The sequence below is a fragment of the Brassica napus genome, chromosome C9 (assembly GCF_020379485.1).
Source record: "Brassica napus cultivar Da-Ae chromosome C9, Da-Ae, whole genome shotgun sequence".
Taxonomy (NCBI): Eukaryota; Viridiplantae; Streptophyta; class Magnoliopsida; order Brassicales; family Brassicaceae; genus Brassica; species Brassica napus.
In genome coordinates, this window is record NC_063452.1 from 47,270,324 (window position 1) to 47,324,506 (window position 54,183).

The following is a 54,183-nucleotide window of genomic DNA, read 5'->3' on the forward strand; positions in this document are numbered from 1 at the left end:
ACGCACCAGTATTTTTGAAAAAAAAAACGCACTGTTGTGAAACAAGAGAATAAAATCTGTATGTTTCTGTATTATTTATAAACATAAGGAGCCCTTTATATATAGGAAATTACAACGTCATGGAATAATAGAAAGACTAAAGAAATGAAATACAAATATGGAAAAAATACAAATCATAATCTAATAAGGAAAATGCAAGATGCTGATTCTCTCTCTCTCTCTCTCCTCACGGTCGACTCTCTCTCTCTCTAGCATTGGGCCGGTTATGGACATCCACAATATGATTTATAACACTCCCTCTTGGATGCCATAACCATACATGGATTGTAATACGCTTTAGATGTTGCCTCATTAAAACCTTACCAGGAAAACCCAGTGGGACAAAACCATGGTGAAGGAAAAAGAGTACAACACGTATTACTCCCCCTGTTCTGAACAACTCGCGGCTGGCCTCATGAACAGCCAAGATCTCCGAATGGTTTGAAGATGTGGCCGCGATCGTCTGCTTCATGGAACACCATGATATGGCCGTTCCACCATGTGTGAAAACATAGTATGTCTGTGATCGAGCATTGTTTAGATCCGAAAGATAACCTGCATCATCAAAATCAACTAAACCTTCTTTGTTTTGGTTAGTATAAAATAAACCCAAGTCTTTCGTTCCTTGCAGGTAACGAAGAACATGTTTAATCCCGTTCCAGTGCCTTTGGGTTGGACAAGAGATTAATCTAGACAATAGATTCACGGCAAAACATATATCTGGTCGTGTGACTAGCCAGATGCATCAAAGCTCATATGGCACTGAGATATGGCACTTTGGGACCAAGGACATCTTCATCGTCCATCTTAGGACGGAACGGATCAGTGTCCAGGCCGAGGGACCTCACGACCATGAGGCTAGATAATGGGTGAGACTCGGCCATGTTGAATCTCAAGAGTACTTTTCTGTATATGTCATTTGATGCACAAGGATTCCATCTCTTATGTACTCAAGTTGTAATCTCAAACAAAAAATTTGTTTTTTTTTCAAGATCTTTCATCTCGAATTCTTTCTTAAGATATTAAACTGTTTGGGAAATCTCTCCAGAGGTTCCTAGGATATTTAAATCATCAACATACACTGCTATAATCACAAAGCCCTGGCTGAATTCCTTTATAAAGATACAAGGGCTGATTGGATCATTCTTGTATCCTTCTCTCTCTAGGTACTCACTTAACCTATTGTACCACATTCGGCCTGAATGTTTCAATCCATAAAGTGACTTATTCAACTTTATAAAGTGTTATTCTCGAGTTCTCGATTTGTTTTTCAACTCTATATCCTCTAGTACTTTCATATAAATCTCATTATCCAGTGGCCCATAAAAGTATGCAGTTACAACATCCATTAACCGTAAGTCTAATTTCTCTCTTATAGCCAGACTTATCAGGAATCTAAAAGTAGTAGCTTCCACCACAGGAGAGTATGTCTCCTCATAATCGATTCCTGGTCTTTGTGAGAATCCTTGTACAACAAGCCGTGCTTTATATCTCACGACCTTGTCGTGTTCATTTCTTTTCCTCACAAAGACCCACTTATAGCCGACTAGTTTAACATCATATGGTGTCCGGACTATTGGTCCAAAGACATCTCTCTTCTTTAAAGAGTTTAACTCCACGTTTATAGCTTCTTTCCATTTGATCCAATCTGATCGTTGAGTGCACTCATAAATAGACGTGGGTTCATGATCCTCATTCAAATCCATAAGTTCAAGTGTTACCTTGTATGCAAATATATCATCAATGTCGACATTTTTTCTGTTCCATTGTATCCCAGACAAGACATAGTTTATTGAGATCTCATTATTATCAGGACCTTCAGTACCTTGAATCTTGACGTCCCAAGAATCAGTATTAGATACATCAGGGCCGGCCGCATCTAAGCATTCATGATACGATCGCTATTAGGGTTTTAGGATCGGCCGCGATTAAGCCCCGGGATTTAGGAACGGCCGCGGTCGTATCTAGGGTTTCAACAACCTCGGTTTCATTCTCTCCACCTTTCTTAGTTTTCCGAGGGATCTTATCTTTGGAACCTATTGGTCTACCACGTTTCAAACGTTGTCTAGACTCTGTAGCAACTTGATTGTGTCCCTCTTGAACATCAATTCTGATTGGTGCATTAGCAGCTGGTATATATGACTTTGTCACTTTTTTCGGCTCAGCAAAGATCTGGCAATTGATTAGCTAGCTTTTGTAAATGTATAATATTTTGGACTTCTAAATCACATTCCTGAGTCCGAGGATCTTGCCAAGATAAGGATGTTTGATTCCATGTAATCTTTTTTTACCAGCTTATTGATATCTTCCCCTAATGTTGGATGTTCAGATTCATCAAAGTGACAATCCGCACACCTGGCCTTAAATAAATCACCCGTAGTTGGCTCAAGGTATTTTATAATCGTGGGGGAATCATATCCAACATATATCCCCATCCTCCTTTGAGGTCCCATCTTTGTTCTCTGTGGTGGAGCAATTGGTACATAGACGGCACAACCAAATGTCTTAAGATAAGATATGTCTGGCTCATGACCCGTAAGCAACTGTTTTGGAGAATATTTATGTTCACTAGACGGTTTGATACGAATCAGTTCGGCCGCGTGCAAGACCGCGTGTCCCCAAGCTGTGGTCGGAAGCTTAGACCTCATAAACAATGGTCTAGCTATTAGCTGAATTCGTTTTATGATTTATTCGGCCAAGCCGTTCTGTGTATGTACATGTGCCACGGAGTGTTCTACACTTACCCCCATGGACATACAGTAATCATTAAACGCTTGGGACGTGAACTCACCAGCATTGGTCTCTATCATTCCGACCTTAGCATAGTAAAAGGCCAGTAGAGAGCGTATGTATAGACTCTAGGATTTTCTTATAGCATTGGCCGATGTCTATGATCTGAATGAACTCTTTGTTTCCTTCGCCCTTAGTCTCAATATCAAAGCCATTCATTCGAATGTCTTTAAAGCTCAATAGGCTTCTCTTAGAGCTGGGTGAATACAATGCATCAAATATCTCTAGATGCGTACCCTTAGGCAACAGGATGTTAGCCTGGCCGTAGCCCTCTATTAGACTGGCTATACCCGGAATGATACTTTAGAGACTTCATATAAAAACTTTCATTCATTAATAAAATAAGTTCAAAGCAATCAAAACATGGAAACACAAAGCAAAGAACATGAAAACATAGATGTCGAATTCAACTTCATTCTTTTAAACAATCTGAAGTTTCATAATCCATAAGATCGTCTCGTTCATGATTGAAATCATCTTCACCATCTTGATAAGTCATATGAGCTTCAGAATTCTTCCCTTTCAAACTCTCTTGGTAGAGGTCAACGAGATGTTTGGGAGTCCTACATGTCTTAGCCCAATGATTATCCATACCACATCTATGGCACACGAATTTGGTCGAGTTTTGTGGCTTGAAAGATGTACCACGGCCTCGGCCATGTCCACGGCCTCCATAGGAGCAACAGCCATATGAGTTGCCTTGGCCTCGACCAAACAAGTTTCGGTCTCGACCACCACGTCCATGCCATTTTCCACGACCACGGTTGTGTTAGCTATCACTCTGGACATGGTTCGACTCTTTCTTAGCCTCTACGGTCGCATGTGCCTCAGGTAATTGGTTTGTTCCAGGAGGTCTCAATTCACTGTTTCTCATCAACAGTTCATTGTTCTGCTCAGCGAGCAAGAGACAAGAGATCAGATTAGCATAAGTTGTGAAGTCCTTCTCACGGTATTGTTGTTGTAACAACACATTGCTTGTGTGGAAGGTGGAAAAGGTTTTCTCAAGCATATCCTTATCCGTTATATCCTCACCACACAGTTTCAATTTTGAAACTATTTTAAACAGGGCCGAGTTATACTCGTCCACGGACTTGAAGTCCTGGATCCAGAGATTCCTCCAATCATACATAGCCTTTGGTAATAACACCGTTCTCTGGTGATCATATCTCGTTTTCAACTCTGTCCAAAGGTCTAGAGGATTCTCAATAGTCAATTACTGATCTTTGAGACTCTCAATAAGATGATGGCGTATAATGAATATCGCATTGTATCTATCTTTCTCACTTGCATTATTGCCCTCGGTGATACATTCACCGACCCCTTGGATTTTAAGATGATCTTAGCATCAAGTGCCCATTGCAAGTAATTATCTCCAGAGAGACTTAGGGCAGCAAAATCCAAGTTGTTGATTTTCGACATCTGAAATCATATGTTTCATAATTTAGATTTAAAAGTGTTCAAGCGAATGCAATCAATATGCTCAAGCAATCCGGATTCTAGGTATGATGCAAATAGGTCATTCATATATGATGCATACATGTTCAATCTTAGCATTCAGATTCTATATGCAATCAGTTCGTACTATTATGCATGCATGATGCAAACAAGTCGCACGGCTACAATCTTAGCAAACGGTTTCAATGCAATCAATACAATGGTTATTCGTTTTCAATCTTAGCAAACGGTTTTCTAAGAGTTCAATGTGTAATTGCAATCAAACAGTCGAGCAATGCAACAATTAGGGTTCATTCGAGAATGTATGAAAACTATCAAAACTAGCTGGATCATTATCAAGACGAGAATTCATAAATCATTTAACCTAGCACGCGATTTCTATTTCAATTCAAGCATTCGGTTTTAATCAATCAAACAAGATAGTATATGATTTTAATTTCAAGACATTAGGGTTTCGATCAAACAATCAATACGACTTCAATTTGAAAATCATTCAATCGGTTTTATCAATTCAAACAACCAAATTCAAGAATGAGATTATCAATCCTAGCAATCGATTTCTATGTGATCAAATTCAATACGGTTTTAATTAATCAAGGCTAGCATACTATATCCAAACATACAATCATTCAAACAATCAATTTCGATTCAAAGCATTAGATTAGGGTTTCGATTTTAATTCATTCAATCAATCAATTTGATTTCGAATTAGGGTTTATAAAATCGAATGTGTTTTAGTATTTGGGTTTTAAATAAAATTGATTTCATGCATTCATGCAATAAGCATGTACGCGGCTAGGATCATGGATATTAGGGTTTCGATTTTGATCTTAGATCATTGGGGTTTTGAGATTCAAAACCATTAAGGTTTCGATTTTAGTTGATCAAACAATCAATCTCGATTAGGGTTTGGGGTATCGAACTTATGATTATGAGCTTCGATTTACTCATTGGGGTTTTGATCTATTACCCTATGGTTTTGATTTCAACATTAGATCATACTATTAGGGTTTGTAGTTTTTATTGTTTCGATTCTTATCAAACAATTAAATTCGATTATGGGTTCTATTTAAGGTTTCGAATTACCTTAACCTCAGGTAGGGTTGAATGTACCACCAAAGAGATGGACCGCGAGCTGGAACTGATCATAACGCGAGCTGATGTTGTCGCGAGCTGTCTGATTGCTGAGATTGGGAACGCGAGCTGTCCAACGTGCTGATCGGGTCGCGAGCTGTCCGCGAGCTGTTTGAGATCGTCTTGTTTGTGAGCTGAGGTTGAACAAGCCGAGATCGTCTGAGCTAGGATCAGGAACGCCTTGAGCTGAAGCTGATCGGGAACAGATTGCAAACAAGGATCGCGATATAAGGTTTCGCGATCGGGATTAGGATGGTTCGCCGGTAAGGATGTTCGCCGATTAGGGTTAGGGTTTTAGGCGGTTTGTTTTAGCTTAGGGATTTATATTCTATCGTGCTAATAACGTATTGTGAAACAAGAGAATAAAATCTGTATGTTTCTGTCTTATTCATAAACATAAGGAGCCCTTTATATATAGGGAATTACACCGTCATAGAATAATGGAAATACTAAAGAAAGGAAATACAAATATTGAAAGAGTACAAATCATAATCTAATAAGGAAAGTACAAGATGCCGATTCTTTCTCTCTCTCCTCACGGTCGACTCTCTCTCTCTAGCATTGGGCCGGTTATGAACCAGACCGGTTATGAACCGGGCCGATTATGAACCTGGCCGATTATGAACTGGGCCGGTTATGGACATCCACAATATGATTTATAACACGCACCCGTAGTTTTCAGACCACCCTTTGATAAAAAAAGTATCCAGACCACCCAACTGGATTCATTCGAGCAAACAAAACAAAACTGAACACTGGAGAAACATATGATGAAAGATCGAACGGTCTTCAGTCAAAGCAAGACTGCATCAATCGATGGTCACAAGATTTTGATTAATTAATTTTATGGGTGTTTCATTGATGGTCTAGATAGAGCCCATATTCAGAAAAAGTTTTCATTTCGTTCCGCATATAGTAACTTTATCTAATATTCAGTACATAATATAGCAAATATATATAATAACCGGGCCGGTTATGGATATCCACAATATGATTTATAATACGCACCGGTAGTTTTCAGACCACCTTTTGATAAAAAAAAGTATTCAGACCACCCAACTGGATTCATTCGAGCAAACAAAACAAAACTGAACACTGGAGAAACATATGATGAAAGATCGAACGGTCTTCAGTCAAAGCAAGACTGCATCAATCGATGGTCACGAGATTTTGATTAATTAATTTTATGGGTGTTTCATTGATTGTCTAGATAGAGCCCATATTCAGAAAAAGTTTTCATTTCTTTCCGCATATAGTAACTTTATCTAATGTTCAGTACATAATATAGCAAATATATATAATAATTTTTTTCTTAAACTCAAAATCATAATATTCCATTAATATGCATTCCTAATACATACAAATATATACTATAGATATATGACCATATCTATATGATATACTGCAATGATAAATAGAATGTGATAGTATGACATATATTTGGTATTCATAATTTATAAATTGTGATAGTTTCATTTCTGTATATAAAGATCTCCCTATATAGTGTACACATGTATCATGTATGTATTTTATTTGTGAGAGGGAGCAGAAAAGAAAGAGAAATATTCGTCTGTTTTAAATAGAGAAGCAGATCTTTTGTCAAATCTTGATGGTAATTATACTATTCTTGTCATCTCAAATTCAAGGAAACATTGGAAAAAGATGTTACGATTCAGGTATCACATTTTGATGGGATGTCCAGATTCTATCAAAAAGAAGCTTCCAGCTCCGTCAAGGCGTCAACACCAACCGAAGGTTGTTGCACTCTTGTACGAACCATTGGAATGCAATGTGTATGTGAAGTCATCACTAAGGGAATGGAAGCAACCATTGATATGCAAAAGCTCGTCAACGTCGCTGCTGCTTGTGGTTGTCCCCTTGCTCCTTGGTTCTCAGTGCGGAAGTAAGTTTGTAAAATAATTGTGTGTCTATATATTCTTCATCTTAGTCAATAGAAAATCTTGGATTATATGAATAAGCATATCACCAATGTTCATCATCCGTTTGGAACTTTGGATGCAAGATCCAGTATATTTGATTCAGAGAAGGAGATCTAAAATTGGAGCTAAGCGTTCTTTAATAGCAGACAAGTTCTATTGGTAATGTGAAACCAACAGAACAATTGAATGAAAAATACGTATTATTGATGATTTTGACGAATACCATTAAATTTCTTATTGTAATTTTGTACAGTACAACTAGGGTGTTTGTATAAGAAGATGCCCTTCAGGCCTTCGCTATTCTCTTCTTGCTTTTATAATGTTTTCAAACTTTTATTCCAGTCATTTACAACATTAAATATGTACTTGGAATTTCAATGTACTCTTGGAAATCATTAGTAAAAATGGATATTCCAATCTATAATCTTCAAGGGTCGTAGGATTGCATGTCAATATAATTTGCTTTCAGTCGAAGGATTACAAACAAGATGAAGTTATAATAAACTGATGTTTGTATTACGTAACAATAAATGGTTAGTAGAAAACACAACATGATTGGAGTATTAATCCCTTCTCTACTTGTGCTTCTCTTTTCCAGGTTACCGAGTCCATGGTGCATGATGTGATATCAATGCGAAATATGCAGTAAGTTTATGTGTCGACCATTGCATTATGTTGTTTAAAGATGAAATAAAACAAGTGATATCAATGCGAATATGCAATAAGTTTATATGTGTCGACCATTGCATTATGTTATTTTATATGCAATATAAATGTGAACCAAATTCACAAACCACTAGATATTTGATCGTGCAAACTAAGAGTGGATGTATCCTATTTTTTCCTTTTGAATAGTTGTGATTATGCTTCACAATTGTCAAGATTTTCTGATATGTATCCTTTTTGCAGCTAATCAAATTTTCATCGTCCTGTTAATTTTTTTGGGGCTAATATCTACATCTTCAATTAAATATCCTATTTATCCTACAAAAACATAATTATTTATTAACTATAGAAATTTTCAAATTCAACAACAAGCAAAATTACAATATTACATAGAGACTGTAATTCTGTAAGTTTATTTTTGATGAAGTCTTTGTGTTGTCATCTAATGCTATTTGTGATATGATATGTGGTTAATACTAATTAACTAATCATCAATTATCCGATCATATTGGGCCGTCAAGCTAGCCGATATCAGAAGATATACCCTTATCACTTGTATATTACATTGTAATAAATGTATTCACACTGTAATAGACACGTAATAATTTCACAATGATTTGATAATAAATATGTTAACGTGTTCACACTATATTCATAAATGTGTTCACACTATATATTTCGTATTTTTGAATATAAAAATCACATGCATGGTTCCAATAAAACTTTGGATTTTTCGGTTCAAATCAAAACAAATAACGAATCAAAAGCTAAACTATATATATATATTATTTTTATTGTTTACGGATAAAGTTGGGCAAAATATTTATAAATTTTGATTTGATTCGTTATCCGTTTTGATTTGAACAAAAAAATATGGATATCCGTAACTCTACGAAGCAAATCAAATACTAAAATACAACTAAAAAAAAGCAAATCACAAATACCTATAGTTTTAGGAACGGATATCTAATTCGATCTGTTATATGCATATATATACATATATGTACAGAATTATATATATATCTATATATGTTATATATATTATAGTTTTACAATACTTTTATGAATTAAATTTATTATATTAGGTATTAAAATTTAAAAAGTTAAATAATATTTTATTTTTGTAATAAAATGTTATTATTAAAATTTTCAATTATTTTTAAAATTTTACTTTATCTACGGATCAAATCGAATATTCTTTAAAATTCTAAATCATTTCGGATATTAGAGTCACCGACTATCCAGGGGGCTAAAGATTGAATCGACGTGAATACCTCCAAATACCCGGATATTCGATATGTGCCCACCTTTATTTACGGATACAATTTATTTTTCTTTATATGAAAAAAATTCACTTATGTCAAGGCCTTTTTAATTTTTAATTAATTTTAATTTTATCTTTTATGTATTATTTTGAACAAAAATGTCATTTAATATTAATTAACAATATCTTTATATATTTGTCAACTATTTTTATATACTTTTAATACACATACATGTGCACCTTGATGTGAGCACCTTGTGACTAAGTATTTATCACAACTGAAGTATCTATTTTTTTGGAAGTTGAAATGTTTTTTTCTTAATGCTTCTTTCACTACTGACCAAATTGTAGTGAAATGATTTGTCTTAATAATTTTTTTTTCATTTTCTTGAACTATTATCCGTGTACAAACTATGATATGAAACTATCTAAAATTCATAACATGAGAATAAACAAATAATAATAATTTTTGGTTTTTACCGAAAAAACTAAAAAATCAAACATTCTAACCGAATAAACCAAAATAAATATTAATTTAAAATAATAGTTATATTTTAGGAGATTAAAAATAAAAAAAAATAACTTAAAACTGAACCGATATCCAGATTAAACAGATTTAATGTGTTTCTATTAAAAATAACGAAAATAATAATCACATTCTGCGTTTGGCGCCGATTATTACCTAATTTTCCGTGTAAATGCGAATCAGTTTTCATTGTACAATGTGAATGCGTGTTGAGCTGGGATATTTATGGTAAATCTCCATTTCAGAATTATGTTAGCCAAACTAGAAACATGTGCCATTTATTTCACCCACAAAAACCAGAGTTATAGAGGTCTACAAAAGTCTCTTAATTTTCAACATTTTATCGAATTTTGTTTAAGCGCTAGGTAATTGTTTGTAGTATACGTCGAATCTTATCATATCATTTTCAGAAGAGTAACTGTATGATGTAATTACCCCAAAAAAGTCCCATAATATAGCTAGGTCCAGATTCTACCTAAACATCTCTGAATTTCATTTAATGTTTCTTTGCAGAATTATACTGAAATAATTTGATGTCACATAATACATACCACAGAAGCTCACATTACAGGTCGCTCTTTATACCATGTGATGATGATAAATCGAAACTATAAGTAAGATATAAATGAAACAATGCCGAAACGTTTCCCTTGAATAATTTCATAAACAAAAAAGAAAAAGAAAAAGATATTTCCCTTGCAAATGCCAGTTCTAAAAAGTTTCTTCAAGAAAATGGCATTTTGGCTGTGTGTGATCTTTTGTCTTGTCACATTCGCTTCCTCAACTCCTCCAGATGATCCGGTCAAGTGCAAGTCTAGGAACACAATATGCACGGTTACGAATTCGTATGGAGCATTTCCTGACCGCTCCATATGCGAAGCTGCAAAGGTGGAGTACCCAAGAACCGAGGCTGAGCTCGTCTCTGTGGTGGCTGCAGCCACTAGAGCCGGCCAAAAGATGAGGGTTGTGACTCGGTACTCTCACAGCATCCCAAAGCTGGTCTGCACTGACGTAAAGGACGGGATTCTCATAAGCACCAAATTTCTAAACCATGTGGTGAGAACCGATCCCAAGGCCAAGACTTTAACGGTTGAGAGCGGCGTGACGCTAAGGGAGCTGATAGAAGAAGCGGCCAAGTTGGAGCTGGCGTTACCGTACGCACCGTACTGGTGGGGACTAACGGTTGGAGGGATGATGGGGACGGGTGCTCACGGTAGTTCGTTGTGGGGTAACGGAAGTGCCGTCCATGATTACGTGACCGAGATAAGCATCGTGAGTCCCGGTTCCGTTTCTGACGGGTATGTGAAGGTTCGGGTTCTTAGTGAGACTATGAACCCTGAAGGATTTAATGCAGCCACAGTTTCTTTAGGAGTTCTTGGTGTTATATCTCAGGTATGTATGTTTAAAATACGAATTATATATTCTTTTTTGTGCTACAAATATGTACATTTTATTTCTTTTTGTATATTTGGACAGGTAACTTTCAAATTAGAACCAATGTTCAAGAGATCCTTGACGTATGTTGTGAGAAACGATACCGACATGGAAGATCAAGCCTTGACTTTTGGTAGACAACACGAATTTGCGGACTTATTATGGTTACCAAGCCAAGGAAAAGTTGTGTATAGAATTGATGACCGAGTTCCGACAAAAGTTTCGGGAGATGGCGTGTTCAGTTTCTTCCCATTCCGTTCACAAGTCTCTTTGATCGTTGCCTTCGTCAGATCCTTAGGTTCATTCTTTGTTTTCTCAATTATATATGTTTACATGGTTAACTATGCCGCTTCTTATATGTTTTTGGTTCATGATATGCAGAGGAGAGTGACGAGTTGTCTGGAGAAGCAAACGGAAAGTGTGTGAGAGCAAGACAACTATCATCCTTTTTGTTAAGAATCGCGTTCGGTGTGACCAATAATGGTACAATCATCTACATCTCTTGATTGTTTTCATATATATAAGATTCTTATGTTTTTATGCATCCATCGCAGGCTTTATATTTACAGGCTATCCGGCTGTCGGAAGCCAAGACCGTATGATGTCTTCCGGTTCATGTCTAGACAGTCATCAGAATGGACTGATCACGGCTTGTCCGTGGGATCCGCGGATAAAAGGCCAATTTTTTCATCAAACAACATTTAGTGTTCCTCTTGCGCGAGTCAAAGCTTTCATAAAAGACATCAAAGCTCTTGTAAAGATCGAACCTAAATCTCTCTGCGTCCTTGAACTCAACAACGGCATTTTAATGCGATATGTCACATCCTCTCCTGCCTTTCTTGGGAAGGAAGAAAAAGCTTTAGACTTTGACCTAACTTACTACAGAAGCAAAGATGATCCTTTGACTCCTCGTCTCTACGAGGATTATATTGAAGAGATCGAGCAAATGGCGCTCTTGAAGTACAATGCTTTGCCACATTGGGGAAAGAATAGGAACATAGCGTTTGATGGTGTCATTAAGAAGTACAAGAACGCAAACTTGTTTCTGAAAGTAAAGGAGAGATTGGATCCCTCGGGGTTGTTTTCTACAGAATGGACCGATCAGATTCTAGGGTTAAAAGGAAACGTGACGGTTGTGAAACAAGGATGTGCATTGGAAGGGCTATGTATTTGTTCGGAGGATTCTCAGTGTGCTCCTAACAAAGGTTATTTGTGTCGGCCAGGTAAAGTTTATAGTGCAGCTAGGGTTTGTACTCGTGTAAGTGCTTGAGAGTGATTATTAACCTCCAAACTATCGAAGAATCATACTTAAATAAATAACTATTGAAGCTCCACCTCTCAAAACCTTTTCAAATCGTGTCCACTTTTATTTATAAACGGCCTCGTGAGTCTGTGATAACCACCTTTTGATCATCCTCTGTTATCTGCTCCTGATGAGGATGGATTCATCATCCATCGTATGTTGGGCTTTCTATGTATGAAAAAACAGAGTAATTGTTTTGGAGGCATACTTTAGCAATATTGAGTTATCGATTATTGACTAAGCCGTACCAAGTACCAAGAATAAGAGAGAAAATAGGGAATGGTCTTCAAATTACTAGTGTATTTCCATATATCTATAACTAGAGCTCGACCGCACCCGCACGGGTATTTATTTTAATAGAATTAACGTATAAACTTTTTTACATTACAAAAATGTAATGGTTGCACATATATGCTTCATAAGAATGTTAATTTTCGATTTGTAATACATTTGTGATACATCGACGGTTTTTAATTGTCTGTGATTTATAGGTTGCTTATATTTTGGTTGGATACTAAACCAATCAAAATGATAATTTATATAACATATTCGCCGGTAAGTAATTTTAATTACATTAACAGTTTTTATGTATTTATTTATAAAATAAAATACCAACTAGTATGTTTATATTTTTAATAATCTTTTCCATAACAAAATATATGTCAAATAATTCACTTCTGCTTTAATAAAATAGATAGATTTGTTTCTAAGTCTTTTATAAGCCAAATCATTTTTTCTATGTTTAATTTTGAGGAAAATAGTTTTCATAACAATTTATTATTTTATTTTTATAATTTAAATAGATATGTATGAATAATATTAAGGGAAATTGCCAAAAATACCATTTTCAAAGTACCACTTTTCATGTTTACACTAATCACTTTTATTTCATGTTTACGCTAATCACTTTTACCCTCATCTTTAATGAATGGTAAAAGACATTTATAACCTTTTGATTACTTTTGACACAAAAAAACATAAGGTTAACTAATCTAAACTTAAAACATCAACTCTAAACCCTAAATCATCAACTCTAAACCCTAAACCCCGAAACATCAACTCTAAACCCTAAAACTTCAAATCTAAACCCTAAAACTTCAAATCTAAACCCTAAAACATCAACTCTAAACCCCAAACATAAACCCTAAACCCTAAATCTAAACTTAAAACATCAACTTTAAACCCTACATCATCAACTCTAAACCCTATACCATGAAACATCAACTCTAAACCCTAAACTCCGAAACATCAACTCTAAACCCTAAACCCTAAACCTTCAAATCAAAACCCTAAAATATCAACCCTAAACCCTAAATGTAAACCCTAAACCCTAAACCTTATATTTTTCTGAAATTCGAACCCTAAACCCTAAAACCCTAAACCTTCAAATCTAAACCCTAAAACATCAACTCTAAACCCTAAACGTAAACCCTAAACCCTAAATCTTCAAATCTAAACCCTAAAACATCAACTCTAGGTTTTTAGGGTTTCGGGTTTAGGATTTAGGGTTTAGGGTTTAGAGTTGAAGGTTTAAGGTTTAGAGTTGATGTTTTAGAGTTTAGGGTTAATTTTTTAGGGTTTAGAGTTTACTTTTTAGGGTTTATGGTTTAGTGTTGATAGTTTAGGGTTTAGTATTGATGGTTTAGGGTTTAGGGCTTAGGGTTTAGAGTTGATGTTTTAGGGTTTAGAGTTGAAAGTTTAGTGTTTAGGGTTTAGAGTTGATGTTTCGGGGTTTAGGGTTTATTTCAAAAAAAAAAGAGTTTAAGATTGATGGTTTAGGGTTTAGGGTTCGTATTTAAAAAAATAGGGTTTAGGATTGATGGTTTAGGGTTTAGAGTTGAGTTTTAGGGTTTAGGGTTTGAATTTTGAAATAGTATAATTCAGAAAAAAAAACTAAAAAATAATTTTTTTAGTTTTTTAGATTTTTATTTATTTAAATATTTATTTATTATATATGTAAATAACGTGGACATAAGAGTCTTTTGCCACTTTATGAAGAATATATTTTTGAAAATGTCTTTCTAATGGTGGTAAAAATGAAAAATGGTAGCGTGAAAGTGGTAAACATATAATTTCCCTTAATATTAATCATCCAATTATTTAAAAATATTTGAAAAATAACTTTATATGTTTTAATAGAATATTTATAACTTATATTTTGTATGTGAAAAGAAATAATAATATATATATATAACATTTAAAGTTTGTATGTCACATTTTAAATAAATATTTTTGTCAAATTGATTAGAGAATATTCCCGTTAGAGAGAATAATCTAAAAATGATTTGTAAAAATTGATTAGAGCATATTCCGATTATAAAATAATTGAAAGTTTGGTTGGAGAATAATTTAACAAAATAAATGATTTATAGTTAAAGTAATAATTATTAAGTCAATGGCGAAAGTTTTAATTATTAGGATAAAATAATAGTTAGTTTTAAAAGTTACTTCAGTTTTAATAATATAGATATCTTACGTAATTTTTTGGTTTTGATATTAATGTATGAGATTCATATTTTTCTTATTTTATTTTTAGTTGTGTTTATTTTTTCATTTAAATGTAAAATGTATAAATTATATTTAGTTGTTTATGTTAAATGGTTAAATATATTAAATCTTAATATTATTAGTATATTTAATTAATCTAATTAAAACACTTTAATTTTTTGGTTTGTTTTAAAACCGAACCTAACCGAACTATTTGGGTTGATAAAATCTTCAACCAAATGATTTAAACATATATTTTGGTTTAGTTTGGATTCCAATGAATCGTTTTGGTTTGGCTCGGTTTGGTTTGATTTTTTTGTCCACCCCTAAATTGTTAATGTTTAATAGTGTATTTTATGGTGATAAAAAATCAAAGTTCTAAATTACATAAGTTTTTTTGTCGGCATAAATTACATAAGTTATTCTTATTAAATATATATGGTGCAAGTGAATGATATACATTGTAGGAATATAATAAAATTCTACAACGTGTAGTATTGTAAAACTTGTTTTGCAGGTATCTTTACTAATGTTATTAATAGGTAGTTATTAATGGCATACCTTAAATTTAGGGGTTTGTTATTATTGTTATTAATGCGAAATACAAAAGAAGTCGTTGGTATGCAAAAAAGTTAATGGGCTTCTTACGCCGTTAAAGTGTATGAAGTAAAATTGTAGAGTTAATTCTAGTGACTGTAAATATTAGGGAAAAATTAGGGTTAAGTTTTAATCGTACTTCACTTTTAATAGTTTAGATTTATTTAGCATAAGTATTTAAAGAAATCCACATTAGCTTATGCAAGTTTCATTCATCATGCAACACCGGGAACTAGGTAACCTGAAAAAGCGAAGAAATCACAAGTAAATCAAACTTATAATCTATAAAATATCAAAAAAATTTATCTACTAGTGATATTCGGTTACTAGAGACGACGAGGTTACTACAACGTAAAATATAATTTGTATTTCAATATGTGATGATTTGTTTTTGCTAAAATTCAATAGTGATGTTTTGAACAACTAGTGATATATATATATATACATATGAGTTTTGGTTGTAAGGCTTTGAATTGTTGTTTTGGATTCATTTAACCCCATTGAGTTACATATTCATCATATATTTTTTTATAGCAGTGAGGCAGATTAAAAAGATTGTTTTATTTTAAGGTAATTCTAAAACTCAAATAAATAAAATAAAAGGGTGTTTAAAAAAATAAAAAAATAAAATAAAATCGAAAAAATAGTGGGTTACGTTTGGACTTACTTCCGCATTGTGAATGAGGAGCAAGTGGACGGCCACAAGCAGAAGCAACATTGACGAGCTTTTGCATATCAATGGCGGATTCGATTTCCTTATTGATGATTTCGCAGACGCATTTCATCCCAATGATTCGGACAGCGGTGCAACAACCATCTAATGGTTTCGGAGGAGATGACAGCTCCTTGGCGATAGAATATCCACAAGCCATTAGAGCTTGGATGCCTGAATCATCACATCTATTTCCCTGAATTTGAGATGACCACAACAGCATGCATACGACTAGAAACTGACAAAGATTTGTTTTTTCATTATTGCTTCTTGATCTTATCGTTACGGTCCCCGTATGTGTATTTAAATAGAAAAATGAGATAACGATGAAAATTTGATTTATATCGGCAATGGAGCAATATATAGATAAAAATCTTATCTATCATATATCATGAAGAATGTGGTAACTGTTGTGAACAAGAGGGGAAATGGTGTGTTATGTCTCTATTATTACTGAATCAAAGTGTTCTCTTATATATGGGTTACAAGAATCAGATAAAAGGAAAGTGTACAAATCATTATCCTAAAGTAAAAGGGAAAACCTCTTAAAGATAAACATGAAGAGATAAATGGAAACATCCTAATACTAGAGGCGGCCGACTCTCTCTCCTCTTAGGCGGCCGACTCTCTTTCTCTCCATGGGCCACGGTTTGGCCATTTGGTTACTAGCAATCCACATTGTTCGTAACACTCCCCCTTGGATGCTAGAACCATATAGGCTCGTATCATGCACGATGTTGCCTCGTTAAAACCTCTCTAGGAAAACCAAAAACCCAAGGTGGAAAAAATGGAAACCGTAGACAGGAAAAAGAGTACAACGCATGACACTCCCACTACAAGAAAACACAAATTTAACGACGGCCAAAATCGTCGTTATTTCCTCGGAAAAGAAGGCTTACGAGGAAATGGCGATGAAAAGCGTTTCGTCGTTATATGATTGTCGTAAGAGAAGATTCGTCGCCATTTCCTCGTTAATTAGCGAGGTTATATTTTCCTCGTAAAGAAGAATTAAGTTTTCGTCGTAAAGACCACGTGGGGTTTCCACGTAACGCGGTCGTTGTGCTTCCTCGTAAGAAACTCGTAAATGATTCGTCGTAAAAGACCCGCAAAAACCTCTAAATAAATTCGTCGTAATAAAAACGTAAGGAACACGGAAACAATTCGTCGTAATAGAATCGTAACTAAATCCACGTAAAATCCTCGTTAATTGTTCCTCGATATTTCGTCGTTAATACATCGGGAATTAGCGACGCAATTACTTTGTTTTCTATTTACTGAATTTATAAATAAAAATTATATTTATTTAATTTATTAATAAAATTTTAATTGAAATTAAATCGAATAGAAAATTTTTTTTTGGCCGAATTAAAATGAAATTATATAATATATAAATAAGTTTTGAATTTTAAAATACAATAACAAAAAAAAAAACTAATGCTGCATTGCCGCGTCGTAGAATTCCTCGCTCCTTCTCGAGAGATCTTCCTCGTTGACTTGCACGGATGTCTCGCCTGGAATGGGGTTTTGTTGTCTCATGGTCCTGAACATGGCCTCCCATTCCGGATTTGTGGCCGCTATGACGTCCAAGAAGTTCTCGAGACCAGTCATACGAGCTGTGAACGACGATTTTGTCGAGGCCAACTCGTTTTGTGTCGACGACAGCTGATGTTGTGTCGTCTCCAACACGTCGCGCAGCTGAGAGACTTCATCATCCCGTCTCTGGCCATAAGAGGAAGTCGCTCTCGGAACATCGTTGACGGAACCAATCCCCAACACACGTCCCTTTTTCTTGGGAGCGACCTTAAAAAACAATAAAATATATATTAAAATTTAAATTTTAAAGTAAAATGGAATTAATAAAAAATTTATATAAAATTTACCTCCTCGTAAATTCTATCCACTTCTATTGTGGATAAGACGACGGGTGATCCGTCGGCGGACTCCTGCGCCAGCTGGGTCTCACGCTCGTCAATACGAGCTGCCACATCATTGTAGATCTTCTCAGACTTCTCATCTACAAATGCGCCCGCCTTGTTCTTGTGGGTCCGATCGAAAAGTTCCATAAGAGTCGGTAAACGTCCCAACTCCTTGGCCTAAAAATAGTTAAGAAAGTTTTTATATATATATATATATATATATATATATATATATTAAAAATCAAAAAGTTAAATATTTAAATTACGTACCATTTCCAAACGGACGCGGGCGTGTGGCTTTTGGCCCGTACTATGTTGCATCGCCCTGTGGCCGTGCTCATCTACCGAGTTACGGGAGGCGGAGCAAGACTGGGCGACTCTCATGGCATCAGGATCCCTCCAGTAACGGATGAGGCCATCCCACACGTCCGTGGTGATGGTTGTGGGTTTGCCCCGCTCATAGCCCTTCACGATCCAGTCACCCTTCCAGTTGGAGACCGTGTCCAACAAACGTTTCTTCGCCTTGTCGATAAACTCTTTCCGCACCTTCTCAGTGACCCCCATGGACCAATTAAATTTTTGCTGCAAAAAAAAAAAATATTAATAATTAGTTTAGAAAAATAAAATTTAAAAAAATATAAATCAGGAATAAATTGTAAAAACTTACAGCGTAAATCTTGAACCACGTCCTTCTGATGTAGATCGGAGTGGATTTCCAGTTGGGATGTGCCATGGAGAAGTAACCTTTAATCGTCTCGGTTACTTCTGTTGCAAGGCAGTTATCAACCCCAAACCTGAAAAAAAAAACAAATTCAAAGTTTTAAATATTTATTAAAGTCACAAATGAATTTTAAAAAATAAATGTAACATACATAAAGTGTTCCTTCAGGTCGGTCGGGGTCTATGATCGGTAAGCCTTCTCTGCCTGGCAAACCGAGAATGTCCTCAACAGTGTACTGAGAGTAAGGACAACTCGCTGGCACCATCAAATCAGCATGAACCTGATGGGCGGGCATCTGAGGAGGCACATGAGGAGCTGGCATCGAAGGAGGAGCTACCGGAGGAGGCACATGAGGAACTGATGGCGATGCCGTAGAAGAAGGCGAGACTCTCTGAGAAGATTGAGTCTCGGGGACGGTCTCCTGCTGACCCGAAGAACCGGGAGCTGAAAAAGAACCGGGAAGTGAAGGCGGGTCTAACCGACTACCCGGTGGACCGAACATCTGCGAGTAGTGAGCACTACGCTGGTGTCTACGAATAGTCTGCAAAATTTAAATTTCTAAATTAAAGTCAAGAGTAAATAAAAAATTATGAACAGTATTAACTACGTAATTAATAAAATGAGGAAACCTAAATTTTGTAAACTAATTTCGTAAACTAAATTCCCTAAACTAACCACCTAATCTAAATTCCCTAAACTACTTAGAGAGGAAAGAGAGTTACCATGTTGAGAGGAAATGGAGAGGCTGTAGAGAGGAATTAGAGAGGAAATGAAGAGGGCTGCGGTTTCGCCTATATATAGGATTAGTGTTCGTCGAAAATTCGTCGCAAAATAACGAGGAAAGACAGAGGCCCGTCTTTCGTTTTGTCGCAAGGCCCAAGCAAATTAACGAGGATATACAGAGGCCCGTCTTTTATTTAACGTCGTTCTTGCGATGATTTTTGTTTTATCATCGATTTTACGTGGGCCCGTCTTTCGTTTCGTCGCAAGGCCCAAGCAAATTAACGAGGATATACAGAGGCCCGTGTTTTATTTAACGTCGTTCTTGCGACGATTTTTGTTTTTATCATCGATTTTACGTGCAAATAGCGAGGCTTTTTTTGCTAACCCCTAAAATCTTAAACCCCAAACCTCAAACCCTATCTTTCTTATCTCCAAACCTCAAACCCTATCTTTCTTATATTTCTTATCTAATACTTCATATATTTCTAACCCTTTAACTTCAATATATATATTTTTTTGAATTTGAAAGGTTTAATACGTTGGAAAACAATTTTACAAATTTTGAATTTGACGTATCACACAACAAATCAAACACACGCTACAAATCATATATGAAAGGTTTAAAAACAAAAAAAAAGAGAAGAAGATATTTGAATACAAATGATGTAGATTTATGTGGGCTACACTTACGTATCTCGTCATATGTGTTTCCAATATCTTTCTTCTCTTTTTTTTTTAAGTTTATATAAAATTGAAAATTAATTTTTTTTTAGTTTATATGAAGTAGGATGGGGAGTTTTAGGGTTTGCACATTTGGGGTTTAGGGATTTGGGTTTCATTTTAGTTTAGGGTTTATATTTACCGACGAATTAACGACGAAAAGTAAAATAAAAAAGCTAACCTCGCTCATTCCACGTAAGTTAACGAGGCTCTTACGACGTTTTGGTCTTACGTGGAATAAGCGAGGTCCGCTTTTTTAATTATAAATCGTCGCTTAGTCCACGTAAGTTACGAGGCTCTTACGACGTTTACTGTTACCGTGGAATATGCGAGGTAATGTATTATTAATCGTCGTAAAATTCCCGTGAGATAACGTGGAAAGTACGACGACTGTCTCTAAACCCCTAAAACGAAACCCCAAATCCCAAACCACATCTTCTTTATCTTCTACTTCATATATCAAACACTTCTATCCTTTAACCTCAAGCAATTCATTCTAATCCAAACCGAAAATTATAAAAACACAATTCCTTTACTTATAATTAATGTCGATATCTTATTTATAAATAAACTCCCATTATCTTTAATTATATATAATAAATCAAACTCATACAAATATGAAATACATTAATCGGATTCATCGACATTCTCGTCATCACTTGAAACATCATCATTTACATGAAACTCGTCTTCAACAGCTTCCTCCGTGGGATCTTCGGTAAGATCTTCATACTCGTGATTATGCGGATCAATGAGAAGGATGTCATCAATTTCTTGTTCAGGTTCATGAACTTCATTTATTTGTTCTTCTTGCAATGGTGGTTCTTCTCCTACGATGATTCGTCCTCGAGGTGTAACTTTGATCACGGCTAACCAATTTATACCCGACTCTCTCATCCGTGGGTATGGAAGGAAGCTAACTTGGTCTGCTTGTGAAGCTAAGATGAAGGGCTCGAATTTGTTGTACCTCCGGCCACCGTTGACATCTACTACACCGAATTTGTTCAACCGAACACCTCTATTGACGACGGGGTCGAACCATTCACACTTGAAGAGGACGCATTTTAGCTTCAATATCCCTGGGAATTCGACTTCAATAATCTCCGTCAAGATTCCGTAGAAATCTGTTTCTCCTTTCACACAAATTCCATAGTTACTGGTTGCCCGCTGTTTACCATACTCATATGTGTGAAAAGTATAGCCTCGTGTGAAATACATCTGTGATGTGGTGACCTTTACAAGTGGAGATTGAATTACTTCGTGTAACCACTTAGGATAATCTGCATCGTCGTCATAATCAACCTATTTAAAAATAAAAAGAACGTTGAAATACAAATCATTCATGTATGAAAATTTTAAAAGTATTTGATTAATACCTGATTCTTCAACCACTTAACAAAGTGTTGATCTTTTCTTTTGTCTACGTCACTTGTGGATATACCAGGAAATGTTTCTTTGACTTGTGAAACAAACATGCTGTAAATTCACATTTTACATGAATTAATCTCTCTCAATTATATAATGTATACTCAATTTAAGTTACCTTTCAAAATAACGCATCAATGGATCCTCGCAATTGAGTAGAATATAGGTGTGTGCACTATGAGCGTCTTCTTCACTCGACCACCAAACCTGTTTTGATTTCCCACCAAGTCGTCCAATCTGGCTAAAGATTTCTGGAACACCAACAACTGCATATGTGGGCGCAACGCCACCATCATCATATCTTCTTGGAGCTCTTCTTCGGGTACGTACTTTTGACGCAAAGTAGTACGATGTGAAGTGAGAAACTTCTTCTGTCAAACTTCCAGCAATTATAGAACCTTCAACTTTGGCGAGGTTCTTTGCTTTTCCCTTCAAATATTTCATGGCTCGCTCGTACTGATACATCCATCCGTAATGTACCGGTCCACGAAGCAATGCCTCATATGGGAGGTGGATAGCTAGATGCTCCATCACGTCAAAAAAGCCTGGAGGAAATATCTTCTCCAAGTTGCACAATAAGATAGGAATGTTCTCCTGAAGCTGTTCTACGACTTCTTCTTTAAGAGTGCGTGTGCTCAAATCCCTGAAAAATGCTCCAATGCCTATTCCAAAAACAATTAAACACATTGTTAGTCAAATACTATTATTGTAAACTAAACCAATTTAATATTATTGTCCTATTGTAAACTACCTGCAAGTGCTTCATGTACGTTTGTTGCAAGTAGCTCCGCAAATGCAAATGGCAGAAGTCGTTGCATAAAGACATGACAATCATGACTCTTCATCCCGGAGAACTTTTGACCCTTTTCAACACATCTTGAAAGATTTGAAACATACCCATCAGGGAACTTCACTTCTGATGCCACCCAATTGAACAAAACCGACTTTTTTTCTGAAGACAATCTAAAAATTGGAACGGGAACTTGGCCATTGCTTTTTATATGTAACTCACTTCTTGAGCAAATATCCGGCAAGTCCAACCTCGATTTTATGTTGTCTTTTGTCTTCCCTGGGACATTCAATATTGTATTCATGATGTTCTCAAAGAAATTCTTCTCTATATGCATCACATCAAGGTTGTGGCGCAGAAGAAGATCCTTCCAATATGGTAACTCCCAAAATATACTCTTCTTGTGCCAGTTGTGATGAACACCGTAAGAATCAGGCATATTACGAGGGACATGCCAATTACCACCCCAGCGAACTGTTTCGTTAGCTCCGTAGTAGTCGATTTGCGCTTCAATTTGTTCTCCAGTTAGATATGGAGGAGGAGTGTCTCTCACAACCTTTTTGTGCCTAAACAAATTCTTGTTTCTTCGGTACGGATGGCCAACTGGAAGAAATCGACGGTGACAATCGAACCAACTTGTCTTTCTACCATTCTTCAGTTGAAATGCATCTGTCGTTCCATTACAATATGGACAAGCTAATCTCCCATGTGTAGTCCATCCAGACAACATCCCATAGGCAGGAAAGTCACTTATGGTCCACAAAAGCATAGCTCGCATCGTAAAATTCTTCTTCGTTGAGCAGTCATACGTCCTCACCCCTGTTGACCACAAATCCTTCAACTCTTTTATCAGTGGTTGTAGGAAAACATCAAGTGACCTTTTTGGATGCTTCGGACCGGGTATTAATATGGTCAAGAATAAAAACTCCTGTTGCATGCACATCTCCGGTGGCAGGTTGTATGGCGTAAGAAAGACAGGCCACAATGAATATTGTCTCCCTGACATTCCAAATGGACTAAATCCATCTGTGCATAATCCGAGGTACACATTCCGGCTATTGCTAGCGAAATTCGGATGTACTTTGTTAAAATGTTTCCAGGCTCTTGCATCTGATGGATGAGTCATCTCACCATCCGTCTGAGTATGCTCGGCATGCCACCTCATCTTTCCAGCAGTCTGCTCCGATTGGTACAATCTTTTCAATCTATCTGTAATTGGTAGGTACCACATCCTTTGGTACGGTACCCTATTACGTCCCCTTCCTTGCGGCTTGAATCGTGGTTTCTTGCAGAATCGACATTCTTCCAACTTCTCATCATCTCCCCAGTAGATCATGCAGTTGTCGATGCAAACATCTATCATCTCCGAAGGCAACCCAAGACTATAAACCAGTTTCTGAATCTCATAATAAGAATCAGCAGACTCATTGTCTTCCGGCAAATACTCTTTAAATAAATCTGCCCATTCGTTCATGCAACTTTCAGGTAGATTGTGATCAGTTTTAATATTCATCATTCTAGCAGCCAATGACAATTTAGAGAGACCTTCTCTACAACCACTGTAAAGTGGTTGATTTGCCGCATCTAACATTTCATAAAACTTTTTTGAATCTATGTTAGGTTCTTCATCTTCATCATCATGAGCTACGAATGCATCAGTTACCATATCATGAACCCTATCATAATCTACCATCGGCTGATCCTCCTGATGGTAACTATGTGCATTATGCAATTGATGATCAACCGGTTCTTCTTGAAAGTTGCTATTACTACTACTAGCTTCATTCTGATCATAACTATAACCTTCTCCATGTTGAAACCAGATATAATAATTTGGCGTGAAACCTCTATTTACTAAATGCTTCCAAACATTTTCACGATTTGCCAACTTTGAATTGTTACATTTCCTACAAGGACAGAATATTTTACCGCTTTCTTGGGCGAGCGGTGTAGAATCTGCTTGATGCATAAAACGCTCCAACCCAGCAAGATATTCTTTCGTCACTCTCCCGTTAGCATCTCTATGCATATACATCCACCTCCGCAACTCGAAAATATTTCCCAAGCCCGACATTTTTTTCACGTTTTTTTTCTTGTTGGTGTGCTTAAAATTATGTTCAAACCTCCATATATATAGAAAATTTTCGAATCTGGTAGTTGAATTTTGCTAGGAATTTACGACGAAAAATTAGGTTGGTGGCAAAAAAAACGTGTTAAGTTGGTGGATTTCTCGTTCTTTCCTCGTAAGTTATTTCCTCGTAAAAATCATGCTAAAATTACGACGAATTTGCGACGAAACACATTTTTCTCGGAAAAACCACGTCAACTTACGACGATTCTACGAGGAAAAGCTTTACTCGGTATTTTACAAGGCCATTACGAGGAAACTTTATTTCCTCGCAATTTCATCGTTAAGTCATCGTAATTTCACGAGGAATAGTTTTCCTCGTTAAATTTCCTTGCTAAAACTGTGTTTTCTTGTAGTGTCCCCCTGATGAAGGTATCACTGAAGATCCTTCAGCCGGCGCATACCTATCTGATGAACTAGCTTCCTGAACGTTGAGGTTGGCAGAGACTTAGTGAAAAGGTCGGCTGAGTTGTCGCTGGATCGGACTTGAACTACTTGAACCTCCTTTGCCTTCTGCAAGTCGTGGGTGAAAAAGAACTTGGGCAGGATGTGCTTTGTCCTGTCTCCTTTGATGTATCCTTCTTTGAGCTGAGCAATGCACGCTGCATTTCCCTCGTAGATGATCATTGGCTCCTCTTTCTCTTGTCCCACGGCCAGACCACTCTCTTTTAAGACATGGCCGGTCATGTTCCTCAACCAGACAAGCTCACGGCTTGCCTCATACATGGCTATGATCTCGGCGTGATTAGATGATGTAGCAACTAAGGATTGCTTTGTTGAACGCCAGCATATTGCGGCTCCACTATGTGTAAACACATATCCTGTTTGAGATCTAGCTTGGTGTGGGTCAGATAAGTACCCAGCATCTGCATATCCGACCATGTTCTCTCCTGGCCGGTTGGTATAGAACAAACCGAGATCTTTTGTTCCTTGCAGATACCTGAACAGATGTTTCACTCCGTTCCAATGCCTTAAGGTCGGACATGAACCAAATCTAGATAGTAAGCTCACGGCAAAGCTTATGTCCGGTCTAGTATGACTAGCTAAATACATTAAGGCCCCAATGGCACTTAAGTAAGGCACTTCCGATCCGAGTGCTTCCTCGTCCGGTTTCTTAGGTCCGAATGGATCCTTTTCCAGGTCTAAGGACCTCACGACCATAGGACACGGCAAGGGGTGTGCCTGGTCCATATTGAATTGCTTGAGTATCTTTTCTGTATAAGTTTCTTGATGCACAAGGATGCCATTTGCTTTATACTCAAACTGTAATCCCAAACAGAACTTAGTTTTCCCTAAGTCTTTCATTTCGAATTCTTTCTTTAGACACTCGACCGTTTGGGAAATCTCTCCAGAGGTTCCTATTATGTTCAGGTCGTCCACATAAACAGACATTATAACATAGCCCTTGCTGTCGAATTTTTTTATGAATATACATGGACTTATTGGATCATTCTTATAACCCTCTTTGGTTAAGTACTCGGACAATCGGTTGTACCACATTCGACCTGATTGCTTTAAGCCATATAAGGCTTTATTCAGCTTAATGCAATGTTGTTCTCGAGAACCTCTCTTATCTTTGAGCTCAATACCCTCTGGAACTCTCATATGTATTTCATTATCCAGTGGTCCGTACAGGTATGCAGTCACTACATCCATTAGGCGCAAATCAATGTTTTCTTTCACGGCCAGACTGATTAGATATCTCAATGTAGTCGCATCCACCACAGGGGAATAAGTTTCCTCATAGTCTATTCCTGGTCTTTGTGAGAATCCTTGTGCTACAAGCCGTGCTTTGTATCTCACTACTTCTCCTTTCTCGTTTCTCTTCCTTACAAAGACCCATTTGTATCCCACTGGTTTGACATCTCTAGGTGTCAGGATTATATGGCCAAAAACGTCTCTCTTTCTCAATGATTCTAACTCCACGTTTATAGCTTGTTTCCATTTGATCCAATCTGATCTTAGCATGCATTCTTGTATGGACGTGGGTTCTAGATCCTCATCTTTATCCATGATCTCAAGTGATACCTTGTATGCAAATAAATCATCAACGTTGATATCTTTTCTGTTCCATTGTTTTCCAGACATTACATGGTCTATAGAGATCTCTTGGTTGTCCGGCTCTTGTGTCCCATGAAGTCCAGCATCCCGGACCTCACTTTGAGGAACGGCCGGATCATCGGGTGTGGTCGGTACGCTTGGCTCGACCATTCTGGTCGGCTCGACCGATCCATCTATGTCCTGGACGGTTTCCTTGATGCTCTCGGATCCAGCACCTTTCTTGGATTTCCGAGGCTGTTTGTCTTTGGAACCAATTGGTCTGCCACGTTTTAGACGTTGCTTAGACTCTGTAGCCACTTGACATTGTCCATCTTGGACGTCTAGTCTTATAGGTGCATTACAAGCCGGGATGTGTGATATTGTCACTCTATTTGGGTCAGCAAATGTATCTGGCAGTCTATTAGCTAGCTCTTGAAGATGTATTATCTTTTGGACTTCTAAATCACAGTCTTTAGTCCGAGGATCTTGCCAAGATGTTGATGGTCTAAACCATTCTAACTCTTTTGTTATCAACCGGCAGTTATCTCCCCCTAAGGACGGATATGTGGACTCATCGAACTGTGAGTCTTCGTATCTGGCTTTAAACAAATCACCGGTTGTTGGCTCAAGATACTTTATAATGCTTGGGGATTCATATCCAACGTATATTCTCATCCTCCTCTGCGGTCCCATCTTTGTTCTCTGTGGTGGAGCAATTGGAACGTAGACGGCACATCCAAAAGTTTTGATGTGGGACACGTCTGGCTCATGACCCGTAAGTAATTGGGATGGTGAATATCTATGCTCACTAGATGGCCTGATGCGAATCAGTTCCGTTGCATGTAAAACTGCATGTCCCCATGCTGATACCGGAAGTTGAGACTTCATTAGCAATGTACGGGCTATCAGCTGGATACGTTTAATGAAGGATTCGGCCAAGCCGTTCTGTGTATGGACATGTGCCACGGAGTGTTCTACTTTTACCCCCATGGACATACAGTATTCATTAAACGCCTGGGACGTGAATTCACCAGCATTGTCTAGACGTATAGTCTTAAGAGGAAAATCTGGAAAGTGTGCTCTCAGCCTTATCATCTGAGCAAGCAGCCGTGCAAAGGCTAGGTTCCGAGTGGACAATAGACATACATGCGACCATCTGGTCGATGCATCAATGAGGACCATGAAGTATTTAAACGTCCCAGAAGGTGGGTGTATTGGTCCACATATATCTCCTTGGATCCTTTCCAGAAAGTTTAAGGTTTCTTTATTAACCTTGGCTGGTGATGGCCTAGTTATGAGTTTCCCTTGTGCACATGCAGCACATGTGAGATTTCGTGGGATCACTCCTTTAAACGTGTGCCCTTGTGAATTCATCATCAATTTTCGCATCATTCCTGTTCCGGGATGACCAAGCCGGTTATGCCATAAAGTGAATAGCTCGGAGGCATTTGCCTCGACCATACTGATCTTTGCATAGTAAAGACCAGTAGACATTGCGGGCATAGTCTCTAGGATCTTTTTATTGCCTTTGGTGATCAGAGTTATGTTAAGGAATTCTTTGTTTCCCTCTTCCCATGTTTCAAGATGGAAACCATTCAATCTTATATCCTTGAAACTCAATAAGCTTCTTCTAGAGCTTGGGGAATACAAGGCGGTTTTGATCTCTAGGTGAGTGCCCTTGGGCATCATCACATAGGCCTGGCCGTGACCTTCAATCAGGCTGGCCTCACCCGCAATTGTTTGTACCTTTGCACTTTGCATTGTGATATTCATAAAGTACCTTTTGTCTCTAAGGATCGTATGACTTGTGCCACTATCCACCACAAGTATACTCATCTCATCATTCATTTCTATAAATAAAATTTTCTAAACTTTAGAGACTTCATAAGGTCTTTAAAACTTTTATTATTATAAATGTCATTTCATAAAATAAAAACACCAAATCAAAGACATAAAGCAATAAGACAATGTGATTCGAAAAACTAGTCCTTTAGACAGTCGGATGTCTCAAAATCCATTTGGTCATCTTTATTGTCCCTGTCGGATTCATTGTCAGCATCATATCCATATCCTTTGTCATCCTGACCGTTTTCTTGGATCATGTTTGCCTCCGGGTTCTTGTTCTTGAGACTCTCTTGATAGAGTTCGCACAAGTGTTTCGGAGTTCTGCAGTTCTTGGCCCAATGGTTGTCCATCCCGCATCTGTGACACAATGACTTGGACGTGTAAGATGGTTTGGATATGCCACCTCGTCCACGGCCATAACTCCCTCGGCCCCGACCGTAATTGGAACCACGACCACGGTTATTGTGGTTTCCTTTTCGGCCGGTTGAGTAGTTGTCTCGACCGTTATGATTGTCACGCCTACGCCCCCTGTACCCACCACGGCCATTGCCGTATGGTTTCCTGTTGTCTTGGGTGTAGTAGGTTTCTTTGGGATCTTTCTTTTCAACCTCATGGGCTTCGGGTAATGGTGCTGTCCCGGCCGGTCTAGCTCCACTATTCTTCATAAGAAGCTCATTGTTTGCCTCGGCCAAGAGTAGACATGAGATCAGATCAGTATATGTGGCAAAACCTTTTGTTCTATATTGCTGTTGCAACACAGAATTCGACTGATTAAAATTCGTGTAGGTCTTTTCAAGCATCATCACATCGGACACTTCTTCACCACAAAGCCTTAGTATGGATACTATCTTGAACAAGGCTGAATTATATTCATCCACGGACTTATAGTCCATGAATCTGAGATGCATCCAGTCGTGCCTTGCCTTTGGAAGCAACACCATCTTTTGGTGATCATATATGTGCTTTAAAGCATTCCAAAGATCCAATGGATTCTCAATCATCATGTACTGATCCTTAAGACCTTCAATGAGATGATGGCGCATAAAACTTATGGCCCTGTATCTATTCTTTTCATTCTCATTGTTGTCCTCGATGATAGTATCACCGAGTCCTTTGGACTTTAGACTAATCCTTGTATCTAGCGCCCACTGCAAGTAATTGTCTCCGGAGAGATTAAGGGCTGCGTAGTCTCTGTTTGCTATTTTCGACATCTTTGTTTTGTAGGGGATTTTGAACCGGACCACCTGAGAATGGATGAGACTTCGAGCTGAGATGATCGGACGTCTGCTGCCTCCTATCGGGTCGCGGATGGAGTCGATCGCGGGCTGGAGGCGTCTCGGCTGCGAGCTGTTCGGGGATCGGATCGTCTCGGGTCGGTCGCGGACTTCGGGTTCGATCGCGAGCTGGATGGCGGTTCTTCTGAGCTGGGACGTGATCTGAGAAGCTATGGTGGATCTCCTGAGTTCTTGGATGAACTAAGAACAAGACTAGGATTAGGATTTTAGGTTTTGGGTCGCCGGTTTAGGCTTTTAGGTTTCGATTTTGGTCTCAGGGTTCAGAGGCTATCGTGCTGATAACGTGTTGTGAACAAGAGGGGAAATGGTGTGTTATGTCTCTATTATTACTGAATCAAAATGTTCCCTTATATAGGGGTTACAAGAATCAGATAAAATGAAAGTGTACAAATCATTATCCTAAAGTAAAAAGGAAAACCTCTTAAAGATAAACATGAAGAGATAAATGGAAACATCCTAATACTAGAGGCGGCCGACTCTCTCTCTCTCCATGGGCCACGGTTTGGTCATTTGGTTACTAGCAATCCACGTTGTTCGTAACAGTAACAGTAAATACCATAATATACAATTCAACGAATTAAGAAGAAAATATTAACCTTCCTAAATGAAAGCGTAACCGTAATGACCAGATTAAAATCGACGTGTCCCGTCTTTAATGTTTCCATCATTATCCACTAAAATGGGCCTACTTTAAAAAAAAGCCCAATACAGTGTTATAATTCAATTTCCGCACGTGACAGAAATGATGGAAGTGTTCACAAGTAGCTCGCACGTACGTGTAGTGTAGAGTTGGTGGGGGGGGGGGGGTTAGGGTTTAATAAAAGTTCCAGAGGATTCCAAGTTCATTGCTTTTGGTGAATAACCAATCCAACGGCTCAGATTCAACCACAAACCTCGAAGACGCGATCACAAAACGAAAACCATCGAATAATAATAAACGCGAGTCGCATAGTTTTCTTCACGCACACTCTCTCTCAGTCTCAGTAAGTGCTAAGTTTTACTCATCGTTTGATCTTTTTAGATATCTGTTTGTTCGAGTTTAGGTAGAAAGTTGTTTCTTTTCAGATACCCTTTTTGATTAGCTTGTCGATGATTACAAAGTTCAATAGTCTTCTTTCTTAGATCAGTGGAATCAATAAAGTTTTAATCTTTGATTTGTTTTTGGTCATTGTTTTCTGCAGAGAGTGAAACCAAACCATGGCTTCAGCTTTCAGCGCAACGTCTTCACTGGGCTCATCTTTGGCTCCTCCTTCGAACAGATTATCATCTCTTGTTTCGGTCTCGACGAACCCTTTTGGAAAGAGTCAAGCTTTTGCTCAGAGGAAAGCGAGGTTCCCCAAAATCTACGCGGCTAAGCAGTTGCATTTCAATAAAGACGGGACTGCTATTAAGAAGCTTCAAGTGAGAGTCTAATGAGATTATGTTTCACCGAGTGTGTTTAGGTTTTTGATTCGTTAATGATGATGAGTGTGTTTCGTTGGTGTTAGGCTGGTGTGAACAAACTTGCGGATCTAGTTGGAGTTACATTAGGTCCAAAAGGGAGAAACGTTGTTCTTGAAAGCAAATACGGTTCTCCGAGGATCGTTAATGACGGTGTTACAGTTGCTAGAGAGGTGATGATGTAGTAGATAGACTTTGTTCTTCTTTTATATTTGCTTTTAAAGATTTTGTTGTGTTGTTTTGGTTAGGTTGAGCTTGAGGATCCAGTTGAGAACATTGGTGCTAAGCTAGTGAGACAAGCTGCTTCCAAGACTAATGACTTAGCTGGTGATGGAACGACGACTTCCGTTGTTCTTGCGCAAGGTCTCATCGCTGAAGGTGTCAAGGTTTGTACTCCTTGTGAATTTAACGCATCAATGTTTGATTAAAATGTGATGTTTAAATCGAAATCTGCAGGTGGTGGCTGCTGGTGCAAACCCGGTGTTGATTACCAGAGGAATCGAGAAAACCACCAAGGCTCTTGTCGCCGAGTTGAAGAAGATGTCAAAAGAGGTATCTCCCCAATACTCTAGTCAGATTCTCTTGGTCATTGCTGTGTTTCATTGTGCTCTAAGAACAAAACTTCTGGCTTTGTAGGTCGAAGATAGTGAACTCGCAGATGTAGCAGCTGTAAGTGCAGGAAACAACTACGAAGTAGGCAACATGATTGCGGAAGCAATGGCTAAAGTTGGCCGTAAAGGCGTTGTCACTCTGGAAGAAGGAAAAAGCGCAGAGAACAGTCTCTACGTTGTTGAAGGGATGCAATTCGATCGTGGCTACATTTCTCCTTACTTTGTCACTGATAGTGAGAAAATGTGTGCTGAATACGAGAACTGCAAGGTATTATAACTATTGTTTATTTAGCTGATTAACAACCGCAGGATTTTAATAATAGTCTCTTCTTGATTGGTGCAGTTGTTTCTTGTTGACAAGAAAATAACAAATGCTAGAGACATTATCAGTATTCTTGAAGATGCTATCAAAGGTGGATACCCGCTTCTGATCATTGCTGAAGACATCGAGCAAGAGCCATTAGCGACTCTTGTTGTTAACAAGCTTCGTGGTACTATAAAGATTGCTGCTTTAAAAGCTCCTGGGTTTGGAGAGAGGAAGAGTCAGTACCTTGATGACATTGCTGCTCTTACAGGAGGTGAGACACCAAATCACTAAACCATCCTTTTATTACTACTGTGTAGTTTCTAAAGTTGCGGCGTTTGTTTCCCCTCTTTGTAGCTACTGTAATTAGGGAAGAGGTTGGGCTTCAGTTGGAGAAAGTTGGACCAGAGGTTTTGGGTAATGCTGGTAAAGTGGTTCTCACAAAAGACACTACGACTATTGTTGGTGATGGAAGTACTGAAGAAGTTGTGAAGAAGAGAGTTGAACAGATCAAGAATCTTATCGAGGTACATCTCAAAAAGCAAAATGAAGTGTTTATCTCTTGTTAGTTTTATTTTGCTTATTAATGTCAAGTCTCTCTGTGTGTTTTGTGTAGGCTGCTGAACAAGACTATGAGAAGGAAAAGCTTAATGAGAGAATCGCTAAATTATCAGGCGGTGTTGCTGTAATCCAGGTAAAAGATACTAAAAAGTCATTCACATTGGTACAAAAAGCGTTAACTACAATGTTGTACATATATGTTTAGGTTGGAGCACAAACTGAGACAGAGCTTAAGGAGAAGAAATTGAGAGTTGAAGATGCTCTTAATGCTACAAAGGTAGTAACATTATCTCTAAGCAAAGAATCTTGATGTGTTTTAGATGCTGGGACTAACTCGTTGAACCTTTGATAAAATTAGGCGGCTGTGGAAGAAGGTATTGTTGTTGGAGGTGGATGCACTCTGCTAAGACTTGCAGCAAAAGTGGATGCCATTAAAGCGACTCTAGCAAACGATGAAGAAAAGGTTAGTCTATACAAGGTTCACAGCAGTAATCATATGAATGAGTTCTTGGTTATAACACTGTTTCTGCGATCATTGTAACATTCAGGTTGGAGCTGAGATTGTTAAGAAAGCATTGAGTTACCCATTGAAGTTAATCGCCAAGAACGCTGGTGTTAATGGTAGCGTTGTCAGCGAAAAGGTAAACAATATGAACATCATCTTTATGCAGATTGGAAGTTTGAGTCTTTGTTATAGAAAACTAAGAAAATGGCTGTTTTTTTTTTGTTTGGTGTGAAGGTACTCTCTAGCGACAACCCTAAACACGGTTACAACGCTGCAACTGGCAAATACGAAGATCTTATGTCTGCAGGAATCATTGATCCAACCAAAGTGAGAAGAGATCCTTACTTCATCGCAGATTGAAATCTTATGGTTTTGCATGCTAACCGAGTGTGTTTTTCTTCTTCTTTAAGGTTGTGAGATGTTGCTTAGAGCATGCTTCATCTGTGGCTAAGACATTCTTGATGTCTGATTGTGTGGTTGTGGAGATCAAGGAGCCTGAATCAGCAGCTCCTGCCATGGATAATTCAGGTTTGTCATAGTTCTTTTTTTTTATGGAATCCTCTTGAACCATCGTTTACCTTCTGCAACATTTTTCTGATGTCTTTTGATTTTTCAGGTTATGGCTTCTAAACAGAGTAGTCTCTGAGGAAGCAAAAGCCACGACTAAGTTCTTTATTTTCTGATCTAAAACATATGTTTTTCCGATGACTTGATGAACATATAATGTGGTTTCTGTGTTCTCTGAAGCAAGAATAAAACAAATCTTTGAATATATGAACACGTCATCGTCGAGAAAAGATTACATGATTTGCAAGTTGGCATGATCAACAGATATTAGTGATACACTAATTGGTGATGCGGACAGTATATAATTTTTCGTTTATTACATCATTATTTCAAGATGTCAGTTTGGTGGATGAAGAAACAGAAAGTGATCTTCCTAGAAGTTTCCAACATTTTGGTATTATTCTTTTATCTAGTAATTATTTGTCGAGGAGAGAAATACTAAACAACTACATTTTCAAAGTCAAATCATACGTTAAAAGCTGCAGAGTGGTTACACAGTGACTCTCATCTTCATAACCTTTTTGGTGGTTTTGTTCATATTCTTTTTTCACAAAACCACAGTTTTGATAACAGAATTGAGAGTATTTTTGATGTACTTGTATAGCAATTTTAGAGTCAATCATACTTGAAAAAATTGTTAAGTTATATTTGTGTTAAGTTATATTTGTGACGACTCTATTTTTCATAACCTAAAGTTGATAACAAGTTAAAGGGGGAAAGAGAAAGAGAAAGAGAAAGAGAGCTACTTACTTGTCTTCCTTGAAGCTTCTTTCTTTGCTATTTTAATTTGGTTTTAATCCAGCGACACGGTGTTATTGATGAGAAAAATTTCCTTGCAAGTTTAGAGCATTTTCAAACTCGATAATAACATAAAAATTGCAAGTGGGTTGCACTATGACTCATATCCTTCATAACCTTTTTCACTTTGGGATTGTGCATAACTTTTTTTGATATTTTTGGGTCTATGTTTAGTAATGATCAGAATAGAGTCAGACGACGCAAAAACTACCAGTGAAGTCTTCAAATCAATTTAATATGATTTAAGATTGAATTAATCGAACTATAGATAACCAACCTATGTTAAATTATAACTATAGATAATAAATCTGTGTCAAGTTTTCTAAAGATCAATTGGTTTGTGTGTGGAAAAGAATGCTAGCACTCAGTTGAGAACATTGTATCTCAATTTGTATGGTAAAATTCAAGAACGAAGGAAAAGAAAATGGAATATATATGAAACTGTTTTATTAGATTTTTCGTGCTTGTTTCAAAAAAGAAGATTTTTCTTGCTTATGTTTCATTTATCCATATTTCCTTTAAAATTTAAAGTCGAATGGATAGTTGTTTCTATTATTCTCAAGATGTGAAAAACAAACTAAAAAAAAAAAGAAGAAATCATGTGACCGTGGTAAAAAGAAATTGTTAATGTCTAAAATCAAACACGAATCTCTCAATGGAAACACATACAACGAGAGTTAGAATCTGATTGGCTCGACAGCCATATAGGTTTTGGTCGTGTTATCCAGATTGAAACAATTGATCTTTGATATGATAAATGAATAGAACATTTTAGCTTGTACAAATCACCATGGCAATGGAGAAGATGTTCAATCGTAATAAATTGATAGACTGTGAGCTACGCAAATTAGGGTTTCAGACTTCTAGTGATGCTTGTCACTGTTCGCTATTATTTGTTCGTTTTGTCAAGAAAGTAATATTTATTTAATTGTTTATGACGGCTGAATGATTTGATAGTTTTTCTTAAATTATTATTATCTGAAAGAATATCTAACTATTACTTTAAAGAGTCTGTTTAGCTCGTTTTACTTATGATATTGTTATTCGAAAATTATCTTTTTGTAGGGTATATTCCTAAGTTTTTTTCTCAAGCAATTAACAAAACAAAAGGGTTTCTCAAAACTTCAATGTATCTGAATTTACTAATTCATCTAAAATTATGTCGATATTTTGTTACTTAAAAGGGTGAAACACCGCAAGTAAAGACGATCCAAGTTGATGATGAAATTAAGGTAAAAGGCAACAGTTTACGAGTCTTTTTCGAAAACTTCTTTCAAAGTTCTGATTTGTTTAGTGCTCAACTTTTCATTTATAACTGAATGACCTGAAATAGTTTGAATTGTGGCCATGAACACGGGAAAAATCAATATCTATATCTAATGGGTATCGAATTTAGGATAATAATTAGCAGATTTTCATTTAGTTTCTACTTTCAACTCATTTTATGAAATATTTAAAGTGATTTTTAAAAAAGTTTAAATGATATGGAAAGTTTAAATTATAAGTAACACATACATTTGTTATAAATTATAGATAGCATACTATATATATTTAATAAATAAAAATATGTATGTCATATTCCTCAATCATATTTTATACGGATTTGTATATATTATTTAAGTGTCAAACCCAAAAATGATATGATGCATGTTGTTGAAAATGAAACAAGAGAAAAAAAAATACGAGTTGTCAAATATCTCAATTTCACAATGTTTTATAAATAATAAAAATACGAATTGTCATATCTCTTAGCCATTTTTATATTGTTTTGTGAATTTTATCTAAGTGGCAAACCTAAACTGTTATAATACATATTGTTGACAAAAAAATACATCAATCATCACGTAGTTAATTTTTAATACTTTGTTTAAAAATATAACTTGCCATATCTCTGAATTTGTTCAAGTGTCAACCCTAAAATTATCGTAATGCATGTAAGTCCAGCAATAATGGATCACAAGTCACAATAAGAAGAAATTTTTTGTTCAAACTTTGCGTAGCATTCACATTTAAATATTTGTGCAAAAAAAAAAGAAACCTTGCAAAGATTCATTTTATATACTAGAAACATAATTAAATATGGAGCGTGTACAAAAGAGTCTTTTAAAGTGTTTGTAGAAATATACGTTATAAAACGTGTATAGAAGAGTGTACATGTCTACGTTTATATATTATACACACACATAGAGAGAAGAAGAAGGAACAGAGAGCCAATAAATAAAAGGAAAGAAAAAAGGGACAGAAACGTACCCAAAAGAAGTAAGAGAGAGACTTATGAGTTGTGACCCAAGAGACCTTTCCATTTTCATGCATCTTTACTTCCTTCTTCTCATCTTCCCTCCCTATTTTCTTCTCATTTAATTTAATTTAACTTGTACCCACTTACCTTAAATACCCACTTCTCCATATACATTCAGCTAATTAACTCTCAACTTAATTCACTTCAACAATGTATTTCAGTTCTCCTATTTTTATAAGTAAATAAATCAAAAGATCCTATTTTTTTCATCGTCTAATTTTGTTTTTATAACATAAAAATGTTTCAATCCTCTTTTTAAAACTTAAATTCTTAATATTTGTCCTTCTTCTTCTTCTTCTTCTTCTTCTTCACGCCGCCTACCTATATATATATAAAGAAACACTCTCTCTCTGTCTCTAGTAATTATCCCCCCCACCCCCCCGCACTCTCTTTACATTTTCCTCTCAATTTTCCTAGAAACTTTTTTTTTTTTTTTCATTTTCATCCGATTTCATATCTCAGTATTGTTCTCTCTTCTTTTTCTTCTTCTTCTTCTTCGTTCATTATTTTTCCTGTTTCTGAAAAAAAATGGTTTCTTTTTCTTTTTGTAGTTTTTAATTTATCTTTTGTTTCCTTTATTTCTCTCTTTGCGTGTGTGAGATTGTTCTCCTCCCTCATTACCTTTTGCCGATTGGAGATTTTTTCGTATATGTGAATCTTTGCTTCTTCAACCTCACTGGTAAAACACTTTCTCTCTCACATTGTCATCACTAATTTATTTTTTTTGGTTTTAAATCGGAAGCTAAAGATCGGATTTTTCGTTTGTGATTGTGAGTTTTTTCTCTTTATAATTTCTTTTCTACCGTTTCATGGTATTTGATCATCGTACATTATCTCAGAACTGATCTTCCTCTCTAAGATTTGTGTGTGATCGTGGAGAGTTCCTCCTGATGAGCCTTTTGTGTTCTTGTTTCTGTGTTAAGGACTCGTGATTCATGTTGATTGTGTTTGTGTTTGATCTCTCTCACACTGCTGCAATAAAAGAAGATTTATTTTCAAGTGCTTCTTTTTTAGTGATTAGCTTCTGGTGACACTGAAATTATCTTGTAAGACAAGACAGTGGTGTTGTGTATTGCTGATTAGTGGTGGATTCGTATCCCAAAGTTCTGTTTTTGATGTATTTTTTTCTAAGGACCAACCAATGTTGTTTTTACAGTTGTTTACACTTTACACTAAGTTATTTTGTCTGTTTCTTACATCCAACTTTCACACAATAGTTTCGTTGGTGTAATTTCATTCAAACTCAAGTGTTTTTGTTTCAGCTATCAGCACTTTAGTTCTTACATCATCAGAGGAGTTGAAAGGTCGGGTTTGTCCATCAGTTGAGTGGTGTATAAACTATAGATCGACCTTGAGGATGGATCAGAGAAGATATGATGAGGCAGAGTTTGATGAATTTGAGAAGCTTCTTCTAGAGATTCCCAAAGTTACTTCAGGAAACGACTACAACAGCCCTTTCCCTCCTCTATGTTATAGCTCAAGCAGATCATCGCCAAACCTTCATCTTCCCGGTGACTACGCATTCACATCTTCCCTTGCTGAATCAAACTTAAACTTTGGAATCTCAAATCAAACTCCGGAGAACCCCAACCTTATGTCCATTCCTTCTTACCACTCTCCACCTTGTGTATATGCAGACAAGTTTGATTCAAGAAAACAACTCGATTCTCAAATGCGTAGGAACCTTCAGCACCTTGGTTGCTTTTCAAATATCTCACCTCCTCAGCCGCAGCATTACAACATGCCATCCTCTCTGTCTCATCATCCGTCTTTGGATCAGCCGCATATCAACTGGAGGAATGTTGAAGAAGAGAGGTTTAATCTCCAAGAAGAACAGTGCCTCTATCGCCGACCTCAACAGTCTAACAGAAACTTGTTTTGTAATGGAGAAGATGGTGATGAACTTGTGAGGAGTTTAAGTAAGAAGATGTACTATCCGGAGAAGCTTCTAGTGAGATCACCGCTCGGTGTGAACACAGCTAAAGTCATCAAGTACGGTCTCGGAGAAGAAGACTCACAAAACAGAAGACTTCGGTTACAGAACCATCATCAACTCGATGAAGCAGATCTCTCAACCAGCCTCAACAGTCTAAGGCTGCAGCCTCCAAAGTACTACAACTCTCTAGCAGATACAAGAAGTAAGATCTACTACATGGTGAAAGATCAGCACGGTTGCCGCTTCCTTCAGAGGAAATTTGCTGAGGGAGATGGGAACGATATCGAAATGATCTTTAACGAGATCATTGACTATATGAGCGAGCTTATGGTTGATCCTTTTGCTAACTATCTAGTTCAGAAGCTGCTCGAAGTGTGCAATGATGATCAGAGGATGCAGATTGTTTGTTCCATAGCTAGAAAACCAGGATTTCTTATTAAAATCTCTTGTGATATGCACGGGACTAGAGTTGTTCAAAAGATTGTTGAAACGGTTAAGAGACAAGAGGAGATTTCAATCTTCATCTCTGCTTTGAGGCATGGCATTGTGACTCTGATGAAGAATGTGAACGGTAACCACGTTGTTCAACGGTGCTTGCAGTATCTGTTACCTCACTGTAAGAAGGTAACAACTTGCTTCACTGTTTTTTTTTAAATAAATAAAAGATTCAGATGTGACCCTTTTCTTTTTGTCTCTTCAGTTTCTTTTTGGAGCTGCGATGACACATTGTGTTGAGCTTGCAACTGATAGACATGGATGTTGTGTGCTTCAGAAATGTATTGGCTATTTCGTAGGAGAACAAAAAGATCGCTTAGTCTCTGAGATTGCCTCCAATGCTCTGCTCCTCTCTCAAGACCCTTTTGGGTTTGCAACTTTCCTCTTTTGAGTTTTTTATGACCATTTGCTTGTAGATTATGGAGATAATAACATGCAGACTTTTTTTTTATATGGCAGGAACTACGCTCTTCAATATGTATTTGAGCTACACCTTGAATGGGCTGTCAACGAAATCCTTGAGCAACTAGAAGGGAACTACACCGAGTTATCGATGCAGAAATGTAGCAGCAATGTGGTTGAGAAGTGTCTGACACTAGCTGATGACAAACATCAAGCTCGCATCATCAGAGAGCTCGTAACCGATGGTCGTCTTGATCAAGTTATGTTGGATCCTTACGGAAACTATGTCATTCAAGCAGCTCTTAAGCAATCCAAGGTAACATAAAAAAGAATAAAGACAAATCAGAATTGTTGGTTGATTTAGATTCAGTATCTAAATGATGAGACTGGTGCAGGGGGTTCTACATGGACTTTTGGTTGATGCCATTAAAGTTTTTATCTCATCTCTTCGTACCAATCCTTACGGTAAAAAAGTCCTCTCTGCACTTAACTCGAAGAAGTAAAATCAGCAGGTAAAAAGTATCCTTGAAACTGAAACTCTTTTTTTTTTGTCTCTTGCTTTACAATTAATATGTTTTTTTTTTCTTGACAATATTTGCAGATTTGTACCAAATGTGTTGGCCTGTGTTGTTGGTAAAGTTACCTTGTAAATGTAATGTGTAATAAGAGTAGAATTCGCATGTTTTTGGTTTAAAAGATCCAAAGAGACAAAAGATTCAAGAGAACGGCTTTGATCTAATCGTCTTACATTCATCTATGTTTTGAAAGATCATATTAAATGCTTCTATTATGCATAAAAAACGGAAAATCAATTATGAATAGAATAAAGGGAAATTTGCAGATATGAAACTAAATCTCTAAAGTATTGTCCCCTTAGAACTAAATTAACTTTTCACACATTTGGACAGTGACTATCCTTTTTGTATATAAAAATTCATAAGATTTTTTTTACAAAGGAAAAAAAATATGGAAAAATAGTTAACTTAATGTAGATAAGCATGTGCATGTGAGAAAAATATTTTTGACATCAAAAGATGTTTACATAATAATTAGAAAAATTGGCTAAATGTGCTAGTTAACCATATCTGCCATCTATGGCGGTTTAGAATACGTAATCTGAAAGAAACACAATGTTCTAAGGCATGTAGGCTGCATATTATAACGAAAACGTATACAACTAGTAAGGCAGAATATGAAGTTCACGATTTCCTCTATGCTCTATATTTTTGGTAGATTTAAAACACTAAACAATGTCATCTCATCAACCGCGCTAGAAAATGAAATCTAAATCCTTCCTTATTATAAACCACACAAGAAAATACAATCTACAACATATCTTTATATCTACTGTAGTAGTATATAACATCCTATTTATTATTCTATTTTCTAAATTGGTAGAATGCAAGTTCTATAACGGTTAGTAAACAAAATCCGGAAATCTTGGTAAAAACGGTTATGAAATATTCTCTAAATCTTTTAAATATTTTGTTTTCCTTTTTTAATTGTTATTTTTCCTAAATTGTGGTCTTCTTCATCATTGTCTAACGATTTCTTTTTTTTTCTTCTTCTCTAATTTTTTCCTATCTAAACTATGGATTCACAAGAAGAGGTTGAATGGTGTGACAAAGAGAAGACCAATGGAAATGATGTGCGATTTTCTTTGGTGGATTTTGTGAAGGAGGGTCAACATTTTATTTCGAAAACGCTTTTGAAGGCAGCATTCGAAATATGTGCAATGAAACATAATTTCGACTATAAGCTTGTCAAGTCGGATAAAAAAATGTGGTACATTCGTTGCGCAGATGATGATTGCAGCTGGCGTGTTCGTGCAGAGGGGTTACCTGGTTCATCTTATTTTATCATCAAAAAGTATGTACCTCATCATTCATGTGCTGCATCCAAAAGGAAGGGTTCTGTTCGGATAGCTTCAGCAAAAACAATTGGTACTCTGGTTATGCATATGTATGAAACTGCTAAAGAAGGGCCGAGATCTAATGATATAGTCCAGTATATGCGTTCAGAGCATGGACTTGAGATATCCTATTCTTTGGCATGGGATGCACGTGAGTATGCAATCAACAAAGTGAAAGGCCTTCCAGAGGAAGGCTATGAAAAAATTCCCAAATACTTGCACATGATGAGAGAAGCTAATCCAGGGTCACACACGTCTTATGAAATGGATTCTGAAGGGCGATTCAGATTCCTCTTCATCTCCTTTGGTCAGAGTCTTCGCGGTTTCTATGTTGCAATTCGGAAAGTTATTGTTGTGGATGGGACGTTCTTAAAGAGCAAATACAAAAGGGTATTACTGGTTGCTACTGCATTAGATGGAAACTCTAGTTTATATCCTATTGCATTTGGAGTTGTCGACTCAGAGAATGACCTTGCGTGGAACTGGTTTATGAGACAACTTAATGCGGTCATTGCTGACGAGCATAGTTTAGCTTTTGTGTCTGATAGGAATTCCTCGATTGCTAAAGCTATTGCTAACGTGTACCCGCAAGCTCATCACGGAATTTGCATTCACCACTTGCTGAATAATGTCGTAACATATTTTAGTGGGAAAGGTGTGGCTGGTTTGGTTGCAAAGGCTTCTAAAGCTTATCGAGCTGCTGATTTTCGTAAGCTGTTCACTGCTATTTACTCTATTAGTCCTGAAATTGGGAATTATCTAATAGAAGCCGATGTGAGGAAGTGGGCTCGTTGTCAATTCCCGGGTTACAGGTATGATATCAACACTACTAACCCTGCGGAGTCGATAAATTCTGCTTTGCGTACGCCTAGAGAGTTTCCAGTAATACCTCTAATGGACAGCATTAGGGAAATGATGACTCGATGGTTTTTTCAACGTAGAACTTTAAGTTCTAAGCACTCGAAGCCACTGACCATTGCTGTGGAGAAGAAGATAGACAGAAGAATTGAGAAGGGTAAAAAGTTTAAGGTCTTCCCGATTAGCGATGACAGGTTTTTGGTTCAAGGTGACACTTTTGACTGCATGGTTGACTTGGTCAGACGCACGTGTTCTTGTGGGAAGTTTGATCTGATGAAAATCCCATGCAGGCACGCCATAAAAGCAGGCTTCAGTGTTGGAATACAAGCACACACACTCACAGACGACATATACACTACTGCGTCATGGCGCACGGCTTATGAAGAAAGCATAAATCCTATTGGTGTCCCTGAAGATGCTTGGACTGTTCAATCTCATGTGGAGCAGACGAAAGTCCTTCCTCCAGAGTCTAGACGAGCTGCAGGTAGAAGAAAGAAACGCAGATACGAGACAGCCGAAGATAAGATCCGTTCGTCACAAGGAAATCAAGGCTCTAAAGGTCGCAAATGTAGCCAATGTGGGATTCGAGGGCACGATAGGAGAACATGTGATTGAGCAATATAGGATACTCAGTTTGTTTCATGCAAGCTTTGTTTATGTTGATTTATGCAAGTTATGTTTCCAGTTTTTTTTTGGTTACTATGTTTCAGATTTTATGCAAGTTCTGTTTACGCAAGCTTTATTCATCTTGATTTATGCAAGTTATGTTTCAGAGACTATCAAAGTTATGTTTCAGCTTTGTTCATCTTGATTTATGCAAGTTATGTTTCACATTTTTTAGGATACTATGTTTTAGAGACTATGAAAATTAGGTTTGTTTGATAACGTTGTTCATAACACGACAATAAAACTGGAAATCAGATTGGTTCAATATTTGAAAATGTAACTTGAATCAGAGAACCATTACAATATCAATCACATTTGGACCAGAGACATAACAAACTGAAAAGGGTTCCTACGCAACCTACATCAAGCGAATGCTTATGGTTCATAACTTCTTCCTGCACTGTCTTCTTCATGGAAATTCTCAGATCTTCAATTTCCTCAGCAACTCTCGCCTGATGCTCAGACATCCTTTCAATCTCATCAAGCAGAGCCTCGTCCACCCACTTAAAAAGATGATTTTCTTTTTTTTCTCTGTTTCAAAACGCAAAACATAATGAAGGCTACTTTATTTAAACCACATCAAGATGCGGTTAACATCAAGATCCCACATTAGTCTTGTTCGTCCGTGTGCTGGAAGTTCGCCAATGCCATACTGTTGTAGCAGTCCGCCCACTTTGAATTTCTTCTTGTCCTTCTTATACTCGTTGTAAGAGTTCGTAATTTGATTACTGAACAAGCATGTCATGAAGGCTACTTTATTTGGAAACCATCGCCGCAAGGAAGTCCTCTCAGTGAATAACCACATCATACCATCAATTTCCTGCATAATTTGATAAAAGACTGTAAGTTTGTGTACACAAAATAAAAAGGAACAAGGTAATAACTGACCATATTCAGGAGCCGCTCTGAAGGTCCGACGACACGAGATACTAACTCATTTGTGAGCATAGATGGTCCAATTTTTAGTTCTCTGCATTACAAAATTCAGTATCAAAATGGTAGAATTGTTAAAAAAATTTAAAAATATCAATTTACTTGAAAGTTTTGGTCCAGTCAACAAGTTTGCCCCATAATGCCTCAGGGACAAACACTAGTGAGTAATCGGGATCATGTATCCGGTCCTCAAGTGAGTCCACGTCTTTCAGAGTAGGTGGTCTCCAATCCGCAGGCTTAAACGAAGACAGTGGAGTGGCAAATTCAGCTGGTTCATCACCATCCAGATGTTGCGAAGGATCAAAACCTTTAACATGAGATGCTTGAGAAAGGTTCCCCATGGCTTATTGTAAAGAGTCTTGGGTCCCCTTATCTACACATCTCGCTGATTTGGTCAAATTCTTCAAAAAATCCATCATTTCATTTTCATCAGTTTGAACATCCTGTTAATAAAAACAAGCATAACATTAATACTAAAAAGACAGTCCATAGCAAAATATAGAAAATTACATTACAAAATAGTCAATCCCACAAGTCATCATCATTAGTTCATACAAGCCGATATATTACATATTACAATACAAGGACATTACATCAAAAGGGTCGACATAGCAAAATACACAGAGCTTCATTTTTTGGTTACCTCTCTTATTGGCCGAGGGCTACGACGAACCGGAGGAGGATCCACATTTGCAGATGCCTTGCCTTTTCCCTTTGCTGCGGGAGGACCCGTACTATGAGATGATGGTCCTTGGTCTTTTCCAATTGTTGCTGAAGGAGAGAGAATCTCAGATGTGTTGCCTTTTCCCACTGTTTCCGATAGACCCTTAAGCTGAGAGACTTGTTCCTTGAGTTGAGCCACCTCATTGGCAACGTTGTCAAAACGCTCATATATGTCCTTCTGCACCACTTCCTTAAAAGAGTTGAAAGAAGCGGTGAATAAACCTTCAATGAAGGTCTTCATTTCACTAGAGACACCACTGTTGTGTTCAGCCGCACGTTGACAAAGCAGTTGTTTCTTTCGAGATTCGGCACCAGGATCAATTAGCTTGCGCTTGCCTCTTTTCGCAGTAACAGCCGGTTCCCCTGCAACTACAGTCGGTTCCTCTGCAACAGCTGACGGTTCTTCTGCAACATCAGCCGGTTCATCTTAATCTGAATCAGAAAGGTCCATATGTGCAGGCAAAGACTCAACTTCCCAATCGAAATGTGTCCAGTCTTGTTTCGCATTGATCAATTCAACAATACGACCAACTCTTTCGTCCTTCTTTTCATCTTCCCTAAGGAACTCAGTATCAGCAATCACATCGAAATCACCAGTAGATGATATAAATGTGAACAGCTCTCCCTGCAAGAACAAACAAAACACTAAGCTTACATTGAACATTTATTGAACTCAATATTTAAAGAAGAAATATCAGTTACCTTATCAAAGTGGGACTCTAGGCTGGTGATATCTTGGTAGGATACTTTACCACTACCTTTCCAATTCCTAAATCTCATTTTCTTCACGTTTTTTTTTATTTTTTTACCCACCATAGAACCAATGTCTGGAATTGCCTCCATAATCCATATCTGAAACGCATATGAGAATCCATCCAACACGTAGCTGTTCTTCGTATGCACATCTTCTCTTGCTCTGAGTATTGATGCAATCAGCTCATCATAAGCGCGAAGACCCCAAGGATACATCCTCAATTTCTCAAAATCCATCACCAAGCGGATGTATTCTTGAGGGATATACACTTTCCAATCCTTAGCCATGAGGAATGATTGTATAATGGACAGATACACTAACCTCACTCTGTCCACATACGACCACTCGTTACACACCTTAAGGAGCTCATCCCTTATAGTATATAAGTTGATCTTCGCATTGGTCTTCAGCGCATTAGCCCAGAACCCCTTATCATTCTTCCAGTTAATGAAGTCTACGTCGGGTTCCTCTTTGTACTTCAATCCAGTCACAGCATAAAATTCTTGCATAGAAAACCTAAGAGGCCTCTTCGCAAAAATAAACCACAGCTCGTGAAGCTTGGAAACCCTGAGCTGCTTGCACATGAAGCTGTGAATAATCTTCCCTGAGTAGATGAGGTTGTTCTCTATGATCGCCAGAAGAGGCCCGAAGACATGGTCTTTCAAAACTTCCTCATACTCATCTTTCAGAGCCACCTTTACTGCCTTCAGAAGCGTCCTTCTACATGTGTTGTTAATCTTATCCATCTGCGTCTCAGCACCTTCTTGAAGAATGCGTTTAGGAAACTGGTGAGCCATTCCTAAAAAACATGAATTCCATAAGTTAACAGCGAACCAAATATAACCATCTCACATTTAACTAGTTTTTTACAATTCAAAACTACTTAGAAACACAAATCGAAACAAAATATAATCAACTAGCAAATGTGTTTACCTCTAAAATAAAACAGAGTCAAAGCTACGCACCAAATGAATAACAAAAGACTACATACTATCAACAAATTCAATTCAAATAACAAACTCGATCCCAAAACAAGTATGTAAAATCGATGTCTAAAGCATGTCAAAGTCATTAGCTTTTTCAAGTCTATTATGAATTCTAAACCTTAATAAAGCCGATACCAAACAAACTACAACTCAAAATCACCTCAACAACAAGCCAATCTCACACCCCACTCAACCACATTCCGCCTCTGAAAACCATAAACTTGTTTCGATTTGTGTTTTAAACTAACTCTCTATCTAGTACAATTTGTAGTACATGCAAATAAACATAAAGAACAAACAAAAAAAAAGCAAAATCGTAAAGGGGATTTCAAAGCCTAACCTTCAAATTGTCAGAACCGAGATGAAGGAAGAGCAAAAGAAAACAACTGTGAAACTAATCGTCCTTAATCGGGGAGGAGAAGCTACTCCCGAGCTTGAGCAGCTTCGATCGTCGGCGGCGGCGGAGATAAGAACGATAATCTAACCGGTGGCACTAACAGAGGAAATACGCAAAAAGGAGGAGGGAGAAGCGATGTGACTCCTCATTGAAGCTCTCCGACGAATCAAGAATCTCAGAGGCGGAAGGTGTCGCCGGCGAGAAAGAAATCGTCTCTCGATTGGGAAAGAGAGTCGGAGAGAACGGGACCGAGAGTTGGGAAAAAATTGCCCTATTTTTATTTAATTAAGTATTTCCTTTTTAATTCATATAGTTTTTAAAATTTTATTAATTATATTATAAAGAAAAGGACAAAACAGTAGATTCACAAAGTATTAGTTCTAAGGGGGCAAGAATTAATTATATACGGACAAGGTTAGAGAATTTAGTTCTAAGGGGACAATACTTTAGAAATTTAGTTCCATATTGGCAAATTTCGCTAGAATAAATGCCCCTTAAAACTGATTTTTCATCCAAGAAATGACCACAAATATCAAAATGTTTCAGTTTCGTAATTGTGGTACGGTTTCTTGGAACAGAAGTTTTGAATAAAAAAGAGGAGTAATGAATAACGAGTTAAGATTCAAAAGATAGTCATGGGTTTCATACGTGTTGGAAACTGAAAATATTTGAAATAAATTAGTTTAATAAGATAAATAAAGTGTGACGATCGTGCCCAACAAGATGAATTGATCGTGACACGAATTTAATAAAGTGTTTAATATTGAAACCCCCACAACTTACGGGCGATGATTACTGAGTCAACATGTGAAAATCACTTAGGTGAAGAGTCAAACCTTTGGTCATTTGGTTTACAACTTTGGTAACTAAAATGAAAGAATCAGTTACATTCAATATTCAATCATATATTTCGCCAATTTATTCATTTTAACTTCAAATTAGTATTTCTTTTTTTATTTTTATTCTAAACAAAGATTCAAATCAATTTTATTTTTATGATTGATTCTTTTTTGGACTTTTGTAAAAGAACAGTATCTTTTCATAACCAAATTGGTACTTTTAATAAAAAAAATAGAAACGACTTATAATTTAATAGTAGTTGGTTTGTGATGTTTTCATTTTTTATTTGAATTCAATTTTTAATCAAATGTCCCAATGATTTTTTAATAAAAATAAAAATTATGTTCCTTAAAAGAATTAAAAACTCGTCCTCTTGTTTTTAAATCAGATTCTTAGAAGTACAAAACTTATGGCACTCTTATAAACCAAATTTGTTTTTTTTTTAAACATTGGCTGTAAATCGATTCGGTAAAAAAGTTCTGATACCCTTTTCATCCATTTAAGTTTATACACAACACACAGTTACACACACAGACAAATCAAAGAGATCGATCATTGTGCAGAGAGACATGGTGTTCCGCGGCGACACGGTGACGTCCGTAGCCCATTTATCGGCGGAGATATTTCAGCGGTTAAGGTGGATCCCGCCGTCGGATCGAATCAGAAGCGGCGAGATGTTGCAGCTCGTCTGCTGTTTTCCACTTCAACAGTTAGGTCGATTCATGTTATGGTTCTGGAATTATATATGTGTACCACCTCCAGAGATTCTTTACTTTGATGATGATCTTGATAACGATGATGTTTATGGATCATCTTCGTCTTCTTCTATTGTTAATCATCATAATTACTATCATCTTCGTATGGAGTGACCAAAAATTTCGTATTTTCTGATTTTTTTTACTTGTAAAGTGTTTTGTTTTTTTTTCCCCCTTTTTTGTATAGAAAAAAAATCTTTGTGGTGTTTTCTTTCGTGGGATTGTTGGATAAATTGGAGTATGTTTCTCAATCCTTGTTTACGGAAATCAGGAGTTCTTGAGTATTTGGGGAATGCATAGAGGTTAAGATTTCATCATTTTAGGAGCCAGATGAGCTTGTTTTGATATATTCTTTTGTATAAATCTTTGTTCTTTTGATGTAGATCATCAATTAACTGAGTTTATTCTATGTTTAGCTAGTTGAGCACCTTTAGTGTGTTTAAATCTTTGTCTTTTTAATCTTGGTTGATAGAGATTAGTCAAACAATTCAAGTTATTTTGTTTTCCGATGTATGGGAAAATCAGTTTGATCTAGAAATGGCTTTCAGAGTATTTAATCAGCTGATTTAATGATGCAAATTGGGAGGTAAATAATAAGGATAGAGAGCTCCTCAAGCTTAATACTCCAGCAGATAAAAAAAATTGTGGATCAGTGTTTTTTAGATAATTAATTTTAGATGTGACTATGGTAATACATAATTTCACGTTACCAGAAACTATTGTGGATTCGGTTCAGATAATGTTCTTCTTGTGTATAAGATCATTTGTGAAGCAGGGTGGTCTTGAGATAAAGTAATGTATACAATTATCAAATTCATTTCTTTGGACAAATTATCAAATTCATTTAGGCTCAGTTTTCTGCTTAATTTTGAAACCTTTATTGTGTGTCCGAGTCTGAGATAATGTGTTTATCCTACTAACTAAAGTTCTTGGTGGGCTTTTTTCTTAATGTTTGAGACGTTTACAGGATCCCAATTCAAGTTCTTTTTGTCGCCATTTTCCATGGAAGAAAGGTCTCGTTTGCCCAAAAATGGGAAAGGTTTGTTTCCAACTAAATCAGATCCGAATTTCACACAATCTTGTAAAAACATCCACTATTTCACTCTTAATACTCCTTTTACTAGGATAATACCTGCACTTTGCGCATGATAAATTTATATAAAAATTATTTAAAAAATATTATACGGAAAAATAAATGTATATTTTTGATTGAATTAATATTTTGATCTTTAAAAATTTTTTTTTAACTTTTTGTTGATTACATAATTTTTTTACTGATGAGCTGATCCTATTTTTGATAAAATTTTAGGTCAAAAAATCACTTACCGCATAAGAACCTAATGTTTAGGTCGAAAAATCTCGGGTCTATTTGATCTGCACCTTTTGCAGAATAAATATTTTATATTTATTATTTATTTTATGTTTTATGTTTTTCTGCATATTATGAAATCTTAATAAAATAATAAGTATATATATTACATAACTAAGAAATCAGTTACTATTATGTAATAAATTAACGTGTGCATATAAATCAAACTATCACTCTTGTTTATTCGCAATCATTTTAGGGTAAGTAAATCAAAACAATCAATTTTATCTATCATATATGATATATAATTAAATTTAAATGATATTAACATATATATATAGTACACTTTTAATATGGATATTTATTAAATGAAGTTTCTACTCATATTATTTTATGATTTGGATATTTGTGTAACAAAAGTTTACATCAACAATTTTTTTTTTAATGTGGGATAATTTCAATAATTTATACTCATTTAAAAACAATGAAGATTTCAAAATTAAAATATTAACTTTTCAATATATATTCAATGCAAATATCAAAATATAAGTATACATTTTCATACGATGTATAGTTTAATTTAAACCATTATATATGTATATATATATATATATACATAAAAACCTATTAAAATAAAATTATTTCTTCATATGGTCTTATAATCATTGTATCTTAATATAGAAAAAAATTTAAACCTTGATCATAAAAGTTTATATGAGACTTTTAACAGTTTTAGTAATTTATACTCGTTTTGAAAAATTGAAAATACGACATATACAAAAAAATCTAGATTTTTATTATATGATTAATGTAATTATGTAATTTATTTTAATAATAAAAAAATAAACAAAAATGATAAAAAGTATACAGATTGTTATCAAATCTTTATTGTTTAAAATCATTAATGGCTATATATATATTTTAATTACATTAGGTAATTCCGTAGGTTTTATTTAAGGAAAGCGTGCGAAACAATAAAAATTTGATATATGCGACCAACTATAGCCTGCGAAATATTTGCTAGAGAGTATAATTTTTATACTATAGTTTATATAAGGTGCATTATTTGAAATATGATTTAGAAGGCATGCACAAGTGCCACATAGGATGAAGTTTTTTTTAATTTTTACAAAATTCAGGTTATAACTTTTTAAAAGATCCTCAATTAATATATTTGGGATTTTAACTAAAGTGTTTTTGCTTCACAAAATATAAAATGTTTCGGTATTTTCCATAGAATGTCCGATTTACATCCTAATTTATCGTCACGGCCATACCAGCTAAAGTCGATATTAGTTGGTTAAACAAGTCTAAGTGTCTAACTTAGGCCAACCCGCCAAGTCCGTGCGAATAGGTTCCATGTCTTTTCTAAATAAGAAGTTGAAGAAGAGGGCGCAGGCGCAGTGTTTTCAAGACTCTTTGTTGTGTGGCTTGCGTGTTGCGTCCAACAAAATAAAACGTATGTGTAATTGCTAAAACCGGCCCATAGTAAAAGCAACCATGGCTTATGCAAAGCCTTTAGACTTATAGGGCTCAATTTTCGATTTTTGGTTAAAGATAACTTTTTGGATCTTTTCTTCTTTGTTCAGAATGAATAAATATTATGATTGCTACTACTTGTGATATGGATAATATATCAAAATGACATGATTTTTATTATAAAGATTTGTGGAAACTAAATTAGCAAGAATTGAAAGCTCTAATTTATTCATGAAGACAATCAAGATCAGGATCACAGAGTGTGACTTTTGGGATTTAATCAGTCGGAAGATAAAGACCGATTCCTACTTAAACATATCTTGGTGGATCCTAATTACCGCAACATTATCTAAATCTAGGAGCATTTTTAGAAGCTTTCATGCTTAAAAAGACAGACTCGTGAAATGATGAAACACATGCCTTAACAATAACAACCTTTGACTGTGCAATGACGAAGCACAAAAAACTTTTCATCCTCAAAGGTCCACAAATCTAGCTGATGTAAGTACATATTTCATATATGAATGAATATAGCAAGTCCTAGTAAAACAAGTTGGATTGACCGGGTTTTAATATTACTAGAGCTGGGTTCCGCGCGGATAATATGTTTTATTAAAGTAAATATTTATATTTTGTAGTTTTAAGTATCAGATATTGGAAGTTAATTTTTGTTCGTTGTAGAATTAACCATAGAGTTTTTGTTTGAATGCGATGCGGTGATCAGTTTCCGTTTTCTAAACAATAGTAAGTTTAAAAAATATATGGTTGTTTGCATTGAGGTGTAAATTTTAAAACAGTTGACTGGTGTCGGTTTCCGTCTTGTAGTTTGATCCCATGTGGAGGTATGCCATCAGGCTTAGGATAGCAGTTTATTCCTCTTTTGAAAGCGTTGTATGATATCTATGTCTTTGTCAAAGTAAAAGGGCGATCCTGGTGTGGTTGTCAGTGATAGTTTCCCTGAAAAGTGAAATATTTGTAAGCATTTAGTTAGACATAAACTTTATTTTTAGTTGATTACCTTCATGTAACCTTGGAATGATACTTGTGATGATTACGATTTGGTTTTTCCTGGTAGATATGCGATTTAACTCCCTGAAATTAGCTGCCTCATTGTCCCATATAGTTAGACGGACCAATTTGGATCTACAAAAAAATATTTTGTTATATATTTATTGCTTAACGCAATCCAATGATGATTTTTGTATTTGTGTTGTGGTTATATAAATCACTTCCTTGGATGAGGCATATGCGGCCAACAACATCTGTGGGAATAATTTGGTTTTAGCGACAAAAATAGAGAATTTATTTGTATGTGTGATAGGTATGGGTTTTTTTTTTGACCTGGGAGGAAGTTGGTTGCACTTGCTAAGCTGATCAACTAGGGATAGCGTTGGGGCCGAAAAATGTATGAAGGAATCGGTGGAATGTTTTCTTGAATCAGTGTTATAATTGTTGTCTCATTGATATTGATTATGTATGGTTGAACGGTAAGCCTGTACCGTCGGTTATTGGGAAGAAGATTAAAATATCTAATGTGATAAATTTTCCCTTCCTCGAACCGTTGGTACATTGTGTCAGACGTAGAAATAGGCACCCGCCCTTCCATTTTTTGTTCCTGTTGAGTGGTTAAAAGCAATTATTTGAAATGTTGTTGGAATAATTAAAAGTAAGTATTTTTTAGACAAACATAGATGTCAAGACAAATGAAAGTTGTTCCTAGGAAAACATTTTTATTTGTGTGATTTATGATGGGCTACATCCTAATGATCCTAGCAATAATTGGTTGCGGTCCGAGGTTGTCGCTCCACTTGTTGTGAACTTCGGCTAGAATTACAAAAAGATAAATTGAAAACAAAAATAGAGAAAAATTGCAATTAAAAAATCAACTAAAAAAATTATTTAAAAAATTGTATTTTGAAAACGTATAATCTTAGACTATTACTTAATTATTTTTCATTTTTTTAATGTTTTTAATATTTTTTAATTAAATTTTATATATCTAGGGTATAAGGATCATTTTACCTATTAAATGAAACATTTTGGTCATTTTATCAAAACTTTCCTTCTTTATCACAATTTTTTTTTTGGTTTGTTTTTAAAACATATTATAAACAAAAATAAAATTTAATTATATATGGAAATAAAATTTCGGTTGTATAGGGTTTTTCGAGTTTTTGGTGGTGCTGGCAAATGATTGGTTATTGCGACTTTAATTGTTTTAAAATATAAAGTAAGTTTTAAAATATGCAATTAATATATGTTTTTTGTATGGTTTAAAACTAATAAGATGTAAATAATGAAGAATATATTAAAACTAAATATATTTATAAAACCAAATTTATGATAAACATGGTCAAACGGTTCATAATTTGTATGTTAAATTAAAAAACATCTTCTAGATAAAAGGAAAATCAACATTTATATTTGTGCATTAAATGAAAAAGGGAAATAATATGAAAAGCTTCTTTGCAAACAATAGAGTGCATTAACAACTTGTATATTTTGTTTATTAAGGTTTTGGATAAATAATTAATATTTCAATAATAATAATGTTTTCATTCAAAAATGATAATATTTAAGTTGAAGATGAGATGAAGAGGAAGAGAATCACGATGAGATGGAGTCGGTGATTAGGGTTAGGGTGAGGATTAGGGTTAGGGTTAGGGTGAGGATAATATTTAAGTTAAAATTTTGGTTGTATAG

The 54,183-nt window shown here is 36.1% G+C and overlaps 5 protein-coding genes and 1 pseudogene across 6 annotated transcripts; all 6 read left to right on the forward strand.

Moving 5' to 3' along the window:
• Positions 1-3,468: 3,468 nt before the first annotated feature.
• On the forward strand, positions 3,469-7,338 carry LOC106441739 (annotated as a pseudogene).
• Positions 7,339-10,054: 2,716 nt separating this feature from the next.
• LOC106441738 (probable L-gulonolactone oxidase 4) lies at positions 10,055-13,469 on the forward strand. Its single transcript, XM_022709481.2, has 4 exons — positions 10,055-11,206; positions 11,291-11,546; positions 11,630-11,731; positions 11,803-13,469. Exons 1-4 carry the CDS (start codon positions 10,517-10,519, stop codon positions 12,516-12,518), a joined length of 1,764 nt encoding a protein of 587 aa, XP_022565202.2. The 5' UTR covers positions 10,055-10,516; the 3' UTR covers positions 12,519-13,469.
• A 17,263-nt stretch (positions 13,470-30,732) lies between these two features.
• Positions 30,733-34,143, forward strand: LOC106437653 (chaperonin 60 subunit beta 3, chloroplastic). Of its 2 annotated transcripts, none has more exons than XM_013878577.3 (15): positions 30,733-30,933; positions 31,132-31,351; positions 31,438-31,563; positions 31,639-31,776; positions 31,847-31,942; positions 32,027-32,269; positions 32,345-32,579; positions 32,663-32,832; positions 32,922-32,999; positions 33,072-33,143; positions 33,225-33,329; positions 33,415-33,507; positions 33,606-33,698; positions 33,782-33,899; positions 33,988-34,143. In XM_013878577.3, exons 2-15 carry the CDS (start codon positions 31,148-31,150, stop codon positions 33,999-34,001), a joined length of 1,785 nt encoding a protein of 594 aa, XP_013734031.1. In that variant the 5' UTR covers positions 30,733-30,933; positions 31,132-31,147; the 3' UTR covers positions 34,002-34,143. The 2 variants fall into 2 exon arrangements, with proteins under 2 accessions (XP_013734031.1, XP_013734032.1); XM_013878578.3 differs by lacking the exon at positions 30,733-30,933 and adding an exon at positions 30,964-30,993.
• A 3,261-nt stretch (positions 34,144-37,404) lies between these two features.
• On the forward strand, positions 37,405-40,662 carry LOC106437652 (pumilio homolog 12-like). Its single transcript, XM_013878576.3, has 6 exons — positions 37,405-37,714; positions 38,298-39,595; positions 39,672-39,835; positions 39,926-40,184; positions 40,264-40,380; positions 40,470-40,662. The coding sequence occupies exons 2-5, from the start codon at positions 38,393-38,395 to the stop codon at positions 40,369-40,371; spliced, it is 1,734 nt and encodes a 577-aa protein (XP_013734030.2). The 5' UTR covers positions 37,405-37,714; positions 38,298-38,392; the 3' UTR covers positions 40,372-40,380; positions 40,470-40,662.
• A 797-nt stretch (positions 40,663-41,459) lies between these two features.
• On the forward strand, positions 41,460-43,253 carry LOC106441735. The gene has a single exon (XM_048768050.1). The coding sequence runs from the start codon at positions 41,460-41,462 to the stop codon at positions 43,251-43,253; it is 1,794 nt and encodes a 597-aa protein (XP_048624007.1).
• A 5,035-nt stretch (positions 43,254-48,288) lies between these two features.
• LOC106443428 lies at positions 48,289-48,837 on the forward strand. Its single transcript, XM_013884992.3, has one exon. The coding sequence runs from the start codon at positions 48,507-48,509 to the stop codon at positions 48,804-48,806; it is 300 nt and encodes a 99-aa protein (XP_013740446.1). The 5' UTR covers positions 48,289-48,506; the 3' UTR covers positions 48,807-48,837.
• Positions 48,838-54,183: the final 5,346 nt, after the last annotated feature.

What these genes read in the sequence shown, in the direction of transcription:
- LOC106441738 (XM_022709481.2), top strand. Translation starts at nt 10,517, where the DNA reads ATGCCAGTTCTAAAAAGTTTCTTCAAGAAAATGGCATTTTGGCTGTGT. An exon ending in TTCTTGGTGTTATATCTCAG is followed by an intron (nt 11,207 to 11,290) that starts GTATGTATGTTT and finishes ATATTTGGACAG; the next exon opens with GTAACTTTCAAATTAGAACC. An exon ending in GTTCGGTGTGACCAATAATG is followed by an intron (nt 11,732 to 11,802) that starts GTACAATCATCT and finishes CATCCATCGCAG; the next exon opens with GCTTTATATTTACAGGCTAT.
- LOC106437653 (XM_013878577.3), top strand. Translation starts at nt 31,148, where the DNA reads ATGGCTTCAGCTTTCAGCGCAACGTCTTCACTGGGCTCATCTTTGGCT. An exon ending in CTGCTATTAAGAAGCTTCAA is followed by an intron (nt 31,352 to 31,437) that starts GTGAGAGTCTAA and finishes CGTTGGTGTTAG; the next exon opens with GCTGGTGTGAACAAACTTGC. An exon ending in CTGAATACGAGAACTGCAAG is followed by an intron (nt 32,270 to 32,344) that starts GTATTATAACTA and finishes TGATTGGTGCAG; the next exon opens with TTGTTTCTTGTTGACAAGAA.
- LOC106437652 (XM_013878576.3), top strand. Translation starts at nt 38,393, where the DNA reads ATGGATCAGAGAAGATATGATGAGGCAGAGTTTGATGAATTTGAGAAG. An exon ending in TGTTACCTCACTGTAAGAAG is followed by an intron (nt 39,596 to 39,671) that starts GTAACAACTTGC and finishes TTGTCTCTTCAG; the next exon opens with TTTCTTTTTGGAGCTGCGAT. An exon ending in CTCTCTCAAGACCCTTTTGG is followed by an intron (nt 39,836 to 39,925) that starts GTTTGCAACTTT and finishes TTTATATGGCAG; the next exon opens with GAACTACGCTCTTCAATATG.
- LOC106441735 (XM_048768050.1), top strand. Translation starts at nt 41,460, where the DNA reads ATGGATTCACAAGAAGAGGTTGAATGGTGTGACAAAGAGAAGACCAAT.
- LOC106443428 (XM_013884992.3), top strand. Translation starts at nt 48,507, where the DNA reads ATGGTGTTCCGCGGCGACACGGTGACGTCCGTAGCCCATTTATCGGCG.